This window comes from Chiloscyllium punctatum, chromosome 21 (genome assembly GCF_047496795.1).
Source record: "Chiloscyllium punctatum isolate Juve2018m chromosome 21, sChiPun1.3, whole genome shotgun sequence".
In the NCBI taxonomy this organism is placed as follows: Eukaryota; Metazoa; Chordata; class Chondrichthyes; order Orectolobiformes; family Hemiscylliidae; genus Chiloscyllium; species Chiloscyllium punctatum.
Window position 1 is genome coordinate 2,627,403 of NC_092759.1, and position 70,242 is coordinate 2,697,644.

Genomic DNA, 70,242 nt, shown 5'->3' on the forward strand with positions numbered 1-70,242 from the left:
TTCCCCTCTCACCTCAAACCTATGTCCTCTAGTTTTGAACTCACCAATGCTTGGGGAAAAAGACTTTGTCTATTTACCCTAACCATGCCCCTCATGATTTTATAAACCTCTATAAACTCACCCTTCAGCCTCCGACGCTCCACGGAAAACAGCCCCAGCCTATTCAATCTCACTCTGCAGCTCAAATCCTCCAACACTGACAACATCCTTGTCGATCTTTTCTGCACCCTTTCAAATTAAACAACTTTCCAATAGCAGGGAGACCAGAATTGAATGCAGTATTCCAAAAGTGGCTTCACCGAATGTCCTGCACAGCCACAACATGACCTAACTCCTGTACTCAATACTCTGACCAATAAAGGAAAGCATAACAAACGCCTTCTTTACTATTCTATCTACCTGCGACTCCACTTTCAAGGAGCTATGAACCTGCACTCCAAGGTCTCTTTGTTCAGCAACACTCCCTCGGACCTGACCACTAAGTGTACAAGTCCTGTTCTGATTTGCCTTCCCAAAATACAGCACCTTGCATTTATCTAAATTCAACATCGTCTTCCACTCCTCGACTCATCTGACTCTTTCTGTGACACTTTGTCCGAAAATATGCTCCAGTGTTGTAGAGATATTCCAGTCGTGGGTTTGTAACATCCAGATGTAATTCCAGCTGGAATACCTCCCTTACCTCGCTCATATTCTTACGATGAATCCCAAAAATCTCAAAACTCAAGAGATTCTCCTTCTACCGAAACAGTCGTGCCCTCTGAGAATCCTCAACATACTGCTGACCCTACTGTCAGCACTACTCCATGTTGCTTATGACATTTAAACAGAAACATGGGAAAAAGGAACTCCAGTGAGTGGGGAGGCACGGCATCTCAGTGGCTATTACTGCTGCCTCACAGCACCAGGGACCCGGGTTCAATTTCAGCCTCAGGCGACTATCTGTGTGGAGTTTGCACATTCTCCACGCGTCTGTGCGGGTTTCCTCTGGGTGCTCTGGTTTCCTCCTGCAGTCCAAAGATGTGCGAGTTAGGGCGGATTGGCCGTGCTAAATTGTCCTGTAGTGTCCAGGGATGTGCAGGTTAAGGTGGATTGGCCATGCTAAATTATCCCATAATGCCCAGGGATATGCAGGTTAGGGTGGATTGGCCGTGCTAAATTGTCCCATAGTGTCTAGGGTTGTGCAGGTTAGGGTGGATTGGCCGTGCTGAATTGTCCCATAGCATCCAGGGATGTGCAGGTTAGGGTCGATTGGCCATGCTAAATTGTCCCATAGTGCCCAGGGACATGCAGGTTGGGGAGGATTGGCTATGCTAAATTGTTATGTAGTGCCCAGGGATGTGCAGGTTAGGGTGGATTGGCCGTGCTAAATTGTCTCATAGTGTCCAGGAATGTGCAGGTTAGGTTGGATTAGCCATGCTAAATTGTCTCACAGTGTCCAGGGATAGTGCACTTATTAGAGATAAATGTAGAATAATGGGGAATGGATTTGGGTGACATACTGTTCGGAGGGTCGGTATGGACTTGTTGGGACAAAGGGTCTGTTTCCACACCATATGACTTCGAAATCATGCGTTTTTTTTCAAAATGCGTATCACTCAGAGCAGCCATCCATCAAAGCTGAAAATGTTTTGCTGGAAAAGCGCAGCAGGTCAGGTAGCATCCAAGGAGCAGGAGAATCGACGTTTCGGGCATGAGCCCTTCTTCAGGAATTCTTCAGGTTTCCTGAAGAAGGGCTCATGCCTGAAACGTCGATTCTCCTGCTCCTTGGATGCTGCCTGACCTGTTGCGCTTTTCCAGCAACACATTTTCAGCTCTGATCTCCAGCATCTGCAGTCCTCACTTTCTCCTCAGCTGTCCATCAGGAACTGCATCCAAAATGATAGCAGAGACTGAGCACCTTCTGAGTGTTCACACATCAGCACATTCAGAGTGTTAGCACAGATAGAAAAAGAGAGGCAGTGTCAACTGGAAGTCAACTGAGGTATTGCATTTTGGTAAAACCAACAAGGGCAAGACATATACCATTAAAAGTAGGGCCCTGGGTAGTGTTGGAGAACAGGGAGACCTCGGGATTCAAGCGCATAATCCTTTGACATTTGTGTCACAGGGTGGTGAAGATATTTAGCACACTTGCCTTCGTTACTCAGACCTTTGAGTAGAGGAGTTGGGACGTCATGTTGAGGTTGTACAGGATGTTGGTGAGGCCTCTTCTGCAGCACTGTGTCCAGTTCTGATCACCCTGTTATAGGAAGGATGTTATTAAGCTAGAGAGGGTTCAGAATAGATGTTGCCAGGAGTGGAGGGTTTGAGTTATAATTAGACGGCTGAATAAGCTGGGACTTTTTTCCGCGGAGGGGTGACCTTATAGAGGTTTATAAAATCATGACGGGTATCGATCAGGTGAAGAGCGGGAGTCGTTTCCTCAAGTTGGTTGATTTAAAGGCGAGGGGGCATCTTTTTATGTGAGAAGAGAGAGATTTAAAGGTGTATTTTGTCTGGTTCTGTTCACCTGCTTACAGGAGGGATATTATTAAACTGGAGACAATTCGGAAACAATTTACTGGAATGTTTCAGGGAATGGAGGGTTAGAGATGTAAGGAGAGGCTCGGACCTTTTTTCCTTGGAGCGTCGGAGGCTGAGGGGTGACCTTATAGAGGTTTATAAACTCATGAAGGGTATAGAACAGGGGAATGGCTTTTCCCCAGGGTGGGGGATTTCACAATTTGGAGGGGGCGCATATTGTTAAAGTGAGAGGAGAAAGAGACAAGGGGTAAGTGTTTTCTTAACTCAGATTGTGGTTCGTGTGTGGAATGGCCTTCCAGAGGAAGTGGTGGATGAGGGTACATTTACAATGTTTATTCACAGATGAGGAAAGGTTTGGAGGTGGGACTAGTTTGGTTTGGGATTATGGTGGGCATGGACTGGTTGGGCCGAAGGGTTCGTTTCCGTGTTGCATTGTTCTGTGACCTGGACTGAGCAAATAGCTAGAAACGAGAAGTCTAAGTGACTCATATACAGGATTTAACTCCAATGTCTGGCCCAAAAGAAGGGATAAACCTGTAGTGTCATGATATTCACCAATAAATCTCCTTAGCCAGAGGATGCTGGAACTAGCTGAAATGTTTGTGGGAAGGAGCCAGGATACATTTTGATTAGATTCTCCACAGTGTGGAAACAGGCCCTTCAGCCCAACCAGTCCACACCGACCCTCTGAAGAGCAACCCACCCAGACCCATTTCCCTCTGACTAATGCAACTAACACTACGGGCAATTTAGCATGACCAATTCACCTGACCTGCACGTCTTTGGACTGTGGGGGGGGAAAGCAGAGCACCCAGAGGAAAACCCATGCAGACACGAAGAGAATGTGCAAACTCCACACAGACAGTCGCCCAAGGCTGGAATTGAACCTGGGACCCTGGTGCTGTGAGGCAGCACCACTAACCACTGAGCCATCCCCATTGAATTCAAATTCCACCATCTGCCCTGGCAGGATTTGAACTCAGGTCTCCAGGCCATTACCTGAGTTTTGGGATTAATAGTCCAATGATAACACCACGCGGTCATCAGCACCCCAACATTTTGCATTGAATTTATTGCCACATGTACCGAGGCACAGTGAAAAGCTCTGTCGTGCTAGCAATCCAGGCAGATCACAGAGTTAAGTAGCATAGATAAGTAAATAATAGGTAAACAGCAGCAAAACCCAAAACACAGGTACAGGTGAATGTTAAGAGTTTGTGAGTCCATTCAGTATTCTAACAACAGTAGGGTCGAAACTGTTATGAAACCAGCTGCTGGGTGTGTTCAGGACATTACAGGAGGAGCTAGCAAAAACCCAATGGAGAAAGGAATTGAAGAACATGTTTAAATGTGAAATAACTCCACATAGACCAGTACACTGTCACCAAGTCACCCTTTATTTCCACATGTACAGTACAGGGACTCTGCTCAGTTAGCTCAGAGCCAGTCCCTACACTGAACAGCAGCTTTGACACTCCTGTTTATTATTTATTTATTTATTTTTCTCTTTTCATTCCCCAGCACCCATGTTGTCCCACACCTGCACAGTGAAAGACAAAGGATGCATAAATCTTTATTCAGTTTCCACCAGCAGAAAGGAAACACCCGAGTGGCCAGTGACAAGCAGTGCCCTTCACATTAAAAGGGCAATGCTGTGTGATCAAACAGTGAAGGGGAGGGCAGGGGTTAAATCAAAATAGAGTTGGAGGGGGAAATAATACACTCCACTCCCTGCGGCGCCCACCTCTCCCTGAACAACTCCAGGGTGTTAGTGGAGACCACGTGCTCCTTCTCCAGGGAGACCCGGGCTCTAACATAACCGCGGAAGAGGGGCAGGCAGTCAGCCCTAATGACCCCCTCCATGGCCTGCTGCCTGGACCTGTTTATGGCCAGTTTGGCCAGGCCCAGGAGCAGACCCACGACCTCCGTACCGGGTGCCCGAAGGTCAGGAGCGTGGGACTGAAGTGCAACCAAAAAAACAGAGGAGGAGATTTAAGAAAATCAAAAAAGGGAGTGCAAAATGCCCACACCCAATATATACATGGTCCACGGACTCCCAGCCCAACTGCTTGTTCTGTGGCGCTGGGAAGTCCATGAACCACCGCAATCTGCAGTTGCAGGGGACCGCTGCGTGCAGCGCCCTCCACCTCAGATCCCCGAGAGAAAGGGGGAGGACTCCCACATAGAGAGCCCTCCACTGGGGATCCCCACTGCCCGGTGGCAAATGGACACACCAGCCGGAGGGTGGATGAGGGAGAAGAGGTGGACGGCGTACAGCAGCAGTCGATACAGGGCCTGCCTTTTAATTTTGTCCCTTTTAAAAAGGGCATAAAAATTCCGGAGGCGGCTCAGGTTGTGGGGCACAGGCTCCCGCGGGAAGTATGAGACCTTGGGGACAATGTAAAATTCCATCCGTGCTGGGGTGAGCGCAGATGGGATCCCACCGCACACCTGAGCGTCCTCCAACTGGTGCACTACGTCGGGTCCGAGTACCGCCGTTTTAAGGCAGTGGCTACGTACCAGATGTCTACCGCTGCCCTGCTCACGATGTCCTACGGCAGCATCCAACCCGGGCCCCCGGCACCCAGCATGTCCCCGACCCTAGTCACACTCGCCGCCACGGCCCTCCCCTCCGACAGCCACTCGAACCCGCGAGTACGGAGGTGCGGATTCCTGAGCAACGGCTCCCTGACGACAGCCGCTACTCCAGCCGGAGGGTAGGCACGACGCGATTCGACCATGTTCCAGACAGTGATCAGGTCCTGGTAAAAGACAGGCAGCACCTTGAGGGCGACCTCCAAACCGTCACGGTTGACAAACAAGAGCTGCGTGTCGTAGTTGAGGTTACGCACCTGGCGGAAAAAATACGTCGCCAGGGCGCACCACCTAGGAGGAGGCTCGACGTAAAGGTATCGCCACAAGGTCTGAAGGCAGAACGTCGCGACCTGGGTGCGGACGCACACCAGCGACTGACCGCCCTCCTCAATAGGGAGACTCAGAACCTGCGCGGCGATCCAGTGCATCTTTTTGTCCCAGAAGAAGTCGACCACCGTTCTCTGGATGTTATCGACAAAGCCAGGAGGAGGGACCAAAGTGACCAGCCGGTACCACAGCATGGCGGCCACCAGCTGGTTTATGACCAGCACTTGACTCCTGTAAGATAGCCCTCGGAGCAGTCCTGTCCAGCGGCCCAGGCGAGCCGAGACTTTGGCCTCCAGCTCCTGCCAGTTGGCCGGCCAGGATTCCTCAGCCGGGCTGAGGTAGACCCCCAGGTAGAGGAGATGGGTGGTACTCCAGCTGAACCCCCGTAACTCCTCCGGCAGTGAATCCACCCGCCACGGACCGACCAGTAGTCCGGAACATTTGGCCCAGTTGATCCTGGCGGAAGACGCCGCCGAGTACACGGCCTGGCACTCGCGCATCCTCCCCAGGTCAGCCGGGTCGGTGAAAGTGAGGAGTACGTCGTCGGCGTAGGCCGAGAGGACCACCCCCGTGCCTGCGCCGCGCAGAACCAGCCCCGACAACCTCCTCCGCAAGAGGCGCAGGAAAGGCTCCACGCACAGGGAATACAGCTGGCCGGACAGGGGGCAGCCTTGACGCACTCCTCTCCCGAAGCGAAGGGCCGCCGTCAGGGACCCGTTAACTTTAACCAGACACTCTGCGGCGGTGTACAAAAGTCGGATCCGGGCGACGAACCGCGTCCCGAACCCGAACGCCCGCAGAGTCCCGAGCAGGTACTTGTGATCGACCCTGTCGAACGCCTTCTCCTGGTCGAGAGACAGGAAGGCGCTCGGCAGACCAGCCCGTCGACAGAAATGGATCAGGTCCCGGACCAGGTGGACGTTGTCGTGTATCCTCCGGCCCGGGACCGTGTAGGACTGGTCCGGGTGAATCATGTGGGCCAGCACGGAAGCCAGGCGAGAAGACAACACCCTGGCGAAGATTTTGTAGTCCATGCTGAGGAGGGAGACCGGACGCCAGTTCTTTAAGGAACGAAGGTCCCCCTTCTTTGGCAGCAGGACGATGACCGCCCTGCGCCAAGAAAGGGGCAGCTGTCCGGCATTTAGACACTCCCCCAGGACCTGTGCGTAGTCGCTTCCCAGAACGCCCTGAAGAACTCCACAGTCAGCCCATCCAGCCCCGGGGTTTTGCCCCTCGAGAGCCGGTTGAGGGCGCCGGTCAGCTCCTCTAAAGTGACGGGAGCGTCGAGCCTTCCGGCGTCCTCCGGGCTGAGCTGTGGCAGGTCCTCCCACAGAACTCTGCGAGCATCCTCGCTGGACGGATCCGGACAGAACAGAGCCGTGTAATAGTTTCGGACGTGGGCCCTGACGCCCTCCGGATCCGAGACGAGGGACGTCGGCCAGCAGCACAAGGAGCTGCTGACGGGTGCCACGCCTTTTTTCTAGCGAGTAGAAGAAGGGGGAGCCGCGGTCCAGGTCCTGCAGGAGCTGGATCCGCGACCTCACGTACGCGCCCTGAGCCCCGACGAGCTGCAGGTCCCGGAGCGCGGCCTTCTTCTCTTCGTACACCCCGCGCAGGGCCGGGTCCGCGTCGGGCTGACCGAGGCGTGACTCCAGGTCGAGCATCTCCCTCTCCAACTCCACGATCCTGGATTTCCGCCTCTTGGTCGACCCCCTCGCGTACTCCTGACAGAAGACGTGGACGTGAGCCTTGCCCACGTCCCACCATAGCCTCAGGGAGGGGAAGCTTCCCCGGTTCCTTCTCCAGCCGGCCCAGAAACGACGAAACGAGTCCCGGAACCGCTCGTCCTCCAGCAGCAGGTTGTTAAAGTGCCAGTACGCGGAGCCGAGCCTGGCGCCGAACGGAAGGAGTTCTGCCCACACCAGGTGATGGTCCGTGCACGACACCTGCCACGCGGAGGCCTTCGGAAAACAGGAGGCATACGCCCGTGAAACGTACAGGCGGTCGATTCTGGACGCTCCGACCCCAGGCCTCACGAAGGTGAAGGCGATGGAGTCAGGATGGCGATTCCGCCAGACGTCCACCAGGTCGAAGGACTTGACCAAGTCCCCCAACCTCTTCCCCGACGCCCAGCCAGTGCGGGCACCGCCGTGGTCCCTGCCCTCGAGGACGCAGTTAAAATCTCCCCCGAGGACGACGCACTGGTTCTCGTCGATGGAAGCGAGATGAGCGGACACTTCTTCGTAGAAGCTCGCTTGCCTCGGCCCAGCCAGGGGAGCGTATACGTTCACCAAGTGAAGCACCGCGCCCCCCCAGCCGAACCGTCAGGTGAAGCAAACGGCCTGGCACTGGCTCCCTGACCCCCAAGATCTCTGGCTGAAAATGCGGGGCCAACAGGATAGCCACCCCGCTAGATCTGCGGGTGAGGTGACTCATGTAGACCCCCCCCTCGCCACTCCAGGAGCCAGGAGGCTTCGTCTCCCGGGGTGGTGTGGGTTTCTTGCAGGGGGCACACCGCATACCTCCCGTCCCGAAGGACCGAGGGGGTCTGGAATCTGCGCTGTGACTCCCTGCTGCCGTTGATGTTGAGGCTGGCTATAGTCGTCTCCATGTCGGAAGCGTTGTGCAGCCACCGCCAGGACTGTTGAGGCCCCGTATGTACATTTGCTGGGAGGGCAGGGGAGGGGCACAGGGGTGCCCCCGGGAGGTTCCTGGCTCGCTTTGGCTCCTTCGCATTGGGCCCAGGCACCTGGCGGGCGGCGTGGGCCGGCCGGTAGATCCTTCCGGGAGGGCTCCGGCGGTTGGGCGCCGGTTGGGCTCTATCCCGGCGGCCCCGGGTTCCCGGGGCTCCTGGTGGAGGTGGAGGTGGAGGTGGAGGTGGACACCGCTGGCTCGTCCCCTGGAGAGGGGCGGCACCACCGGCGCGCTGCGGGACTATCTCTCCCCTCCAAGGGCCAGCCCCACTTCCCCAGAGAGACAGGGGGGATTTATGGGCCTTTCCCTCCCTGCCCGCCTTGGTGGCCATGGGGCCTGAGGCCCCTCCCCCCAGCCTTTCCCAGAATACGATTGGCTGGGGGAAGGCAGGTGAAGGCGGGCGGGGCAGGGGCCCAGTTCCCTCTCCAGGGCCCGGAGACACGGTCACCGCAGGAGTTTGGGCAGCGGTGGATCCCACCCCCCCCCCACCCCAGGTTCATGGCTGAGTGGGACGGGGCTCAGGTTCAGGGGCCCCCAGGCCAGGTGTTGCAGTGCCAGGGGCGGGGTCAAAGCCCCATGGGTTTCTCTATCGGGGTCGGGGGTAGATGTGGGGTCGGTGGGGCCAGGGTCAGGTATGGGTTTGGGGGTTTGGGGGTCAGGGTTCCCGCGCCGGGGCGACGCTGGCACGGCCATAGGGGCATAGTCGTGCCGGGGCAGGGCAGGTCGTGGGCTGGGTGTCGGGGAAGGGGATAGGGTGGTCTCCCCGTGGGCGGGCTTGACGCAACGCGTCTTCGTCAGCGCCTTCCGGCCGGCTGGAGGATTGGAAGCCTCCGGCTTAGGCTCCGATGCCGGGGCTTGTGGTGTTGACTTTAGGGAAGGGGGAGTGGGTGCGGCGGCACCACCATCAGCCGTTGGCGCGGGCTGGGCAGCCTTCTGGGTGGGGCAGTTTTTCCTAATGTGCCCCACCTCACGGCACAGGTGGCACCGCACGCCGTCCGCCGTCCAGAAGGCGCGGTAGGCCGCACCCTCGTGGAGGAGGGTAAATGAGCCCTCCGTCACCTCCTCCGGGGCCAGGCAAATAAACACCTGGCGTCGGAAGGAGTAGATGTGCCAGAGGGCGGGGTCCTTCAGACCGAGCAGGAGCGGTTGGATCCCTGACCGGATCTCCCCCAAGATGGTGAGGTGGGGAGAAGGAGCTCGCTGGCAATGAAGGGCGGGACGTTGGAGATCACGACCCTCTGGGCCGTAACCTCCAGAGGGTCGACGGGCAAATGTGTCCCGTCCACAGTGAGCCCCCTCTCCACGGCCAGGTGGACCGCTTGCTCGGTCTTCAGGAAGAATACAGCCTTCCCGTACATTCGGGCTGCAGCGACGATGGCCAGTGGGCCGACCACACTAGCCATGGCCTTGCTGCAGGCCTCGATGGTCATGTTGGGGTGGGGATAGGCCTTTACCCCCAGGCGTTTGGTCAGGTGCCTGAAGGGGGTTTGGGTTGCAGCTGGGGTTGGGACAGCCGAGCCTAAGGCAGCGGCTACCCCGGCGTAGGTGCGGCTGGGCCCCGCGACCTTCGGGCTCGCCATACTCTGCTGCTGGACGTTGAGTTTGGCCTCTGGCGGCAGCAGCAGTGGTGGAGATTGCTGGGAGAGTCCCAGGCAGTGACGGTGGAGACCGGCCTCAGTCGACAACAGCGGTGGAGGCAGGCCTCAGGCGATTCCCAGGTAGACCCTCGGTCGCAGTGGTGTGGGGCAGACGTGTTGGGGAGGGTCCCCAAGGCAAGTCCCAGGCAGCCCTAAAATTGAGTCCCAGGCAGCAGCAGCAGTAGTGGTGGTGGTGGAGGTTGTAGGGAGGGGCCCAAGGTAAGTCCCAGGCAGCGGTGGTGGAGGCAGGCCTCAGGCAGCAACAGCAGTGGAGGCAGGCCTCTGGCAAGTCCTGGGCAGTTCCTTGGTTGTAGCAGTGGGGGGCAGGCCTGTTGGGGAGGGTCCCCAAGGCAAGTCCCAGGCAGCGGTGGTGGAGGCAGGCCTCAGGCAGCAGCAGTGGTGGAAAGCAGGCCTCTGGCAAGTCCTGGGCAGGCCCTTGGTCACAGCAGGGGGGGGGGGGGGGGGGGGGGGGTGCAGACCTGTTGGGGAGGGTCCCCAAGGCAAGTCCCAGGCAGCCCCAAAATGGAGTCCCAGGCAGCGGTGGTGGAAAGCAGGCCTCTGGCAAATCCTGGGCAGTTCCTCAGTCACAGCAGTGGTGGGGAGCAGGCCTGTTGGGGAGGGTCCCCAAGGCGAGCCTCAGGCAACAGCAGCAGTGGTGGAGGTCCTGGGGAGGGGCCCCAAGGCAAGTCCCAGGCAGCAGCAGTGAGGCAGGCCCCAAGCAGCAACAGGGATAGTCCCCTTCAAGGAGAGTCCTTGCACGTGCACGCACAGTCATACACTGATTCAATCTCCAAAAGGGGGGAAAACACCCGAGTGGGCAGCGACAAGCACTGCCCTTCACATCAAAGGGCAATGCTGTGTGATCAAAACAATGAAGGGGAGGGCAGGGATTAAATCAAAATAGAATTGGAGGGGGAAATAATACACTCCACTCCCTGCGGCACCCACCTCTCCTTTCCTGATTTTTTTTTGTGATAACACTCCCCTTTTTTTTAGTGCTTATTTTTCCCCAGCACCCATGGTGTGTGTGTGTAGGTGTGAGACACAGTGTGAGACACCAAGTGCACGAATCTTTATTCCATTTCCACCACCAGGATGATAGGAAAACACTCCTGTTTATTTTTTTTTGAGACACAGTGAGAAACATAAGGTGCACGAATCTTTATTCCATTTCCACCACCAGGAAGATAGGAAAACACTCCTGTTTATTTCTGTCAGCCAGGGTTCCCTGATTGGACCATGTTAACAGCCCCCAATCAGGGAACTACTATTCGAGGAGATCTACCTGGCTGGCCTTGTTCCAATCATGACAAAATGGAGAAAGGCTTGCTTCAAATTCTGGGTGGAGCAAGTCTGGAGTCATAGCAACCAAGAGTAAGGAGAAAGCGAGGACTGCAGATGCTGGAGAACAGAGTCGAGAGGGTGGTGCTGGAAAAGCACAGCAGGTCAGGCAGCATCTGAGGAACAGGAGAGTCGACATTTCAGGCCAAAACGTCACTTCTCATGCTCCTCCGATGCTACCTGAACTGCTGTGCTTTTCCAGCACCACACTCTCAACCAGTAATAAGCCCATTGTCCCTGAGCAAGAATATGTTGGCCTTGCAAGTGCTGTGGGGGAGATCTACCAGAATGTTTTGTTTTCTGTTCATGGGACGTACTATCCATTCCTAATTTCTCTGAGGGCAGTGAGGAGTGAGCCATGTTGGCTGTGGACCTGGAGTCACATGAAGGCCAGGCTAGCTAAAGATGGCGGATTTCCCCATTTGGAAATCAAGTGGTCGCCACTAAACCAGCAGTTCAAAATGGCAGTGGGGCAAGGGCAATTAGGTCAGCAAGACAACGGTGTAAAAAAAAACTTGAATAAAGGAGAGAAAAGTGAACAGAAGGAGGCGAGAGACAAAAAAAAGGAAAGAAAAGGTGTTGGAAGGGGGAGGGGAGGATGACTGGCAGAAGAGGGAGAGGTGGAACCAGCTGAATATGAGAAGGGTATTGCACTGTCTGAGGATAATGGCACCCACAAGCAGGTCCATTTGTGGGCACTGGGCAGCAGGGAGAGGTGTTGCAATCCCTCATGGGGTGTGAACAAATTCCTGGACCTGGGCAAGGGTGGGGGCGTACGAACTGTCCCTTATTTGAAGGCATGTATTCTATCTTTAACGGCCCAGCCCACCGTTAAGGGACAACTTGAGTCCTGTATTCCTGGGAATGTCCGGCCTTGGGATGGGTTTGGGTAAATCAAGCAAGCAGCTGAGTTGGCCAAGGTTGACTGGTGACTCAACGACAGATATCTTGCCTTAATCTCACCCCCACCCACCCCACCATGTTAAATTGTTGTAATCTCATGAAGCCCACTCATGTTAAACCCGACACCATTCCCCCACCATCCCCCCTGCATGTCTGGCACATCACCATCTCTCCATGATAAATAAACTTTTATTTAGCACGAAACAAAAGTCATCGATTTCGGGTCTCTTGTCTCAGAACACATGTTGAATCAATGGAGTCGATGGCGTGCCCATTTGGCGTTGAGTGCCCACTGTCTTCATGTCGGAATGGAGAGGTGAGAACAGAAAGAGAGGGAAAACCCAATTTCAAATCTACACGTCGAGGAACTGCCCCTTCCAGGGTCACATCTGCATGCCCCCTCCCCCAGCCTTGTTGCCCTGTTCACAGGTCGTCATCCTATAACAGAGAGGAGAGAGAGAGAGTTAGCGATGACTGAGACTGGTAAAGGAAGGGTACCGATGTGTCCTTAGATGGGTGCCGAGCTTTGGTGGGGCTTTGAAAGTGTCTCACTCGTGGACGGATGTGTCCCAAACTGGTGAGGGAGATGGACAGTGGTGGCGGAAGGCTGGGGGCCAGCCTGCATTGTGATGCCCCCACAGGGATCGGTGCTGGGTCCCTTCTCATCTGCGATGTTCATCAATATTGAAGATGAGAAGGAGGAGGAGATGATGATAAATGGACGGGGATGGTAGCTCAGTGGTTAGCACCAGGGACCTGGATTCAATTTGGGTGATTGATTGTGTGGAGTTTGCACGTTCTCCTCCGTGTCTGCGTGGGTTTCTTCTGGGTGCTCCAGTTTCCTCCCACAGACAAAGGTGTGCAGGTTAAGGTGGGTTGGCCATACTAAATTGCCCCATAGTGTTCAGGAATGTGTAGGTTAGGGTAGATTGGCCAAGGGAAATTGTCCCATAATGCCCAGGGATGTGCAGGTTAGGGTGGATTGGCTGTGCTAAGTTGTCCCATAGTGTCCAGGGATGTGCAGGTTAGGGTGGATTACAAAGCACATGGATGAGCCTTTAAGGCCGAAACATTGAATGTTTTCAAAAAAACATCGGAGGCAGCACTTTGCGACTAAAGATTGGGTGGGGGGGGAAATGAGAACGGGAGACTGAGGTGAATGATCCCGTTGAATGTCCATAGCAGGGCCAAAGGTCTACTCATAGAATCCCTACAGTGTGGAAGCAGGCCCTTCGGCCCAAAACGTCCACACCGGCCCTCTGAAGAGTAACCTACCCAGACCCATTCCCCTACCCTGTTACTCTACATTTACCCCTGACTAATGCACCTAATCTACCCATCCCTGAACACTCTGGGACAGTTTAGCACGGCCAATCCACCCTGAACTGCACATCCCTGGGCACCATTGGACAATTTAGCACGGCCAATCCACCCTAACCTGCAAATCCCTGGACACTATGGGACAGTTTAGCACGGCCAATCCACCCTAACCTGGACATCCCTGGACACTATGGGACAATTTAGCACGGCCAATCCACCCTAACCTGGACATCTTTTGGACTGTGGGAGGAAACTGGAGCACCCGGAGGAAACCCACACAGACACGGGGAGAATCTGCAAACTCCACACAGACAGTCGCCCCGAGGGTGGAATTGAACCTGGGTCCCTGGCAGGCGTGAGGCAGCAGTGCTAACCACTGAGCCTCTGGGTCACCCCTTCTGCTCCAAATTCCTTTGTTTCTGGGAGCGCTACAAGAGTGTCCAAACATTCGAGGCCAATGGGTTGAGTGTGGGCAGAGTGGGACCGGTGCAGGTTGGAGTGTATTTTCGTTGGGGCAGACCTGATGGGCCTAATGGCCTGGTCTATACCATTGCGGTTCTGGGAATGTCTGGTTCGAAGCACCATCCGACATTTACGCAACCAAATTCCTCAGGAAATAAATTTGCGGGTAACGAGCCAACCAGGACAAAGGAGAATAGAGAGAGAGGAAAGAGGGTGAGATTGTGGGAGGACAGCTAGCACGTTGAATGGGACTGGAATGTCCTCCCTCTGCCACAAATGACTCGAGAACCCCCTTGGCCAGGCTGGGAGCTTCGTAGCAAAACCGGGGGAGGGCAGCAGGAGAGGCAACATCGATTGCCAAAGGACCGGGAGAAGACGCGGCCGAAGGGAGTGAGGCGAGTTCTTACGTCTCTCCGGCTTTTCTTCCGGCAATCTCCGCAGAAAACGCCGATGCAGCCATTGACCACCTGCAAGCCGCAGAAGACCAGCTCAATCACACTGGCGATGAGGAGAATGGAGAAGAGGGAGACGTTCCACACCACGATGTTCGGAGGGTTCTGGCAAATCGCCCAAAGCGTTTGGTTCGTCAGGTAACTGCGTGGAGGAGGGAGAGACCAATCGCGTCCGTCAGCAATGGGCGGTAGAGCCAACCACGATTCTCCGACCTTGACCACACCCCCCACCCTTCCCCCTACATAAACATTCAGCTCCCTCCTCACCAGTCATTCACAATCACAATGGTGGGGGGGGGGGAGGTGTTGGAGACAGTGGGGGCGTGGGAATGTCTTTCGACTGCTAATCTAGGGGGTGGGGTCAGGGTCAAGGGTCACAGTTGAGGTCAAGGTTACGTCAGGATCAAGGGTATTGTAAGGGTTAGAGTCAGGGTTGGGGTTATGTTTTGGGTTAGAGTTAGGGTCAGGGTTATATTTTGGGTTAAGGTTAGAGTTAAGGTAAGGGCTATGCTTAGAGTTAAGAGTTAGGGTCAGTGTTAGCGTCAGAGTCAGGGTTAGGGTCAGGGTTAGAGTTAGGGTCAGGGTTGGGATCAGGTTCAGAATGATGTTTAGGGTCAGGTTAGCTTCCGGGTCAGGGTCAGGGTTGGGGTCAGAATTAGGTTCAGGGACAGGGTTAGGGTGAGAGTTAGGGTGAGGGTCAGATCAGGGTCATGGTCAGGGTCAGGATGATGTTCAGGGTAAGGTTAAGGTCAGGGTCGGGTCAGGTTTAGGATCAGGATCAGGATCAGGATCAGATTCAGGGTCAGGGCCAGATTCGGAGTCAGGGTTAGGTTCAAGCTCACGGTCAGGGTTACAGTTAGGTTCAGGGCCAGGATGATGTTTAGGGTCAAGGTTAGGGTTAGGGTCAAGGTTAGGGTTCACATTAGGGTGTGGGTCAGGTTGATGTTTAGGGTCAGGGTTAGATTCAGAATGAAGGTCAGGGTCAGTGTGGATGGCGCCAATGTCAAATCTCGGCCTGTGGGCAGGATTGGCGGCCTACCTGTGGTTGGTGTTCAGGAAGGGTTGCTGCCAGTCCCCACCTCCGACGTCACACAGTGGGCCATTTGCCAGGGCCGTCGAAGACACAGTGAGGCAGTACAGGGCGCCCAAGGTGCCAAAAAGCGAGGAGAAGACAGACCGCAGCATCTGCAAAGAGAAAGCCAATGGGTTAAGTGTTCCCAGGCAGCGCTGGCTTTGGACAGGCTCCAGTGGAGGCACACAAGAAACATCCCGAAGATAGGGGGAGCAGTGGAGGACTCTGGGTCCGTACTCAATGGAATTTAATAGCATGGGGGTGTGTGAGATCTGATTGAAACTTACAGAATACTGAGAGGCCTGGATAGAATGGACATGAAGGTGTTGCCTCTGGTCGGAGAGACTACGACCAAGGGCACAGCCTCAGAGTGGACTGAGATGAGGAGGAATTTCTTCAGCCAAAAAGGTAGAGAATATGTGCAACTCATTTCCACAGAGGTCTGTGGAGGGCAAGTCATTCAGTGTCTTTGAGACAGAGAGAGAGAGATATGTTCTCAGTTGGTTAGGGGATCAAGGGCTACAGGGAGAAGGTAGGAGAATGGGGCTGGGAAACATATCAGCCATGGTCAAATGGTGGAACTGACGTGATGGCCCAGTTTTACTCCTGTATCTTAAAGTCTAAGTGGCAGATAGGTTAAAGGGCGCTGTTTTACTGCTGTATCCCTTGGTAATGGTTCAGCGGAGTTGCTGGGGGAATGAAACAGGAACAGAGGTCACTGGAAAAGCTCAGCAGGTCTAGCAGCATCTGTGAAGGGAGATCAGAGTTAACGTCTCTCTGAAGAAGGCTCACTGGACCCGAAGCATTAACGTTGACATCCCTTCACAGATGCTGCCAGACCTGAGAGCTTTTCCAACAATTTCTGATTCACAGCATCCACAGTTCTTTTGGTTTTTATTTGACTGTGTAATGACTTGACCCACAATCCTGCTAACCCCTGTGGCCTAACCTGATTGTCCATCTCACGTAAGATTGTTTCCCCATCCTTAACTGTCCTCGAGAACGTTTAAGAGTCAGCCACATCGCTGCGGGTTTACCCCCCTCCCTCCCTGCCCTGGAAGCCTGGTTAAGCAAAGCTTGGATTTGAAAATTGCCTGTCAATCCCTCAGCCCCTTCCCTACCTCCCTGACTACTTCCAGCCCCACGTCCCTGTGAGATCTCTGCGCTCCTCCAATTCCGGCCTCTCCCAGGCCCCAATTTTTCCCTATAGTCCCACCAATTCCCAGCGTTCCACCATTGGCAGCCTTGCCTTCAGCTGTCTGGGGTTTTGAGCTCAAGAATTTCCTCCCTCAAACTCTCTGCCTCCCTCATTCCCCATTGGTTGGCTGCCTAAGTCGACAGTCAAAGAGCCATTTTGTTCTAGAAGGCTGAAAGAGGACCTTCGGCCTATTGCATCCATGCCAACCATCAAAGCACCTATCTTTTCTCGTCTTATTTCCCAACATCGCATGTGTCCATCTAAATATTTCCTCAATGTTAAAAAAGGGTTTCTGCCTCTTTCACTCTTATAGGTGGTGAATTCCCGTTCTCCCACCACCCTCCGGTTGAAAGATTTCCTCCTCCAAATCTCCTCACAATCTCCTGTCAATTCCTTGAAATCTTTGCCTCCTGATGAATGACCACTCTGTAAAGGAGAAATGGTCCAGAGAGTCACAGAATCAGTACAGTTTGGAATCAGGCCATCCGGCCCATCAAGACCACACCAACCCTCTGAAGAGCATCCCATCTAGACCTACCACCAAACAAACCCATGCCCCAACTCTATCCCAATAACCCTGCATTTCCAGGGGCCAATCCACCCTAACCTGCACATCCCTGGGCACTATGGAACAATTTAGCACGGCCAATCCACCCTAACCTGCACATCCCTGGACATTATGGGCACATTAGCATGGCCAATTTGCTTATCTCCACTGTCTATTTCCCTCAGAACCTCTCAATAAGATTAGGAAATGGGGAAGCCCTTCATCAGGAATAGGGAAGTCTTTCATCAGGAATCTCACCCACTAGCCCAACTGCCTTTGAGGTTCTATAGACATGCACATCAAAGTCCTTCCCTCTGTTCCAGAGTCCTACATTCAGCAAGTAATCCCTTGCCTATTGCATCCTCCCAAATTCCCTCACCTCTCATTTTCCATGATTAAATTCCTGCCAATGGAACTGCCTGAGTTGACTTGCTAACAATTATCAACCCTCTTTCTTTATTGTAGTATGGGTTCTGGTGTTCCGCCAAAATTTGAAATTCTTGTATTGATTTTGATGGGTGTGAGGCAAATAACTTCTGCTAACGCCTCACTCCATTCAGTACAACCCACTGTTCTCCCAGTGGCCCCACTGTTCTACCAGTGGCCCCACTGTTCTTCCAGTGGCCCCACTGTTCTACCAGTGGCCCCACTGTTAACCTAAAGGCCCATTATCGTACCAATCACCCCCTGTTATTCCCAATGGTCCCCTGTTATCCCAATGATCCTTTATTATATCCATGTCCCACTATTATACCGATGGCCTACTACTACATCAATGATTTAATATTGTACCAATGACCACTATTATCCCAATGACCCAATATTATTCGCAGTGGCCCGCTGTTCTCCCAGTGGCCCACTGTTAACCTAAAGGCCCATTATCATACCAATCGCCCCCTGTTATTCCCAATGGCCCCCTGTTATCCCAATGATCCTCTATTATATCCATGTCCCACTATTATACCGATGGCCTACTACTACATCAATGATTTAATATTGTACCAATGACCCACTATTACCCCAATGACCCACTATTATCCCAAAGACCCAATATTATTCCCAGTAAACTGCTGTTATTCCAATGACATACTTATCCCAATGGCCCACTGTTCTACCAGTGTCCCACTGTTCTTCCAAAGGCCCATTATCATACCAATGGCACCATTGTTATCCCCAATGACCCACTGTTATCCCAATGACCCTTTATTATACCCATGACCGACTATTATACCAATGGCCTACTATTACATCTATGATCTAATATTGTACCAATGGCCCGCTGTTATCCCCAATGGCCCGCTGTTATCCCCAATGGCCCGCTGTTGCCCAATGGTCGACTGTTATCTCAATGACCCACTGTTATACCAATGGAACACCATTATTTAAATGGCACCACTGTTACCCCAATAGCACCACTGTTACCCCAATGGCACCACTGTTGTCTCAATGGAACACCATTATTTAAATGGCCCACTGTTATCCCAATGGCCCATTGTTATACCAATGGAACACCATTATCTCAATTGCCCATTGTTATACCAATGGAACACCATTATTTAAATGGCCCACTGTTATCCCAATGGCACCACTGTTATCCCAATGGCACCACTGTTATCCCAATGGCACCACTGTTGTCCCAGTAGCCCGGTTTGTGGCACTCCAGCCTCTAGGTCAGGAAGTTCAAACCCCTTTCCAGAGATTTGAGCCCAAAGCTCTTGAGTAGGCTCCAAGAGAGTGAAGTCCTGTGGGGACTGCTGTCTACCAAACGAGACACTAGACTGGAGCCTTCTCAGAAGACAGCAGAGGACCAGGACTAGCTCTCCAAATCTCTCCTGGGGACCTGAACTCCATTCCTTCCAATTAATATCACCAAAGCTGTTAGCCCCTGTGGCCCACTGTTATCACGGCTCATTATCACGATCATGGGAGCTTGCTGTGCGCAGTTCATAGCTGCCAAGTGAACCGCAACCCTCCCGCCCCCCTCAATCCCTCCAGATGTCGGGTGGTTTCACGAGGTGCTACATAAATGCAAGTCTTCCATTCCGCTTTGCAAGGTGATGGAGAGGCAATCTGTACGAGGCCTGGTGAATGGTGGGGTGGGGGTGGGGGGGGGCGAGGAGTTGTCCCCTGAGATGTTTTTTTCCGACATCTTACCCGGCATCTGTTGCCACAGCACCCTGCACCGCAGCATCCTTTACCTCCAGCCCGGACGGCGGAACACGCAGGACACAGGACCTGTTGGGCAGAAAGATTTCCAACAATTTATCAGAGTGAAAGCACGAGTGAGGAACAGGAGCCATCGCTGGCAAGGAGAGAAGGTTCTGGAATCAATGCTGCCAGCCCCACAGTAAAGATGTTATTAAAACTGGAAAGGGGTGGAAAAGACGTGACAAGGATATTCCCAAGACAGGAGGGTTTGAGTTCATAGAGTGATAGAGATACACAGCATGGATACAGACCCTTTGGTCCAACTCGTCCATGCCGACCAGGTATCCCAATCCAATCTAGACTCATTTACCAGCACTTGGCCCATATCTCTCTAAACCCTTCCTATTCATATATCCATCCAGATGCCTTTTAAATGCTGTAATTGTACCAGCCTCCACCACTTCCTCTGACAGCTCATGCCATACACGCCCCACCCTCTGTGTGAAAAATCCCTCTTATACCAATGGCCCATTGTTATACCAATGAACCACTATCATTCCAATGGTCCACTATTATCCCAATGAACCACTGTTATAACAATGGCCTACTACCATACCAATGGTCTATTGTTATCCCAATTATACCCATGACCCACTATTTTACCAATGGCTTACTATTACATCAATGATCTAATATTGTACCAATAGCCTACTATTATCCCAATGACCCAATATTGTCCCCAATAACCCACTATTATCCCAATGGCCCACTGTTATCCCAATGGCCTACTGTTAGGCCTACCTGACCCCCACGGGTCACTTTTATATCTTTCCCCTAGAACATAGAACATTACAGTGCAAACAGGCCCTTTGGCCTTCAATATTGTGCCGACCTGTGGAACCAATCTGAAGCCCATCTAACCTACACTTTTCCATTCTCGTCCCTATGCCCATCCAATGACCATTTAAATGCCCTTAAAACTGGCGAGTCTACTTCTGTTGTAGGCAGTGCGTTCCACATCCTTACTACTCTCTGAATAAAGAAACTATCTCTGACATCTGTCCTATATCTATCACCCCTCAATTTAAAGCTTTGTCCCTCTGTGCTAGCTATCACCATCCAAGGAAAAAGGCTCTCTCTGTCCAACCTATCTAACCCTCTATCTTATATGTTTCAATTAAGTCGCCTCTCAACCTTCTTCTCTCTAACAAAAACAGCCTCAAGTCCCTCAGCCTTTCCATGAAAGACCTTGCCTCCATACCAGGCAACATCCTAGTAAATCTCCTCTGAACCCTTTCCAAAGGTTCCATGTCCTTCCTACAATGCAGTGACCAGAAGTGCATGCAATACTCCAAATGTGGTCGCACCAGAGTTTTGTACAGCTGCAGCATGATCGCATGGTTCCGAAACACATTCCCTTTACCAGTAAAAGCTAGCACACTGTATGCCTTCATCACAACCTCATCAGCCTTGGCTGGTTCCTGGACACCGAGATCTCTCTGCTGATCTTCACAATCGAGAATCGTATCATTAGCCCTCTCACCCTAAACCTATGCTCTCTAGTTCTGGACTCCCCACCCTAGGCAAAAGACCCTCCAACCCTGGCAACATCTTTGTAAATCTTTTCTGAACCCTTTCAAGTTTCACAACATCCTTCTGATAGGAAAGAGACCAGAATTACACGTAATATTCCAAAAGTGGCCCGACCAATGTCTTGTAGAGCCGCAATATGACCTCCCAACTCCAATACTCAATGCTCTGACCAATAAAGGAAAGCATACCAAAATTATAAGGAGATGCTGGATAGGCTGGGATTTTTTTCACCTGGAGTATAGAGGATTGAGAGATGACCTTCTATAGAGGTTGAGAAAATCATAAGAGGCTTGGATAGGGTTAATGGTTGATGTCTTATCCGTAGGATCGGGGATTTCAAGACCAGGAGGCTTGTTTTTCAGGTTTATTCTTAAACTTGAAAGGTTATAGAAAAGATTGAGAAAAATGTTACCAGAGTTGGAGGGTTTGAGCTCGAGGGACAGGCTGGGACTTTTCTCCCTGGAGTGTCGGAGGCTGAGGGGTGACCTTATAGAGGTTTATAAAACCATGAGGGGTGTAGATAAGGCGAGTAGCCAAGGTCTTTTCCCCGGGTCTGGGGGAGTCCAGAACTAGAGTGCATCGGTTTAGGATGAGTGGGGAAAGATATAAAAGAGACTTAAGGGGCAACTTTTTCGCTAAGAGGGCGGTGCGTGTATGGAATGAGCTGCCAGAGGAAGTGGTGGAGGCTGGTACAATGACAGCATTTAAAAGGCATCTGGATGGGTATATGAATAGGAAGGGTTTAGTTGGATATGGGCCAAGTGCTGGCAAATGGGACGAGTTCAGCTCAGGAAACCTGGTCAGCATTGACAAGTTGGACTGCAGGGCTGTATACCTCTATGACCCTACGATCCCGGTTTGAAAACTTGAGCAAAAGCTGCAAGTGAAATTGTTTATTTCTGAGTGGGAAAGCATATACCTGCAGGCAGAATTTTGGTTTCAGATGATCAAGAAATGAGCCACGTCTTTGTCAACATAAACAAGGTCAGCTGACCCTGTGAACTAAACACTAAAATTAAGACAAATCGTTAAATACTATAGATATCTTAAACAGACAGATGAAAGCAAAAATTACGGCAGAAGCTCGGCAGGTCATATCTGTAGAGGAAAATATGCGACCGGATTCAGAAATCACGTCAAGAGGTGGCTGAGGACTGGGGCAGTAAGTGAAGTAGCATACCCCAACACTTCCTAATAAACACTCCCACCCACAGTTTATGGGAGTCACCTCAGAGAGGCAGGAGGAGGTGTCTACAGCCCAGCCTTATGGGACCCCCATTCGCTAGTGGGCCAAACAGGGGGACAGAGTATCCAGCCTTAATGATGATGTTTTTGCTGGAGCAGTGGAGGCTGAGGGCCAGTCTGCTAAAAGAAAACAAAATTATGAGGGGCACGGATAGGGTGGATTGTCAGTGTCTCTATCCCGAAGGTGGGCACGTCAAATACTAGGGGCCGTGGGTTTTGAGGTGAGAGGGGGGGAAATGTTTAAAGGAGATGTGTGAGGGAAGGTTTTTTTACACAGAGGGTGGTGGGTGCCTGGAATGATTCAGAAAAGATTTACCAGGGGTTGGAGGATTTGAGCAAACGAGAGAGGCTGGAGCTATTTCCCCTGGTCCGTTGGAGGGTGAGGAGGTGACTTTATAGAAGTTTATAAAACCCTGAGGAAGATGGATAGGGTGAATAGCCAAGGTCTACCCGTGTCTGCGTGGGTTCCCTCCGGGTGCTCCGGTTTCCTCCCACAGTCCAAAGATGTGCAGGTTAGGATGGATTGGCCATGGGAAATTGACCCATAGTGTCCAGGGATGTCCAGATTAGGGTGGACTGGCCATGCTAAATTGTCCTGACATGTCCAGGGATATGCAGGTTAGGGTCGGTTGGCCATGGGGAACACACGAGTTACAGAGATGGGATGGGATGGGTCTAGGTGGGATGCTTTTCGGAGGGTCAGTGTGGATGGGCCGAATGGCCTGATTCCACAATGTAGAAGTCGATGCACTTACCATAAGCCCCCCTCCGACCAGTCCCCCCATCAGCCAGACCTGCAGTGTGATGTGATCAGTCCATTCCTTCTCCGCGCTGGGGAAGATGAGAAGGACGTTGGCTATGATGCAAATGATGGACAGGGGAAGCAGGACCAGGCCAATGCAGCGGGCGCACTTGCCGGTACACATCGTCTCGCTCTAACTGAGCCCTCCTGCTCGTCAGGATCGGAGACTACCTCTCCTTCCCTCTTAACAGGTAGACTCTGACCAGCCTTTGGGAACTGGTCCAATCTGGTTCTGTAATGTCATCGCTATTTACTCTCTGATAAGGGAAACCAGTCACCGCATTGTACAATCAGCACTAGATAGCAAGTGACAAGATAACTGTTGGACTTAGAAGGACTTATTGGTGGGGGATGGGGAAATGCTATTCAGGCAAGTGCTAAACAGTGACTGGGATGTGACTGAAACAATTAATCATCATTCGCACTGTGGTAAAGGTAAAACATTAACGCATTAAAGTCATAAAAGGTTTGCTCATATCATTATGCAAATAATACAACACTCAAGAAGCTCGTCACGATCCATGAACAAAGCAGCCCCCGCTTATTTGGCACCCCCTCCCTCCCTCCACCATTGACGCTCAGTAGCAGCAGTGTGTGCCATCCACAAGATGCACTGCAGCAATTCACCAAAGATCCTCAGGCAGCACCTTCCAAACCCATGACTATTTCTATCTGGAAGGACAAGGGGCAGCAAATACATGGGAACACCACCCCCCCCCCCCCCCCCCCACTGCGAGTTCTCCTCCATTCTCCATCCTGACTTGGAAATAAATCGGCCATTCCTCCAGTGTGGCTGGGTCAGAAACCTGGAATTTCTCCCTAACGGCATTGTGGGTCAACCCACAGCAGGTGGACTGCAGCGGTTCAAGAAGACAGCTCACCCCCCACCTTCTCAAGGGGGCAACTTGGGACAGGGACCAGCAGGCGATGCCCACATCCCACAAAATGATTTTTTTAAAATCAGGAGAATAGGCTGCATAAGTTAATTATCCTCACCTTATGTAACTGTTGGACCATCAGATAAAGGAGCAGAATGAGGCCATTCGGCCCGTTGAATCTGCTCAGCCATTTGATCATGGCTGATATGTTTCTCAACTCCTTTCCCCCCCAATAATCCTTGATTCCCATGACTAATCATGAATCTATCTCTCTCTGTCTTACAGACAGATATAGGGGAATGGGTCAGGGTGGTTTGCGCTTCGGTGAGTCGGTGTGGACTTGATGGGCCAAAGGGCCTGTTTCCATACTGTAAGTAATCTAATCAAGATAAAGTCATCGTTACAAGGGAGAATCCCTACACCACGGAAATAGCCATTTGGCCCAACAAGTCCACACTAACCCTCTAAAGAGTAACCCACCCAGACACATTCCCCTAGCACCTAACCTACATATTCCTGAACACTATGGGCAATTTAGCACGGCCAATTCACACTAACCTGCACATCTTTGGACTGTGGGAGGAAACCACCAGGCAAACCCTACACCCCCATGCACAGTCCAAAGATGTGCAGGTTAGTGTGAATTGGCCGTGCTAAATTGCCCATAGTGTTCAGGAATATGTAGGTTAGGTGCTAGGGGAATGTGTCTGGGTGGGTTACTCTTTAGAGGGTTAGTGTGGACTTGTTGGGCCAAATGGCTATTTCCGTGGTGTAGGGATTCTCCCTTGTAACGCAGTGGGTGGAATATAAATTGAAGGAATAAACTTGGAACTTCGGGTTAGTCCAAGTCATGGTGACTATGACACTATCATCAATTGTTGTGAAAACCTTTCTGGGTTCTTTGAGGAGGGAAATCTGCAACAGTGAATACAGTAGACTAGATTGAGTGAAGTGCGGGCAAATTGCTGCTTCACCTGCAAGGTGTGTCTGGACCCTTGGAGAATGAGGAGGGAGGAGGTAAATGGGCAGGAGTGACAGCTTCTGCGATGGCATGGGAAGATGCTTTGGGGGGTTTGGGGTCACGTTGGGAGTGAAGGAGGAGTGGACTAGAGAGAACGGTCCTTGAGGAAGGCTGTCAAGGGAGGAGAGGGGAATATTTGGTGGAAGTGGGGAAAATGGCAGCTAACGATCCTCTGGATGTGGAGTAAGGTATGGGAAGACCAGAGGCTGTTTCGAGGGAAGAGAAGGGGTGAGAGTCAAAATGTGAGAGCTGTGATGGACATGCTATGGGCCCTAGGTACGATAGTTAAGTTCACTTTTAATTGCAATGTGTTTTGTTGTTGGCACTTACAGTTATAACATTTAAAAGATATTTGCATAGATACATGAATAAAAAAGGTTTAGATGGATATGGGCCAAGTCCAGGCAGGTGCGACTAATGGAGTTTGGGATTATGGTTGGCATGGACTGGTTGGGTCAAAGGGTCTGATTCAATGCTCTATAAGTCTATGACCTCTGTTTTAAATGGGAGACACATTATTTTTAAACTTTGTCCGAGATCCAGGTGCCCTCAGGAGGGGTATATTCTCACATCTTTGACCCTCTGCCAATTAAGACTGAGGGAACCAAGCAGGAGTTGAAATTCAAACCAGCCACGTTCTACCTCAATGATGGAACAGCCCTGAATGGCCTCCCAATAGATAAGGTCTTTTCTTGTCATAGATGGAGTCCAGAACTAGAGGGCGTATGTTCGGGGTGAGAAGGGAAAGATTTAAAAAGGAACTAAGGGGCAAGTTTTCACACAGAGGGTAGTGCGTGTATGGAACAAGCTGCCAGAGGAAGTGGTGGAGGCTGGTACAATTGCAATATTTAAAAGAATATCTGGTCGGCATGGACAAGTTGGACCGAAGGATCTGTTTCCATACTGCATATCTCTATGACTCTATGAACAAAAAGGTGAGAACAGTGATAGGGATCTACATCCCAAAGTGTGCTGGGGCTGGAGACATAACTGCGGGTCACGGTGAGTGGGGGTGATGTCACTGTGGGGCATAGCGAGTGCGGGTGATGTCACTGTGGGTCACGGCGAGTGGGGGTGATGTCACTGTGGGGCATGGCGAGTGGGGGTGATGTCACTGTGGGTCACGGCGAGTGGGGGTGATGTCACTGTGGGGCATGGCGAGTGGGGGTGATGTCACTGTGGGGCATGGCGAGTGGGGGTGATGTCACTGCAGGTCTCGGCGAGTGGGGGTGATGTCACTGTTGGGCACGGCGAGTGGGGGTGATGTCACTGTGAGGCATGGTGAGTGGGGGTGATGTCACTGCGGGTCACGGCGTGTGGGGGTGATGTCACTGTTTGGCACGGCGTGTGGGGGTGATATCACTGTTGGGCACGGTGAGTGGGGGTGATGTCACTGCGGATCTCGGCAAGAGGGGGTGATGTCACTGTGGGTCATGGCATGTGGGAAGTGATGTCACTGTTGGGCACGGTGAGTGGGTGTGATGTCACTGTGGGTCATGGTGTGTTGGGTGTGATGTCACTGTGGGTCATGGCGTGTTGGGGGTGATGTCACTGTGGGGCACGGTAAGTGGGGGTGATGTCACTGCAAGTCATGGCGTGTGGGGGTGATGTCACTGCGGGGCAGGGCGAGCAGGGATGATGTCATTGGGATGCGTGGTGCAGGGTTAACAGGTGTGATGCCATGGGGTGACATCACAGCACGAAATGGCGATTTGCGTGACGTCATTGTGTGGTGCTGCGAGTGGCTAACCTGTTTGATGCATTATGGTTGGTGACGTCACGTCACAATGCCATACCTCGAGTAGAGTGACGTCACTGCGTGGCACTGCACGGGTGACGTCACTGCGAGTCACAGAGCGCTGTTCGGCGGCGCTCTCTGATGACGGAGTGCCCGCTTTGGTCGCTGGTTGGTGACGCAGACAGGCGGGCGGTTAGTCTCCAGAATGGCGGCCTCGCTGCTGCTGGACACGGTGACCGGTCTGCTCCGGCAACCGGCCCAAGGGGAGAGAGAACGGGAGGGTGGCCTGGAGCCAGGCCCGCAGCACCTCGCCGACATTGTGCAGCAGCTCAGGGCGCAGCGACTTCTGCAGGCCGAGGTACAACAACAACAACAGCAGCAGGAGGGAGGGAGGCACACCGAGAGAGACACACTTCTACTCTCCCCTCCCCCCCCCCCCCCCCCAGGTCCCTCTTTCTCCCCCCCCCCTTTCCCAGGTCCCTCTTTCTCCCCCCCCCCTTCCCTCTGTTTATCTCCATGCCCCCCCCCTTCAGTTCTCCACTCCTCTCCTATATTCCCCCTCCCTCATCTCACTCCAGTGCCAGTTCAGCAGAGACTCTGCTTTCCTTGCCTTCCTCCCTCACGCGGTGTCTGGAGGCTGTGGATCAATCGCTCAGTCCACCCAGAACCCTTCACCTCAGGCCCTGTCCCCTGTAACACCTGCCGCCTTAACCTCCTGCCTTTTCTTCCATAGAATTCATCGGATCTGAGCGGCTTGATCAGTATCAGCAACTCCAGTCTCCGGTCGGTCAAAAGCAGGTGAGACCCACCCCGCACCCCCACTCCTGTTTTACTGGGGGGGAGGGGGTGTGTAAACTGATGGTGGGCCGAAGGGCCTCTCCATTGTTAGACATGGGGCTGCAGCGTTCCCAGAAGGTGCAGCTCGCCACCACCTTCCCAAGGCACAGACGGGCAGTAAATGCTTCGCCACCCCCACTGGGGACCAAACACCCGAGCCCCATGGGCAAATAATTTGAAAATGAAATGCCCTGGGCTGCATGAGACAGATTCTAGATAGAAGCGAGTCAGGTTTCTGGAAGGAAACATTCCAAACAACCCCTGTCTTGTGGAATTGAAGGGCCGAATGGTCTGCACAAATTGCTCCTGGGCAGTGCCACAAGTCATCATGTGTTATTGTCCCCCAGCTTTGTCTCTGTCCTGGGGTTGTGAGGTTAGACGGAGTGCCTCGTAAGTTGGTTGAGTTGAGCCCTTGCTAACAAGCCCCTCCGCCTTCTCCATCTGCTTCTTCTTCCCGATAGGTTCGAAGGAGTTTGCTTGCTGGCCGTGCTGGTGGCTGACAGTCCCACAGATACCTTCCAGGATCAGTGCATCTCCTGGCTCCGAGCTGTGCAGCACATTATCCAGGTGAGCCCAGACCACGTTCCTTCCTCGCCCTCTCCCCACCCTCCTCTTTCGAGGGAAGGAGGTTACTGGTGAGCAGACTGTGACTGACCTGTCTCTCTTTTCCTTTCTCACTCCTTGCCTCACTGCAGTCCCAGGACCCCCAGACGACGACGGAGCTGGCCATCTGGGTGCTCCATGACCTGCTGAAGTACTCCTCCCAGCTCCTGGAGCTGGCCCGGGAAGTGGCCATGAACCACGTTCCAGCCATTGTGACTGCTCTCTTAGCACTGAAGCCTGAGGTAAGCCGCGAAGAAGCATTGGCTCTGCCTTTGTGCTCACTTTCGCACGTCCTGTCCCCTCCAGTGTTGTCAGACCCTGCTGCCTTTTCCCAGCCCTTTCTGTGCTTTTGTTTTCAATTTGCAGCATCCGCCCATCTTGGTTATGTAATGATTGCACAACGTTAAGTGTCTGTTTTGTCCTGTTTCTCTTTAAAGGAAAGTTTGAAGACAGAGATGTCTACTGCAAACTTGTAAAGTAAACAGCTTCTGAGTCCTTGGTTTTTTAAAAAAAAGTTGCAACGATAGAAGCAGCCTGGCTGGGTGTGGTCACGTTTCTGCAGGACCAGGAAATTTTTAGTTTTTTGGGATGTTGCTGAGTCAGTTCCTCTCTCTCTGCTAGACACTCTCTGGGTTTTCTCTTTTTTTTCCCTCCTGGGCTGCTGGAGTTACATCTGAGATCTGGATTCTCTAAATTTGCTTTTTGCAAAAGGTGTGTGTTTGTGGGGTGTGACTATGTTAGATCAGTTGATTTGTATTTAATGTGTATTACTTTGTTAGGCTGGTAGATTTACACCTAAGCCAATATTTTGGTTATATTTTGACTATACTGCATGAAAAAAATATTTTTCTCCTTAAAGTTGAGTAGTTTGACCTGTCGCATTGCATCTGGAATACAGCACCTTATATTTACCATCAAAATAAGCAAAAGTTTGGGTCCAAACTATCTCAATATTTTGAAGGGGGTTTAGTCTGGTCCAACCTTAATGCGGTTGTCAACATAATCTTTGGTTATCATCAACCATGTCTCAATGGCTATTTCTGTTCGCTCTCTTCTGTTTTGCCCTCGATTTCTCCTTCCATTGTTTCCTGGGCACGATTGCCAGGTTTGATTTCTATCATCCGCACTTATCTGTGCGTTCCTAAAGGGGGCGCAGGAGCGCAGGGATCTGGGTGGATGTGTGCGCACATCATTGGAGATGGCCCGACAGGGAGGGAGAGAGCAGTTCATAAAGCACACAGTGTCCTCGGCTTTACTGATGGGTTCCAAGCACAGGGAATTGCTGCTGAACTTGTACAAGACATTTATTAGCCCTTGGCTGGATGATATGTACAGCTGTGGGTGCTCTGTTGTAGGGAAGTTGTGTACGCCCTGGAGTGAGAAGATAGAAGCCATTTACAATGGTTTTAGGGATCAGAAACCTAAAAAGGACAGCATCATACAGCACGGAAACAGACCCTTTCATCCAACCAGTCCGTGCTGACCATAATCCCAAACTAAACTAGTCCCACCTGCCTGCTCCTATCCCATATCCCTCTGAACCTTTCCTATTCATGGACTTATCCAAATGGCTTTTGAATGTTTTAATTGTACCCACATCCACCACTTCCTCAAAAAGTTTGTTCCATACACGCAACACTTTTTTAATGTCCTTTTTAAATCTTTCTCCTCCCACCTTAAAAATATGCCCCCTGGTTTTGGATTCCCCTACCCTAGGGGCAAGACCCTCGTCATTCACTTCATTTGTGCCCCTCTTGATCTCATAAGCCTCAATAAGGTCACCCTCAACCTCCTATGTTCCAGTGGGAAACGTCCCAATCTATAAGGTCAAACCCTCCATTCCCAGTGGCATCCCGGTAAATCTCTTCTGAAGCCTTTTCCAGTTTAATAATGTCTTTTCTATAACTGAGCAATTGGAACTGTACATAGTTACTCCAGAAGAGGCCTCACCAACATCCTGTACAAGGTCAACTTGACGTCCCAGATCCTGTACTCAAACGTGTGAGCAATGAAGGCAAACGTGCTAAATGTCATCTTAACCACCCTGTCCACCTGCGACACCAATTGTAATGAATTATGTGCCTGAAGCCCTGATCCTCTGTTCCACAGCACCATCCAGGGCCCTGCCATTGACTGTATAGGCCACGTGCTTGTTTAAGTTGGGACCTTCTCCTTAAAGAGAAGAAGGATTCAGAGGAGATCTGATGGAGGTTTTCAAAAATGACGAGCAAGGACTGGACAGAGTAGAGAGGGAGCAACTGTTGCCCATTCGCAAAAGGAGCAAGGAGGAGAGGCACATCGATCTGAAGTGATGTGTGAGAAGCAGCAAAGGGAGATGTGAGGGAAACTTTCTCACATCGAGTGGTTAGCGTCTAAAATGCGCCACCTGGAAATGGGTGGGGGCAGGTTCAGTTGGGGCATTGGATGGTTATTGGTTATTGGAAGGTGTGTAGGGAGGTAGGCAGGAGATTGGCACTGGGTAATGATACTCGATTGAAGGGCCAGTGCAGGCACAGTGGGCCAAATGGCCGCTTCCTGTGCCATGACCATTTTGTGCACTTGGCTATTTTTCTCACTCGATATACTCGGCAATTCTTTTATTTCTTGAGCTGCTTTCCTTGATTGTTTGTTGAGCTTCCTTATCACGAACAGATTCTGGGCATACCCTGGTACAGACACAAATCTACCACCTTCCACATGGAACATCTCGAAACAAGGCTACAGGGAGAGAGCAAGGCAGTGGGATTAGTTTGGGGATTGATACGGGGTGAGCAAGGGGCATTAGGGTTATATTAGGGATTGGCATGGCTATGGGGAGAGAGTAGGGCAGTGGGATTATTTTGGGGCTGGCTACGGGGAGTGCACGGAGCATCAGGATTAGTTTGGGGATTGGGATGGCTGTGGGGTGAGGGCAGGGCAGTGGGATTAGTTTTGGGATTGATACAGGGTGAGAGAGAGAGAGATAGACTGGGATTAGTTTGGGGATTGATACAGGGCTACGGGGAGAGCGTGAGACAGTGGGATTACTTCGGGGATTGATACAGGGTTACAGAGAGAGAGACGGTGGGATTAGTTTGGGGATTGGGGGTACAGGGTTATGGGGAGAGAGTGAAACAGTGGGATTAGTTTGGGATTGTTGAAGAAGTGGCCAGCAGTGTTTAATAATCTTTTCTGGTGATAGTTGAAGTCTCCAGTCTGAGCAGTCTCCAATACTTGAGTCCTTCACTCCCCATCCTTACCGGACAGTGGAGCATCAGTGCAGCCCTTTACGGTGTGGAAAATATTCTCTGGGGTTGTTGTTGACATGAGAGAGACAGTTTTCAGTTCCTGCTGTCCTCAGTCCCAGTTTAACGTTGTATGAGTAAGTCAATTGTGAATGTGTCTAATACCTACCTACCTACTTTTGCAGTGTCAAGGAGCAGCGCTAGAGGGAATGAAGGCCTGTATGACCTTTTACCCCCGGGCCTGTGGATCTCTGCGGGTAAGGGATTCTCCAGTCTTTCAGGTGTCACCTTGTGTACAGACAGCTGATCCCTCACCTCGTAAACTGCAAATTCAGACTACGCCATCTGGCCAGTTCAGTTCCACAAGTACATTGTGCTGCTCTCTCAGTGGTGCATTTGGAGCAGGGGGGTGACTGGACAGAGCCATTTCAGCTCTGTAACATGGTTTGTCACTGTATATCACCCGGATACAGTGGTGGGGACAGGTCTGTCACTGTGTAACACTGGGGTACAGTACTAGTGGGGACAGGGCTGTCACTGAATAACACGGATGCAGTGGTGGCGACAGGTCTATCAATGTATACCATTGGGATGTATACTGGTGGGGATTAGAGTGGTGCTGGAAAAGCACAGCAGGGCAGACAGCATCTGAGGAGCAGGAAAGTTGATGTTTTGGGCAAAAGCCCTTCAACACTGTATAACACTGGGATTCAATGCTGGTGGAGATAGATCTGTCACTGTTTAACACTGGGGTCCACTCCTGGTGGGGACAGGTCTGTCTTTGTGTAACACTGGGGTACAGTATTGGTTGGGACAGATCGGTCACTGTATAACACTGGGGTCCTGTACAGGTGTGATGCAATGAGTCTGCACCAATTCATTGCTACACCCCTGATGCTGGAATATCGCTGGGTAAAGGGGCATTTGAAGAGCAGCAGACGGATTTGCAGGTCATTGAACACTAACTCTGCCTCCTCTGTGTCAACAGGGCAAGCTTGCTGCTTACTTCCTGAGTAAACTTGACACTGGGAGCCCACACATGCAAGAGGTAAGCACAGGGCAGTGATGCGTGTCCCAGGTGAGATTTGATCTTGCATTCTGTCTGCCGGACTGGGATCTGTCAGCCTGCAAACGGAGTGAGTACTAGGATTTCAGTCAATGCCCATCGGCTTCCAGTTTTCCGGGCAAAATAATTCCAGGTTTCCACTCCCATTGTCAAGGCAACACTTCAAGGCCCCTGAATGGCTTGGCTTGTGTTTTAAGAACTGACATCCTATGTCTTGACCCTTCCACTCCTTTCTAAGTCTATGTTGGCAGGCCATTTAGCACTGATTTGAGAATACATACTGTCCCCCACAGAGTGAGGAGGTAAGATCTTAAGAAATACGGGCAGGAGTAGGCCACCTTGTCCCTTGAGCCTGCTCTGCCATTCAATACGATCATGGCTGATCTTTTTGTGGCTTCAGGTCCACTTACCCCTCCCGCTCACCCTTGCCCTAAATTCCTTTACTGTTCCAAAATCTATCTATCAACAAGGTGGCCTTAACTGCTTTCCTGGGCAGGGCATTTCCACAGATTCATAACCCTTTGGGTGAACAAGTTCCACCTCAACTCAGTCCCAAATCTGCTGCCCCTCATTTTGAGGCAATGGCCCCCCATTCTAGTTTCACCTCCCAACAGAAACAGCCTCCTTTGCTTCTATCTTATCTATTCCCTTCATCATTTTATATGTTCCTTTCAGGTCCCTCCCTCATTCTTCTCAATTCCAATCAGTACAGTCTCAGTCTACTCAGCCTTTACTCATAAGGCAACCCTCTCAACTTTGGCATCGACCGAGTGAACCTTTTCTGCGCCCACTCTAGTGCCAGTGCGCCCTTTCTCAAGTAAGGAGACCAGAACCATACACAGTACTCCAGGTGTGGCCTCACCAGCACCCTGTACAGCTGCAGCATAACCTGTGGAATTCTCTCCTACAGAAGGTGGTTGAGCTTGAAACATCACACGTTTTGGAGTCATACAGCATAGGGGGATGGACCCTTTGGCCTGCTATGTCTCTGCTGACCAAAACACTAATCCCATTTGCTCAGTACACAGCCTTCCAGGCCCTGGCATTTTAAGCGCTAATCCAGATGCTTCTTAAATACTGTGAGCGTGCCTGCCTCCGTCACCCTCTCAGACAACGCGCTTTTCTATTTTTGCCACCCTCTGAGTGAGGAAGCATCTTTTCCAGCTTTCCTCTTGACCGGTTATTCCTCACCTTAAACCTGTGGCCGAGGGTGCACCCTAAGGATCAAAGTTTCATGTTTCACTCCTTCTGTGCCTCTCATAATTTTGTATGCCCCAAACAGATTCCCCCACACCCCACCATTTAGAAGGCAACTAAATGGGTGCATGAAAAGGAAGGGTTTGCATGTCACTGTATAATACTGGGGTGCAGTCCTGGTGGGGTACAGGTCTGTCCCTGTATAACACTGGGGTGCAGTCCTGGTGGGGGACAGGTCTGTCACTGTATAACACTGGGGTACAGTACTGGTGGGGTACAGGTCTGTCCCTGTATAACACTGGGGTACAGTCCTGGTGGGGACAGGTCTGTCACTGTATAACACTGGGGTACAGTACTGGTGGGGACAGGTCTGTCACTGTATAACACTGGGGTACAGTACTGGTGGGGACAGGTCTGTCCCTGTATAACACTGGGGTACAGTACTGGTGGGGACAGGTCTGTCACTGTATAACACCAGGGTACAGTACTGGTGGGGACAGGTCCGTCACTGTATAACACTGGGGTACAGTACTGGTGGGGACAGGTCTGTCACTGTATAACACTGGGGTACAGTACTGGTGGGGACAGGTCTGTCACTGTATAACTCTGGGGTACAGTACTGGTGGGGGACAGGTCTGTCACTGTATAACACTGGGGTACAGTACTGGTGGGGACAGGTCTGTTACTGTATAACACTGGGGTACAGTACTGGTGGGGACAGGTCTGTTACTGTATAACACTGGGGTACAGTACTGGTGGGGACAGGTCTGTCCCTGTATAACACTGGGGTACAGTACTGGTGGGGGCTGGTCTGTCACTGTATAACACTGGGGTACAGTACTGGTGGGGACAGGTCTGTCACTGTATAACACTGGGGTACAGTACTGGGTGGGGGCTGGTCTGTCACTGTATAATATTTGCCAAAAGCTGGTGAGTGGGACTTTGATTAATTTGGACGAGTTGGACCCAAGTATCTGGTTCCCTGCTGTACAACCCTTAAGTGGCAGTGGGGATGGCATGGTGCCTCAGTGGTTGGCACAGCTGCCTCACGACGCCAGGGACCCGGGTTCGATTCTAGCCTCAGGCGATTGTAAGTGTGGAGTTTGCACGTTCACCCCATGTCTGTCTGTGTTTCTTCCAAGTGCTCTAGTTTCCTCCCACAGTCCAAAGACGTGCAGGTTAGGATGGATTGGCCATGCTAAATGGCCCATAGTGTTCAGGAATGTGTACAAAGTTAAAAATCACGCAGCACCAGCTTATAGTCCCAACAGGTTTAATTGGAAGCACGCTAGCCTTCGGAATGCTGCTCCTTCATCAGGCCGTTGTGTTAGGTGCATTAGTCAGGGGGAGATATTGGATAATGGGGGTGGTGGGGGCGTGCAGTGTGTGTGGGAGAATGGCCTTGCAGTGTTACGACTGGACTGTTCACCAGGGGAGCTGGGTTAGTATCCTGCTACATCAGGGGGGTGGCATCTGAATTCTATACAAACCAATTCCAGACGGTGACCGTGAATCCTTTGCCGATTATCGGAAAAACCCATCTGGTTCGCTAGCTTCCTTGAGGGCAGGAAACTGCCATCCTTACCCGGTCAGACCTACACGTGACTCCAGACCCATAGCAATGTGGGTGAGGCTTAACTGCCCTCTGGGCAATTGGGGATGGGCGATAAATACTGGGCCTGTCCAACGATGCCCACAAATGACTTCAACAAAAACGATGGGGTAGGTTGCATGGCTGGTTCCTGCGCTGTGTAATACCGGACGCTGCATTTGACTGACTAACCCCGCTCTCCCTCCTCTCTCTCCAGCTGGCCTGCCAATGCTACGTATTGTTGCCAGGGCTTGGAGCCGGGTTTGCCCAGGGAATGAAGTACGTGGAGTCTTGGGCACAGCAGCTACACTACCTCCTCGCCACCCTGCACGGCCTGGTCGAGCAGTTGTACGAAGGGGCAGAAACCGGTGAGAGGGCAAGCCAAATGCATGTAAGGGCTAGGAGCAGGAGTAGGCCGTCGGGCCCCCACCTCCACCCCCACCCAATAGCCTGCTCCACCATTCAGTAACTTCATGGCTGACCTGTTTGTGGCCTCAGGTCCACTTACCCTCCCGCTCAGCATTGCCCTCAATTCCTTAACCAATCAAAACATTATCTCTCTTCGCTTGAAAAGCATTTACTGAGGAAGTCTCAGCTGCTTCCCTAGGTGTCCCTTCTTAACTCAGTCCTGAATCTACTCCCCCTAATTTTGAGGCTACACCCTCTTGTCCGAGTTTCACCAGCCAGTGAAAACATTCTCTCTGCTTCTACCTTATCTATTCCATTCCTAATTTTATATAAGATCCCACCCCGTTCTTCTAAATTTCAATTAGTATCGGCCCAGTCTCCACATAAGGCAACCCTCTCTATTCTAGAGTCAACCGAGTGAACCTCCTCTGCACCCCTCCATTGCCAGTACATCCTTTCTCAAGTAAGGAGACCAGAACTGCACACAGTACTCCAGGTGTCCCAACACCCTCTCCTGCGGCAGCATAACCTTCCTGCTCTTAAACTCAATCCCTTCATCAGTAAAGGACAATATTCCATTTGCCCACAAAGTGAACAAGCCTGGCAGTCAGGTGTGGCATTGCATTGATGAGCGGGCACAGGTTTGGCAGCTGTAGGCAGACGTGCCAACAGCTGGAGCTTCCTTTTGACTGGCACAACCGTGATGGGCTGAAGGGCCTCTTTCTGTGCTGTTCTGTCCCTATGATGTGAGGCTGTGCACTTTGGCAAGAAGAATAGCGGAGTGGGCTTTTGTTTAAGTGGGGAGAGACTGCAGAAAGCCACGGTCCGATGGGAGTGAGTGTTCCCTTACACATGAATCACTAGTCCACAGCAGGTAATTAGGGCCGCTGATGATATATAACCCTTTATTGCCAGGGAAAGGGAGTACGTGGGTCTTGCTACGGCAGTGCAGGGCGTTGGTGAGACTGCGCTGGGAACAGTCTGCAGTTTTGGTCTCCTTGTTTAAGGACCCTGATTTATGGATCTGCCCAACATCAGGCGCTACAGATCTGAAATAAAAAGGAGTGGAGAGTGCTGGAGAAACTCAACAAGTTGCAAGGCGATGGCCTAATGGTATTATCACTGGACTGTTAATCCAGAGACCCAGGTAATGTTCTGGGGACCCAGGTTCGACTCCCACCACAGCAGGCAGTAGAATTTGAATCCATTAAAAACCTGGAATTAAGAGTCTAATGATGACCACTGTCGATTGTTGGTAAAACTCATCTGGGTCACGAATGTCCTTGAGGGAAGGAAGTTGCCATCCTTACCTGGTCTGGCCTACATGTGACTCCAGACCCACAGTAATGTGGTTGACTCTTAACTGCCCTCTGGGCAATAAAGGCTGCTTAGCCAGCGACACCCTCATCCCATGAATGATTAAAAAAATGTCCTGCAGTGTCTGGGGGGGAGAAACAGTTGGACAGCATCTGCTGCTTGGAAGCTGTTTTAGAGTATGTACTTGGGAGGGGGGTTTTCAGGTGAAGCTGTTGTTGTCTCAGGAGGAGGCTGGACCCGGTACCTGTTGGAGCTTTAGCGGAAGGAGGGTGTCCTTTTCAAAGTGTGTAAGATTGCCACGGAAGGGTTTGGCCTGGGATGCAAGATGGTCAGCGACTGTCCAGTAACAGATCCTGAAAGTAAACTCCGTCGGTGGGGTCCGAGGTCAAAATCCGATTGGCAAAGCCGACAAGTGGAGGAAGTGAGTGCAGTGCCTGCGAGTTCGGAAATCCTGGTGGAGGAAAGAATCACTCGCTGCCTGGGAGGTGGAGGACAGAGTAGTGTCTATTCCAGCACCAAACTGGGATTTGCATTTTGTTCTGTACCTGTGCTGGGGGGCAGCTTCACTTATGTGGAGGGACATGGAGAAGCTTTTCCTTGTAGCAGAGGAGGTGAGAATCTTTCAAAATGGCGGGGGGGGACACACGGACTTTTAGTCTTTTAATAAGAGGGAGCTGGGGTGAGGAGAAGCTGTGTCCAGGAGTAGGAAGGCCACGGGTAATTGAGAAAGGGAGGGAAGGAGAGTTAATGCAGTGCATTGTTGCGATCTGGAGTGCTGTGTCTGGAAGGGTGGTCGATGCAGATTTAATAAGAGTCATACAGCACAGAAACAGGCCCTTCGGTCCAACCAGTCTGTGCTGACCATAATCCCAAACGAAACTAGTCCCACCTGCCTGCTTCTGGCCCAGAAACCTCTTAAACCTTTCCTATTCATGAACTTATCCAAATGCCTTTTAAATGTTATAACTGTACTCCTCCCACTTCCTCTGGAAGTTCATTCCACACACCATTCACTCATCTTTTATATATCTTTCTCCTCTCATTTCAAAAATATGCCCCTGGTCTTGAAATTTCCCCAACCCAGGGGAAAGATATCTGCTATTCACCTTACCTATACCCCTCATGATTTTATAAATCTCAATAAGGTCACCTCTCAACTCCTCCATGCCAGGGAAAAAAAATCCCAGCCAGTCCCAATGACTGAAGCCTCCATTCCTGGCAACATCCTGGTAAACCTCTTCTGAATCTTCTCCAACGTAATAATGCCCTTCCCTTAACAGGGTGACCAGAACTGGACACAGTACTCCAGAAGAGGTCTCACTAATGTCCTGTACAACCCCAACATGACGTCCTAACTCCATTACTCAAAGGTCGAGCAATGAAGACATGTGTTCTAAATGCCTTTTTAACTGCCCTGTCTGTATGTGAAGCAAACTTCAAAGAATTATGTACCTGCACCTCAAGGTCTCTCTGTTCTACAACATAACAAAAGGCCCTACTTTTAATTGTATAAGTTCTGCCCTGGTTTGTTTTGCGTTTATCCAAATTGACCTCCACCAGCCAGTCTTCAGCCCATTGAATCAGTTAATCAAGACCCCTTTGTTATCTTTGATAACCTCCTTCACTGTCCATGACATCACCAGTTTTCAAAAGGGGAAATCTGAATAAATACTCAGAAAGGGGACAACAAATCGCAGAGTTTTAGGGGGTACCGTTTTTGTGCTGTATCTTCGTACAGAGTCGGTGCGGGGATGTGCAAACTAACCCTCTCCTTGACCTGTTGCCTGTCGCAGACCCAGTTCGTTATGAAGGCCCAGGAGTCATGTTGCCCCTCCCTGAGCTGAACGATGGAGACCCCTTCCACGTGCTGCAGCTGAGGCAACGGTTCTCTGCGCTGAGCAAGTGCCTCTCGCTGCTCCTCAGGTACAGCCAGCGTTCCCACTCCCCTCTCGCGTGCTCTCTCTTTTTCTTCTCTTTCTCCCCCCCTTTCTTTCTCCCCTTTCTCCCCCCTCTCTTGTTTCATCACTGCCTGCCATTACGTAGATTGCAACCTTGTCAAATTTGCTTTCCTCCTGACCCTGCACCAATCATTCACTGAGTGAGCCAACAGGGCTACTTTGCTTGCTTGTTTATTTGGGAGCTGGAGGCTCCCAGCTTCCTTCACTCCGAGCGGTTCGGAGCAGTGAAAGATTTCTCTGCACGCTAAGGTATACCTGACACACTCCAACCAAGTAGCGCGGTCACTCTGCTGCTGTAAGCGTGAATAAACATTGGCATGATGTCCCCAAAACCACACTCAGGCCAGCAACTTGGCACGCACTTAGTGCCGAAACTGAAAGCACAAATTGCTGGAGATTTCAAACCTTGACCATCCCAATTATCGAGAGATTTCAAAGCCCAGCACACGTAGACCCACAGGATTCCTCCCCCTAGTCCGGATCCTGGGCGGTTACAGAGCTGGTTTGACCCTAATCCCTGCTGCTGCGTGGTTGAAGTATTTGCTGTAATTGCGTCACAATCTGTGTTCCTCTCCCAATGAGCTTGCTGCCCGCGCGGTGCTTTTGAGCTCTTGCTGTCTCCTCTTGCTAACTGCTGAGCTCTGCCTCTCCCTTGCCTTGCAGTTCAGATTTCCCGGTGCCGGTGAAGCTCCCGGTGCAGGACGTCCTGAATTTGGTCTGTCGGATCCTGAACATCAGCACCAAGAACATGGTAAGGAAAGCCTTGCTCTCCCACCCCTTCCTTAGCCCATGGCTTCTCGAAGCTGTTCCCGGTGGGAGGAAGGACTCTGCTTTGACTCTCATCCTCCGTGCAGCTCGCACGCTGCTCAGACACTGATTCCCTACCGGATGTTTTCTGACCCTCCCTCTATCTGTAGCTCATGGGTAGGCAGCCGTGTAATGATGGAACGTCGACATTTCAGGAAGGAGCCCCTTCATCAGGAAGGGCTCCTGGCCAAAACGTCAATTTTCCTGCACCCCAGATGCTGCCTGACCTGCTGTGTTTTCCCGGCACCATTTTAATCTTGACTGTAATCTCCAGCATCTGCAGTCCTCATTTTCGCCTAATGATGCTGCTGGGCTCCAAGTCCAGAAACATAGGTCCAGGGCTAAGGCGAAATTTCAATCCAGCAAAAATCAAGCCATGTCCAGGTTTCCCCTGCTCTCCAAAAGCAGAACTTTCCGATGGAACCTATCGTAAGCCGAAATGGTGTAAAGTCAAGAGGCAATTACTGTTAATTCATTAATTAATATTCTGCCTTTCTTTGTAAAAGCGAAACTCCTCTTTGGGTTTCTTTCGGTTAGCGGTCCTTCGTAAAAGTGAAGCAGCGTAAAGCGAACTTTCGAAAAGCAGGGGATACCTATAATCACGCTCGATTGTAAACACAGGAAGCAGTTGATGCCAAGTCACTGAATGTGTTTTTGAGGAGGAATTCAAAGTTGCTCTTTGGGATAAAAGGGAGAGAGAGGGAACAGGTGACCGAGTTGGATGATCAACCATGATTTTGTTGACACAGGATCAAGAGATCGCTTCCTGCTCCTGTGTTTCTTATTCATTTCCGCCTGAGGGAGTTGCTGGCTAGGGTCTGGAGTTGAATGTCAGATCAAGTAAGCCTCCAGGCCCTGAGTGAACCAGCTTGATTCGTCCAAAAGTGGGTTCTTCATTTCAGTTCATTATTGAATTTGAGTTCCACTGTTGTCTGCCGCAGGATTCGAACCCAGGTCCCCAGAGCATTAGTTTTGGTCATGTAGAAGAATCATAGAATCCCTACCATGTGAAAACAGCCCCTTCGGTCCAACAAGTCCACACCGATCCTTTGAAGGGTATCCCACCCAAATCCATTCCCCATTACTCTACATTTATGCACCCAGCCTACATATCCCTGAACACTATGGGACAAATTAACACAGCCAATCCACCCTAACCTCCACATCCCTGAACACGATGGGACAATTCAGCACGGCCAATCCACCCTAACCTGCACATCCCTGAACACGATGGGACAATTTAGCACGGGCAATCCACCCTAACCTGCACATCCCTAGGCACTATGCAGCAATCATATGGAGGTGTACCTGGGCATGGACTTCTGTTTCCCCCAGAGAGAGGGTATCAGTGAACGTAGAAATGTAGGAGCTTTAGTAGGCCGTTTGGCCCTTCGAGCCTGCTTCACCATTCATGAGGACCATCCCACTCAGTCCCCTGTTCCTGATTTGCGCCCCCCCCCACACACCCATACCCTTTGATCACATTAGCTCAAGAACTGCATTTCAGCATTCAATGTCTGTGTTGTAAATAACAGGTGGTGTTGGTATTATCACTGGACTGCTAATCCAGTGACATGGTGGCTCAGTGGTTAGCACTGCTGCCTTACAGTGCCAGGACCCGGGTTCAATTCCGGCCTCTGGCGACTCTATGTGGAGTTTGCACATTCTCTCTGTGTCTGTATGGGTTTCCTCTAGGTGCTCCGGTTCCCTCCAACCATCCAAAGATGTACAGGTTAAGGTGGATTGGCCGTGCTAAGTTATCCCATAGTGCCCAGGGATGTACAGGCTAGGGTGAATTGGCAATGCTAATTTGTCCCATGGTGTTCCGGGATGTGTAGGTTAGGGGCAGGGGTAAATGTAGAGTAATAGGGTAGGGATGGATTGGTGTGGACTCGTTGGGCCAAATGGCCTATTGCCACACTATAGGGATTCTATGATAGAGGCAGCTTTTAGACGTTTGTTACTTTCTCCTGATACATTGCAAACAATATTGTTCTACGTGGCATTAAAAATTTGAACACTTATTTAAGAATAATTGACATCTCACTGAGAAGGGAGGCTGCTGAATCTTGATATCTTGCTGTCATCAGGAGATCCATATTTCAAACATTCAATCTATATATTGTTGTGAATGTTTGAAATTTGTTATTGTCTCAAAGAGGGCAAGGCTCTAGCCCAGCGTCGCTGCTCAGCAATAATCCCAGGGAATTTAATTCTCCAATCCCTTATTGACTTATTTCTGCTTTTGTTTATCGCAAGTTATTTCCCTGTCTTCTGGTGCACTCTTGTTCAGCAATAATTGCGGAGAACTTAATTCTCCGATTCCTTACTCGCTTCTGTCTTTTGGTTCATCGCTGGTTATTTGCCCACAGGCTGTTAACTGTTGGCACTGTTGTTCTGCACATTTTTGACATGTTCAAAGAAGCTTTTCAGGAGCAGTCGGCCTGAAACTCACCTCTTTACTCTTTCTCCTTGCCTCCTGTGCCATACTGTGAATGGATCTGCTTTCGTGTTTGCTCCTTTCATACTCTACACGCAGTTGTGAAATGTGGCTCCCGTCCTCTTGGGTGTGGTTTTAACGAGCTTTCCTTCATTGTTGGTTGCAGAGCTGGATAGGGGATGGACCATTAAAGATGTTAGTCCTGCCGGCAATCCACTGCGACGCGCTGGAAATTCTCTCGGCAGTCATCACCGTGTAAGTGTGCCACCGTTCATCCTATTACCCTCTTCTGTAAATAGAACCCCCCCCCCCCCCCCTCTGGCCCCTCCCTTGCATCTCAAGGTTAACTTTCCAAACGTAAACTGGGACTGCCATATTGTTAAGGGTTTAGATGGAGAGGAGTTTAAGTGTACAAGAAATTTTTCTGATTCAGTATGTGGATGTACCTACTAGAGAAGGTGCAAAATTTGATCTACGCTTGGAAAGTAAGGCAGGGCAGGTGACTGAGGTGTCAGTGGGGGAGCACTTTGGGGCCAGCGACCATAATTGTATTAGTTTTAAAATAGTGATGCAAAAGGGTAGACCTAACAGTTCTAAAAGTTGAAGTTCTAAATTGGAGAAAGGCCAATTTTGACGGTATTAGGCAAGCGCTTTCAAAAGCTGATTGGGGGCAGATGTTCCCAGGTAAAGGGACGGCTGGAAAATGGGAAGCCTTCAGAAATGAGCTAACGAGAATCCAGAGAAAGTATATTCCTGTCAGGGTGAAGGGAAAGGCTGGTAGGTATAGGGAATGCTGGATGACTAAAGAAATTGAGGGTTTGGTTAAGAAAAAGAAGGAAGTATATGTCAGGTACAGACAGGAAAAATCAGGTGAATCCTTAGAGTATAAAGGCAGTTTGGAGTATACTTAAGAGAGAAATCTGGAGAGCAAAAAGGGGCCTTGAGATAGCTTTGGCAAACAGGGTTAAGGAGAAGCCAAAGGGATTTTACAAATTAATTAAGGACAAAAGGGTAACTCGGGAGAGAATATGGCCCCTCAAAGATCAGCAAGGCAGCCTTTGTGTGGAGCCTCAGGAGATGGGGGAGATACTAAACAACTATCTTGCATCAGTGTTTGCTGTGGGGTAGGACATGGAAGATCTACAATGTGTGAAAATAGATAGTGACACCTTGAAAAATGTCCATATTACGGAGGAGGAAGTGCTGGATTTATTGAAATGCATAAAGGTGGATAAATCCCCACGACCTGATCAGGTGTATCCTAGAACTCTGTGGGAAGCGAGAGAAGTGATTGCTGGGTCCCTTGCTGAGATATTTTGTATCATCGATGGTCACAGGTGAGGTGCCAGAAGACTGCGGGTGGTTAATATGGTGCCACTGTTTAAGAAGGGTGGTAAGGACAAGCCAGGGAATTATAGAACCACTGAGCCTGAAGTTGGTGGTGGGCAAGTTGTTGGAGGGGATCCTAAGGGACAGGGCGTACATGTATTTGGAAAGGCAAGGACTGATCAGGAATAGTCAGCACAGTGTGGGAAATCAGCAAGGTTAGATCTCATGGAATACAGGGAGAACTAGCCATTTGGATACAGAACTGGCTGAAAGGTGACAGAGGGTGGTGGTGGAGGGTTGTTTTTCAGACTGGAGGCCTGTGACCAGTGGAGTGCCACAAGGATTGGTGCTGGGTCCTCTACTTTTTGTCATTTATGTAAATGATTTGGACATGAACGTTGGAGGTATAGTTAGTAAGTTTGGAGATGACACCAAAATTGAAGTGTAGAGGACAGTGAAAAAGGTTACCTCAGATTACAATAGGATCTTGATCAGATGGGCCAATGGGCTGAGAAGTGACAGATGGAGTTTAATTCCGATAAATGCGAGGTGCTGCATTTTGGAAAGGCAAATCTCAGCAGGACTTATACACTTAATGGTAAGGTCCTAGGGAGTGTTGCTGAACAAAGAGACCTTGGAGTGCAGGTTCATAGCTCCTTGAAAGTGGAGTCGCAGGTAGATAGGATAGTGAAGGAGGCGTCTGGTATGCTTTCCTTGATTGGTCAGAGTATTGAGTACAGGAGTTGGGAGGTCATGTTGCGGCTGTACAGGATGTTGATTATGCCACTTTTGGAATATTGTGTGCAATTCTGGTCTCCTTCCTATCAAAAGGATGTTGTGAAACTTGAAAGGGTTCAGAAGAGATTTACAAGGATGTTGTCAGGGTTGGAGGATTTGAGCTGTAAGGAGATGCTGAATAGGCTGGGGCTGCTTTCCCTGGAACGTCGGAGGCTGAGGGCTGACCTTCGAGAGGTTTATAAAATGGAGGGGCATGGATAGGGTGAATAGACAAAGTCTTTTCCCTGGGGTGGGGCAGTCCAGAACTAGAGGGCATAGGTTTAGGGTGAGAGGGGAAAGACATAAAAGGGACCGAAGGGGAAACTTTTTCACTCAGGGTGGTATGTGTATGGAATGAGCTGCCAGAGGAAGTGATGGAGGCTGGTATAATTACAACATTTAAAAGGCATCTGGATGGGTATATGAATAGAAAGTGTTTAGAGGGATATTGGCCAAGTGCTGGTAAATGGGACTAGATTACGTTGGGATATCTGGTCAGTATGGATGAGTTGGACCACAGGGTCAGTTTCCGTGCTGTATATCTCTGTGACTATGACTCTCTTTATCAGGATGCTATCTGGACTGGAAGGTTTGAGCTCTAAGGAGAGGCTGGGACTTTTCTCTCTGGAGCGTCTGAGACAGAGGGGTGACTGCCTAGAGGTTTATAAAATTGAGGGGCATCAATAAGGTGAATAGCCAGCAGCGTTTTCCCACTGGAGGGCATAACTGAGATGAGGAATTTCTTCAGCCAGAGGGTGGTGAATCTGTGGAAACCATTACCACAGGTCTGTGGAGGGTAGATTATTGAGCCTCTTTTAGACAGAGAGAGGGGTTCTGGATTAGTAAAGGTTACGGGAAGAAGGCAGGAGAATGTGGTTGAGAAATCACGATCGGGCACGAGTGGTCGGGGTGGAGCAGATCCAATGGGCCAAATGGCCTAATTTTGCTCCTGACCCTTACAGTTGCCCGTTCTGGCTGGTGTCTGTGTTGAAAATGATGCCCTGGCACGTGAAAAATCGCTGTGTTTTACCTCGACAGGAGCAGGAAGCATTTGGTACGCTTTTCCGACATCATCTGCCGGCTCTTCCCGCAGGTCCTGACTGCCTGGAGCACACCCCGGGAGTCCGCTGTGCCCGGGCAGGAGAGAGCCTACAGGTCAGTCAGTACATCCCAAATGGGGCAAGCCCGTCTGGAATTGGGGCAGTATGAGACCATTCAGCCTCTCTAGCCTGCTCCGCCCATGTCTGCTTTGTGTCTCCAGCTCTTTATTCTCATTCCCCCCCTCTCCTTCGATTGCTGTTAGATTTGTATTTTGAATGGGAAACTATCTGCCTTATCCACCTAAAAAAGATTTCAACAGCTGCCCCCAGGCCTCCATCGAGACAGTGTTCAAACCTCTTTCTCCCTTTGTTTTTTGCTCTTTCTCTTACACGCACACTGTCACACACTCAGATTTCCGATCGATAAGGGACCGGTCTAACTCCCTATTGGATATAATCAGCGGCCCAGCTTCCACTCCGAGAGGAGAGAATTCTAAACCTAAAGGATTCTCTCAGAGAGAGAGACATGCCTACTCATCTCTGTCTTAAATAGACGATCCCTTTAGTGCTGAGACCCCTGGAAACATCCTCCCAGTATCTACTAGAGTCCTCAGCATGGAAATAGACTCTTCGGCCCAACCAGAATCCCAAACTAAACTAGTCCCACCTGCCTGCTCCTGGCTCATATCCCTCCAAACCTTTCCTATTCATGGACTTATCTAAGTCTCTTTTCCACGTTGTAATTGTATCAATAACCACCACTTCCTCTGGAAGTTCATTCCACACAAGAACCAGCTTCTGTGTAAAAGAAAAAATTGCCCCTCGTGTCTTTTATATCTCTCTCCTTATAAACGTCTAAATTATATAAGTTTGTAAACCTCAACCACCTACGCTCCAGTGCAAAAAGTCCCAGCCTATCCAGCTTTTCTTTATAACACAAGCCCTCCATCACCAGCAACATCCTGAGATTTCTCTTTGGAGCTGTCTCCAGTGTAATAATATCCTTCCTATAACAGGGTGACCAGAACTGCACACAGTACTCCAGTCCTCTTCAAATCCCAAATGTTTCAATAAAATCACTTCCTTTTAAATGCCAGTGTATCTGGTCCTAAGTTACTGAAACTTAGTAACTAAGTTTCAGTAACTAAGTTACTAAGTTTCATAACATGACTCCAATCTCCCGCCAGGAGTGAAATCTCAGCTTTTTAAAGAAAAGTTACTTGGCGAATCTGGGTCTTGCTGGCTGGGCCCAGCATTTATTTGGATTTGCCCCTTGCGAAGTTGGGGGTGAGCTGCCTTCTTGAGCCTCTGTAGTCCCGGATGATGTAGGGACATCCAAATGGCTCCGTTAGGGAGGGAGTTCTGGGATTCTGACCCAGCGACACTGAAGGAACAGCCGATAGGGGAGTGGAGGGGAACGTGTCGGGGGTGTGGTGTTCCCATGTATCTGCTGTCCTCGTCCTTCTAGACTGAAGTGGTTGTGGGGTTGGAAGGTGCTGTCTGAGGACTTTTGGTGAATTCTGGGACACACTGAGCCTCCATGGTGGAGGCATTGGCTGTAGGTGCCAACTGAGTGGAATCACTTGATGCCCTCTTGGGGTTTTGGGGAGGGGGGTGACCTACTGACCCCAGTCAGTTGTATGTGGCTGGGCAGGGGCAACTTGCCACCATCTGGCGGGTCAGGCTGTGCTGGGAGGCAGTGCCTAACTTGCCCAGAGCCGCGGGTAAAGACTGGGCAGGAGCTGACCGCAATGCCGCCCCTTTGTGTACTCGCAGCTCAGTGAGAGTCAAGGCCTACGAGGTGCTGGGGACGTGGCTGAAGGTGTGTGGGGCTTCCTCGGGGGTCCTGCAGGGGCCGTTCCATCACTGTGACATCCTATTGGCCAACCTGATTGCTGATGTGACCCCAGCGGTGGATACGACCAAGGTAAGGGAAGTGACATGGCGGAGAGGGGGGGGGGGGGGAGGAGTTGGGGGAATTCAATGCGGCGTTGACTTGCATCCCCCGCCCTCCGGGCAGGGAGAGGGGGCCTTCCTCTCCGATGGATGATAGGGTGGGGTGGCAGAGAGTTGCCGTAACCCTGGCCGGGTAATGGCGGGGTGGGGGGAGGGTAATGTATGCTGACGGGGCGGGAAATTCCCCGGCTCAGGAATTGGCTCCGCTGCTGGGAAAAGGCCGTCCCCACTTTCAACATGTCAGCCCCAATTGTGTCTCTTGGCCCCAAACCCCCCCCCCAGGATGGTGCACAATTGTGCACGCACACACACATCGTCAATGGGAGAGTAACGCTGCCTCTACACTGTCCCCATCCCAGGACAGGGACAGCACAGGTTTAGGTACAGAGTAAAGCTCCCTCTACACTGTCCCCATCCCATCCCAGGACAGGGACAGCACAGGTTTAGGTACAGAGTAAAGCTCTCTCTACATTGTCCCCATCAAACACTCCCAGGACAGGGACAATGCAGAGTTAGATACAGTGTAAAGTTACCTCTACACTGTCCCCCATATCAGGCACTCCCAGGACAGGGACAGCATGGGGTTAGCTACAGAGCAAAGCTCCCTTTACACTGTCCCCTCTGCTCCATCAGGCACTTCCCAGACAGGGACAGCGCAGAGTTCGATACAGTGGAGAAACTCCTAATTTTTATGCTCAAAACAGAAGTTTCCCAACACCGTCTCCAGCAGACATTCCCGGGACCACGAGATGCTCAAACACAGTGAGGGTTCCAATGGCCATCAGACCTGAGTGGAAAGCTGAGTTCCCAGCACAATGCTCCCGGGAGAGGGACAGCATACGGTGTAGCACTCACTCTGTGCGTCACCGCCCTCCCCTGTTCCCCCTCTGGGTGTCTCCCCAAATCTGAGGCATTAAACAGGGGCCGCACTTGCTGGGGCGGAGGGGTTGGGGGGAGCATAATAACATCGACGTTAAGCCTGCGGTCTCTTGGGGGAATTTGAAATTTCTCAACCTCCCTGCCACCTTCCCCAACGTCTCCAAATGATGTACATGAGGTAGGACAGAGGTCAGTCAGCACCCCTCCCTCTCTTCCGCCATGAGGTTGCAGGCGGGGAAGCCAGAGTGAGGCCTTGGCATTGACCCTGCTCTCTCTCCACCCTCCCCCCGCAGCTCCGGCCCAGCAAGCCGGCGGGAGATGGGAGCCAGCCATTTAACTACGGCAAGCCGAGCGCCAAAAGGCAGAAGCTGATGGACCTGGAGGATGCTGCGGCCATGCCGGGCCACAGGAAGCGGGACCCCACCGCCAACGGCGACGTCTGCCTCGCAGCGTTGAAAGGTACCCGCGCCAGTGTGTCTCCGCCTCTATGCCCCACAGAGGCGTACGGGCACAGCCTCCCACTACAAAGGTCGTTCTGCCTTTGATACGAGACACAGGGAGAAAGTGGCGGGGGAGGGAAACGGACGGTTGCAAAGGTCAGTCTGAGGTGAGGGAGAGGTAGCGGGGAGCTCGGGGACGCGGTGAAAGCCCTGGCACCTTTCACTAACACAGTAGGATCCACAAGGATGGGGTGGGGTGGGGTGTTTTGACAATTTAAAAACCTCCCATTGGAGAAGGCACCTCTTTCAGAGCGCGGTCAGTGTTCTGAATTATCTCCCCTCCGTCCCAGAGGGAGCCAAGCCCTTTAATATAATCAGGGCCGAGATTAAAGAAACACTTATCATCGGAGGGGGGGCTGTCAGGTCTCTTGGCGGGGGGAAGGCTGGGTGTGAAATCGTGGCCACAGTCAGGATGAGGGGCAGAATGACCTCCTCCTACATAGTGTGCTGTGATACAATTGACCATGTCTGGGGGTGGCACGAGGACTTTGACCCCTCCCCCGACTGACTGCAGGACCCTAACACTCTGCTTTTTGTCCTTCCCTCCCCGGTGCAGTCTGTAGCGATGTGATCCTATCCTGTGGAAGCTTGCTGAAGGAAGAGACCCACAAGGTGAGAGCGACTCAGCGCCAGCCAGGAAATGGGGTTTCTTCAGTGAGTTCAGGGCTGGCTCTGTAACAGAGTTAACCATTTGGGCAGTTGCTCCGATACCTGGGCTTTTACTGTCTCCTGGTAGCAAATAATCAGTCGCTTAACTGTCCCTTACAATGTGGCTGGGGGAGGGGGGCTTGTGTGTTAGACTCAGTTGTATCAAATATCCAGCAAGATGAGCCCAAATGGCCAACAGTTTGATAGACAGCAAATACGTTATTAAATGTAACTCGGGTCACTAGACTTGAGACTTTAGCTCTGTCAGTATCCGCATCTGTTTGCTTTAGCTATTTGTCAAGGGTGAGTCTGCGATGAGAGCCCCATTGAACACCTTTTCCTCCCTGTTTCCCCCCTGTCTTCCTATTGCAGAAGCTCCATGAGCTGGTGGTACCCCTCCTGCTCCGACTGCAGCAGAACAGCAGCATGACCAGCCCCTATCTCCGGGCGGATTGTCGGCGGGAGCTGTACCGTCTCCTGCTCTTCTTGCTGCTGGTTCCCAATTCCAAATGGCCGCCACCACTGCACTGCGCCGTCAGAATGTTCAGCCAAGGACAGAACGACAGCAACACTGAGGTAAGGGAAGCAGCTATCTCATTCTCCACACACACTTCCGCCTTTGTTCCTTTTGGCACCCAGTGCTGTACATGTCACGTGACAATGTAGCTGTCATGCTGAAGTTGCACTTTCCCTCCAGGAGGGGTGCTGCAGCTGGAGCGTGGGGTGAGATACAGAGTACTGCTGCCACATGGTGCCAGGAACCTGGGTTCGAACCCACCCTCGGGCGACTGTGTGGAGTTTGCATATTCTCCATGTGTCTGCATGGGTTTCTTCCAGTTGCTTCAGTTTTCACCCACAATCGATAGATGTGCAGGTTAGGGTGGATTGGCTGTGCTGAATTGACCAATAGTGCCCAGGGATATGCAGGTTAGGGTGGATTGGCTGTGCTGAATTGTCCCATAGTGCCCAGGGATGTGCAGGTTAGGGTGGATTGGCCATGCTAAATTGTCCCATAGTGCCCAGGGATGTGCAGGTTAGGGTGGATTGGCTGTGCTGAATTGTCCCATAGTGCCCAGGGATATGCAGGTTAGGGTGGATTGGCCGTGCTAAATTGTCCCATAGTGCCCAGGGATGTGTAGGTGGGAAATGTGGGTTACAGGGATACAGTGGTCATGAGTCTGGTTTGGATGCTCTTTAGAGGGTCGGCATGGACATGTTGGCCTGTTTCCACACTGTAGGGATTCTGTGATGATTCATGTCCCTCTAAACCCTTCCTATTCACATACCAATCCAGATGCCTTTTAAATGTTGTAATTGTACCAGCCTCAACACTCAACACTCTCTGCATGAAAATGTTGCCCCTTAGGTCCTTTTTAAATCTTTCCCCTCTCATCTTACCCTGTGGTTCTGGACTCCCCTAACCTTGGGAAAAGACCTTGGCTCTACACTCTATCCATGACCGTCATGACTTTATAAACTGCTTTAGATCCCACTACAGCAACAGGGTTGAATTTATAATCCATGGATAAATCTCTGTGATCTCAGTTGTGGTGGTGGTGATGGTAGATTGTTGGAAAATTGGTGGTTTTAAAAACGCCATCTGGTTCACTAATGTCCTGTAGGAAAGGAAATCTGCCATCTTTACCTGGTCTGGCCTACCCGTGACTCCACACCCATAGTCAAGATGGCTGACTCTTCAGAAACACCGAATATTGGTGCAGGAGTAGGTCATTCAGCCCTTCAAGCCTGCCCCACCATTCAATGCCATCAGGGCTGATCGTGCAGTCTCAGTATCCCATTCTTACTTTTCCTCTTATACCCCTTGAACTCTTCAGCTGAAAGAGCCACGTCCTGCTCCCTCTTGAATATACCAAATGAACTGGCCACAACAGCTTTCTGTGGGAGAGAATTCCACAGGTTCCCAACTCTGAGTGAAGAGATTTTTCCTCATCTCATTCCTGAATGGCCTTACCCCGTACTCTTAGACTGTGACCCCTAGTTCTGGACTTCACCAACATTGGAAACACGTCTAGCCTACCCAATCGCGCCCTGTCTTGGGCACTCTCGCTCTCATGCTGTCTGTTGGGCACGTGCGCTCGCTCTGAGAGCTGCCCCATAAGTCCTCTTGCATCCGAGTACTTTTACCCTGCCGATCAGAGGAAATTTGGAAACTCCATAACTGCTATTGGAAGTATTGAACTGGAAAAGGTACAGCAAACGTTTACAAGGATGTTTGCAGGACTGGAGGGTTTGAGTTATAAGGAGAGGCTGGGACACTTTTTCCCTGGAGCGTCGGAGCCTCAGGGGTGACCTTGCAGAGGTTAATAAAATTGAGGGGCACGGATCAGGGTGAATAGTCAAGTTCTTTATCCCCAGGGTAGGGGAGTCTGAAACTATAAAAGGGGATAGGTTTAGGGTGAGAGTGGGAAAGATGGAAAAGGGACCTAAGGGGTAACATTTTCTCACAGAAGGTGGTGCGTGTATGGGATGAGCTGCCAGAGGACGTGGTGGAGGCTGGTACAATGACAATATCTAAAACGTGTTTGGACAGGTACACGAACAGGAAAGGTTCAGAGAGATATGGGCTGAATGGGACTTGTTCAGTTTGGGAAACCAAAACAGAAGTTGCTGGAAAAGCTCAGCAGGTCTGGCAGCACTTGCCGAGAGAAATCAGAGTGAACGAGGGCGGAGCTGCTATGTTAACTCTTGATTTCTCTCTGGAGACCCACTGAGCTTCTGCAGCCATCTCTGACCACAGCATCTGCGGTGCTTTCGTGGGGGGGGGGGGGGGGGGGGGGAGATGGGAGATCGGAAAGGGTGGTCCTGTCGCCGACAGTATCACCGTGTTAAATCCTGTGCCTTCTTCGCCCCCTCCCCTCACTCTCGCCTCTTCCCCCCTCCCCCCCGCAGGTCTCGTCATTCTGCTTGGAGGCTATGGTCATCTGCAACTGTCTCATCCACCCCCGAGTGCCGTCGCTGCAGATGCCCCTCAGTGCTGCCAGCCTCATCGCCACGGCCTTCAAGCCCACGCCCAACGCTGATCCGCAGACCCCCGCCAGGCCACCGCAAGTGCCCACCTTCCACTTGCCTGCCCCTCCCCCTCCGAGTCACCCCCCTCCCCCCGGGGCCGGGCCCCGGGCTCTGACTGACCACGCCCCACCTGCTCGTTTCTCCCTCCCACCGCCTGCCCGCTTCCCGTCGTCGGTGGAGAGCCACCGTGGCATGGGTCAGGAGGGGATCCCCACGGCGCCCCCCGGCGAGGAGGCTGTCTTCGGGGGCGACGCCAACTGCAGCCGCCCCGTCTTCATTCGCTATGACAAGGAGGAGGAGTCAGACGTGGAGATCTCCCTGGACAGTGACTCCGACGACAGCGTGGTGATTGTTCCCGAGGGGCTGCTGCCCGACCGGGGGGCACCAGCAGCGATGGGGGGCACCGGGCCGAGTGCCGCAGGGCCCCCCTCATCATCGTCGTCCTCCCCTCCGGCGCTGCCACCACCCCCTGCCACCCCAGCCGACGCCAAGAGGAGGAGGAAAGAGGAGGAAGGGCAGGGTGAAGAGGCGCCGGAGGAGATCGAGAAAGTGGTGGTGGCCTCGCCTCGGGCCCAGGGAGCCAAGGCCCCAACCCCCCTCCCCATCCCCACGCCCCAGCCCCAAGAGCCAGGGGGCCCTGGCGAGGCCCGGCCTGCCTCCCAGGAGCCGGACGAAGAGCTGACGGTCATCAACATCAACAGCAGCGAAGACGAGGAAGGGGAGGAGGATTACCTGGAGGAGGAGGAGGAGGAAGAGGAGGATTACTACGACGAGGAGGAGGAGGAGGAAGAGGAGGAGGAGGAGGAAGACTACGAGGACGAAGAGGAGGACTTTGAGGAGGAGGGTGAGCTGGAGGAGGACGAGATGGATGAGGAGATGGAGGACGAGGACGAGGAAGAGGAGGAGGAGGAAGGGGAGGTGGAGATGTATAGGCCCAGGGGCCCGGGGGACACCTCTGAGGAGGAGCCCGCCCTCGCCCCGCGGCCTGTGGAGCTCCCGCCCGCCCCCCCACAGGAGGGGGAGGGGCCTGGGCCGCCAGAGCCCCACCCCGAGGGGGTGCCCAGCCCCCGGCGGAGTGAGGGGGAGGGCAGCCCAGGGGGGCGGGGCCAGGGAGCCCCCGTCCAGAGCCAGCCACCGCCGCAGCCGATGGGTGAGAGCGAGGAGAGGGCCCGCCCGGAGATGCTGCAGACCACCCCCCCTCTCCCCGGGGAGCGAGCGGACGGAGGGGACTCCCAGCCCCCCTCTGCTGGAGGGGGAGGGGCCGCGGGCCCGGGGGAAGAGGGCGCCCCGACCCTGCAGGAGGAGGAGGGGGGAGACGGAGCGGCCGACGCGGTCGAGGCACCCCCGCAAGGGGAGGTGGAGGAGGAGGGCGTGACGGAGGCTGAGCCCATGGAGCAGCAGCAGCGAGAGGAGGAGGAACCCGCTGAGAAAGCCGCCCCTGAAACTGAGGTAAGCAACCCCCCCCCCCCCCCCCCCCCAAATCATCTCCCTACCCTGGTGTGACTGTTTTCTCACCCCCCCATCCCCGAGATGGAACGGTCCTAAGCAATAACGGCCCCCACCCCTTGCGACCCTGCGTGTTAGCTATATTCCAGAGGACGCCCAATGTAGCCACTTGTGGTTTCTTTGAAGCATTCCCCGAAATTGCACCCGCAGTGTTACTCTGCATTCCTAACGGGAAGATTTGGGGCTCTGCTTCAGGATCGGAGGGTTTTAGCCACAGTCATCCAGCTGCAGGAACAAACCCTTTGGCCCAACCGCCGATGTCTGAACCTGATCTAGTCTCATTCGCCAGCTGTTGGCCCTTTATCCCTCTCAACCCTTCCTATTCGTTGCGTACAAAGACATGGATGAGTACATGAAGAGGTAAGGTTTGGAGGGATATGGGCCAGGAGCAGGGAGGTGGGGACTAGTTGAGTCTGTGATTATGGTCAGCACGGACTGGTTGGGCCGATGGGTCTGTTTCCGTGCTGTGTGACTCTAGGTCAGTGAGTGAATCCGAGGCAATGGTTGCCATGGTGAAGACCCTGAGTTCACAATCCAGCGCTCATGCCTCATGTACCGAGGGCCATTCTAATATCTCTCTCCTTCCCCTTGAGAGCAGAGTGAGGGCATTCGGCCCATCGGTCGCTCCACCGTTCCATCATGGCTGACGCAATCCCCTTGTGGGTGATCAACCGCTTAATGGCATTTAGCTCCTGCGATTCCCCCTCGGTCAGAGTCTTCCATGCCTTGTTCATTCATTTGTGATTGATGTGTATGTCTCTCTCTCTCTCTCCCTCTCTCTCCTCCCCCCGCCCCCACTTCACAAACTAACGTGGGCCCCCACCCTCAGGAGCAGGAGGACCAGGCGGCAGCCATGTTGGCGGACTTCGTGGATTGTCCTCCAGACGAGGAGGAGGTGAAAGATATGGCGGCTGGAGCCACGTCCAGTAGCAGTACCTGAGGGCATTCCCCCAAAACATGCCGGGGAGGAGAGGGGTGGGTCCCAGGGGCACTGGGTCGGGGGGTGGGGGGGGGGTTGGGGATGGATAGCGGGATTCACAACGCAGATCGTGTTCCTCATAACCAAGTGAGGGAGCACTGAGCAAACTCTGTTCCACTTTGTGCTCCATTTACCCACATCTGGGTTGGGGGTGGGGGGGGGGGAATGTGGGGGGGCGGGGGGATGGGTAATGGGTAGAGTGTGTCAACCGATTTGGTTTTATCTCTGACCCAGCCAGAGATTGCCTGGCTGTGAGGAGCCTCCGTCTGCCGGTATTTTCTATTTTTTTTTATATATAAAAGTCTGAACACAATCAATCAATCAGCCCGAGCAATTAATAAAGAGCTGACTCTGTGCAGAGGCACAAATAGTGTTTATTTTTAGTCGTACGGCACAGAAACGTCTTGTCAAACCTTTTCTGCGTCTCTTCTGATGAGGTGCTTGGACGGGGACCTGCAGGGGGAGGCGTTCCCTTGTCCTAGATGGAAGTGGTCATGGGTTTGGAAGGTGCTGTCTGAGGATCTTTGGTGAATTGCTGTAGACGGTACCCACTGCTGCTACTAAGCTTCAGTGTTGGAGGGAGGGGATGTTTGTTGATGTGGTAATCAAGCGAGGGTTGCTTTGTGCCTGGATGTTGTCGAGCTTCTCGAGTATTGCCGGAGCTGCCCCATTCCAGGGACGTGTGGGGAGTATTCCCGCACACTCCTGACTTGCGCCTCATTGATGGTGGACGGGCTTTGGGGAGTCGGGAGGTGAGTTACTCGCTGCAGGATTCCCAGTGGTCAGTGGTAACCGACAGAATGTGGTTTATTACTGGGGACGGAGGGGGTTGTATTTGTAGCATATTTGTAAGGCAGTGAAATTTCCCAGATGCATTTTCCAGCTGGACTCGACACAAGGGTCTCTCACAGCATTGGTCAAGAAGCTCAGAGGAACTCATCGGTTTTAAGGAATGTCTTAAGAGCAGGAAAGTGAGATAGAGGCTTGAGGATATAATTCCTGAACGCAGGGGCCTGGCAGGGAGAAGGGACAGACCTCAGAGGGCTGTGGGATGATGCCAATGTTGGTGCTGCAGTGGACAGTGAAGAAGGTTATCAAAGGGATCTTGGTCAATGGGCTGAAGAGTGGCAGATGGAGTTTAATTTGGATAAATGTCAGGCATTGCATTTTGGTAAAACTAGGGCAGGATTTGTACAGTTTAAAGGAGGGTATTGGGTAGTAGTTCAGAACAGAGACACCCAGGGGTTCAGGGACATAATGGTTTGAAGTTTGTGCCACAGTTGGACAGCACGGTTAAGAAGGCTGGTCTTCATTGCTCAGACGTTTTGAGTAGAGGATTTGGAGACGTCATGTTGTGGTTGTACAGGACATTGAGGCCACTTTTACAGCACCGTATGCAGCCTTGATCGCCCTGTTATAGGGACGATATTATTAAACTGGAGAGGGTTCAGCAGAGGTTGACCAGGATGTTGCCAGGAATGGAGAGTGGGGTGCTGGAAAAGCACAGCCGGTCAGGCAGCATCCTGCGATAGGGTTGGGGTTAGATCCTCAGATGCTGCCTGAGCAGCTGTGCTTTTCCAGCACCACCCTCTCGACTTTGATCTCCAGCATCTGCAGTCCTCACTTGCTCTCAGAATGGCGGGTGGCGTTACAAGGAAAGGCTGAATGGGCCTGGAGTGTAAGAGGTTAACAGGGTCCTTACAGAGGTTTATAAAATCGTGAGGGCTATAGATATGGTAGGTGTCTTTTTCCCAGGGATGGGGGCAGGGGGGTATTTCAAGACTAAGGGACATTTTTAAAGTGAGAAGAGAAAGGTTTTAAGACATGAGGGGCAACATTTTTCCAAAGAGGGGTTAATGTGTGGCATGAGCTCCAAGAGGATGTGGGTGCAGTTATGATCTTTAAAAGACTTTGGGATAAGTCCATGGGTAGGAAAGGTTTGGAGAGATGTGGGGCAAGTGCAGGCTAGCTGGGATCATGCACTAGTTGGGCTGAAAGGTCTGTTTCTGTGCTGTGTAGCACTACCAACTGGGAGGGGAAGGGCAGCAGCCATGAGGGAACACTGCCGTCTTGGCAAGTTTCCTCTCTTTAGGCCAGGCACCATGGTGGGGCGGGGGGGCTGGGAAACGGTCCTGTCTCTTCACCCCGGGCACCGTCGTCCCCCTCTCAGCCACCCCCCCACCCCACCCCCGTGGGCGTTGAGCATGTGATCTTGCTTTGTGGCGGCTGCCCACTGTTCGAGTGGCGGTCCATGCTCTGCCAAGCAGCGCTGGAACACCCCTGAGAGCGGCACTGGTCAAATGGTGGCAACCTGTAATGTAACCTGCTGCCTGCTGGTTGTGCTTTCGAGCCAGTTAGAGCTTTGTCCTTTTTTAACATCAGGAACAGGAATCTCCCTTTTCCTCAACACCACCTCCCCCGTGGCAGAACAACCCTCCTTCTCCCCCCCCCCCTCCCAAACGGCCCTTTTCAATGCCAGACTGCTGTACAATGCACCGAGCAAGATATTACTGTCCCGGAATATATTAATTAGCAAGGCAGCTAAACCCGAGACACTACAACTGCACCCCCCCACCCCCCAACCAATAAGGCACTGTTCATTTCTAAACTTCCTTTATTGAATATAAGTTTATTGCTTGATTTTATAGCAATTGAATTAAGCTTTCTTGTTTAGTATTGTGTGGGTGTTCAGGTAAGTGGGGCATGGATGCTAGGGCAGTTGCTTGCTCCTCCTGCAGAATGTGGCAGGTGAGAGACATGACGCACGTCTCCGCTGGCTACATCTGCGGGAAGTGCACCCAACTCCAGCTCCTTGAAAACCGTGTTAGGGAATTGGAGCTGGAGCTGGATGAACTATGGATCATTCGGGAGGCTGAGGGGGTAATTGAGAGGAGTTACCGGGAGTTGGTCACTCCTGAGGCTCAGGATAAGGATAGATGGGTTACAGTCAGGGGGAGGAAAGGGGACAGACAGCCAGTGCAGAGATCCCCTGTGGACATTCCCCTCAGCAATAAGTATATCGTTTTGGATACTGCTGGGGGGGGGATGACCTACCAGAGGAAAGCCATAGTGGTCAGTTCCCTGGCACTGAGCCTGAAACTGTGGCTCAGAAGGGAAGGGGGCAGATAGAAAAGCGCTAGTGGTAGGAGACTCAATTGTTAGGAGAATTGACAGGAGATTCTGTGGTCGGGATCGGGATTCCTGGAAGCTACATTGGAGGGGGTGTAGCACTGTTAATCAGAGAGGGTATCACAGCTACAGAAGTTACCATTGTCTAGGAGGGTCTGCCTACTGAGTCAGTATGGGTGGAAATTAGGAACAGGAAGGGAGCAGTCACCTCATTAGGGGTTTACTACAGGCCCCCCCCCAATAGCAGAAGGGAGATGGAAGAAAGCATAGGTCGGCAGATTTTGGAAAAGTGTGAATGTAGTAGGTTGTTGTAATGTGTGACTTTAACTTTCCCAATATTGATTGGAACCTCCTTCGAGCAGATGGCTTGGAAGGAGCTGTTTTTGTAAGGTGTGTTCAGGAGGGTTTCCAACTCAGTACGTTGACAGGCTGACATTTTGGATTTGGTGCTCGGCAATGAGCCGGGGCAGGTGTCAGATCTTGCGGTGGGAGAGCATTTTGGTGATAGTGACCACAACTGCCTTACATTCTACATAGCTATGGAGAACGAGAGAAGCAGGCACAATGGGAGGGTATTTAATTGGGGAAAAGGAAACTATGATGCTATCAGACGTGAGTTGGGAAGCATGGACTGGGAGCAATTGTTCCATGGAAAGGGCACTATAGACATGCTTAAGGAACAGTTGTTGCGAGTGAAGCATAAATGTGTTCCTCTGAGACAGGAGAAAGTGAGGACTGCAGATGCTCGAGATCAGAGCTGAAAATGTGTCGCTGGAAAAGTGCAGCAGGTCAGGTAGCATCGAAGGAGCAGGAGAATCGACGTTTCGGGCATGAGCCCTTCTTCAGGAATGAGGAAAGTGTGTCCAGCAGGCTAAGATAAAAGGTAGGGAGGAGGGACTTGGGGGAGGGGTGTTGGAAATGCAATAGGTGGAAGGGGCCTCATTTTCAGCTTCCTCTGAGACAGGCAAGAAGGGGTAAGATAAAAGAACCTTGGATGACAAGAGCGGAGGAGCTGCTCATCAAAAGAAAGAAGGCAGCTTACGTAAGGTGGAGGAAGCAAGGGTCTTGCTCAGCTCTAGAGGTTTACAGGCAGACGAGGAAGGAGCTCAAAAATGATCTGAGGAGAGCCAGCAGGGGGCATGAAAAAGGCTTGGCAGGAAAGATTAGGGAGAATCCAAAGGTATTTTACACGTATGTGAGGAATAAGAGAATGATCAAAGAAAGAGTAGGACCAATTAGGGATAGCATAGGGAACTTGTGTATTGAGTCTGAGGAGGTAGGGGAAGCCCTAAATGAGTTTTTTGCTTCTGTCTTTACTAAAGAAAAGGACCTTGTAGTGAATTAAACCATTGAGGAGCATGTAAGCATTCTCGAGCAGATTGAAGAAGCTGTTGTGCTGAAAATTTTGACAAACATTAAGATTGACAAGTCGCCAGGGCCACACCAGATTTGTCCTCGGCTGCTTTGGGAAGCGAGAAATGTGATTGCTTCGCCGCTTGTGAAGATCTTTGCATCCTCGCTCTCCACCGGAGTTGTACCTGAGGACTGGCGGAAGGCAGATGTAATTCCTCTCTTCAAGAAAGGAAATAGGGAAATCCCTGCCAATTACAGACCAGTCAGTCTCACGTCTGTCATCTGCAAGGTGTTAGAAAGGATTCTGAGGGATAGGATTTATGACCATCTGGAAGAGCATGGCTTGATTAAATGCTGTCAACACAGCTTTGTGAAGGGCAGGTCATGCCTCTCAAATCTTATTGAATTCTTTGAGGATGTTACAAGACAAGTTGATGAGGGTCGAGCGGTGGATGTGGTGTATATGGACTTCAACAAGGCAATTGATAAGGTTCCCGATAGTCGGCTTGTTCAGAAGGTCAGGAGGAATGGGATACAGGGAAATTTAGCTGTCTGGATACAGAATTGGCTGGATGACAGAAGACAGCGAGTGTTAGTAGAAGGAAAATATTCTGCCTGGAAGTCTGTGGTGAGTGGTGTTCCACAGGGCTCTGTCCTTGGGTCTCTATTGTTTGTAATTTTTATTAATGTCTTGGATGAGGAGATTGAAGGATGGGTTAGCAAGTTTGCAGATGACAAAGGTTGGAGGTGTCGACAGTATAGAGGACTGTTGTAGGCTGCAGTGTGACATTGACAGGATGCAGAGATGGGCTGAGAGGTGGCAGGTGGAGTTCAACCTGGATAAATGCAAAGTGATTGAAAGTTGAGTGCAGGGTTAAAGACAGGATTCTTGGCAGTGTGGAGGAGCAGAGGGATCTTGGTGTGCAGGTACATAGATCCCTTAAAATTGCCACCCACATGGACAGGATTGTTAAGAAAGCATATGGTGTTTTGGCTTTCATTAACAGCGGGATTGAGTTTAAGAGTGGTGAGATCTTGTTGCAGCTCTACACCTCAGGAAGGACATACTGGCACTGGAACGTGTCCAGCGGAGATTCACACGGATGATCCCTGGAATGACAGGTCTAGCATATGAGGAACGGCTGAGGATACTGGGGTTGTATTCGTTGGAGTTTAGAAGATTAAGGGGAGATCTAATAGAGACGTACAAAATAATACATGGCTTTGAAAAGGTGGATGCTAGAAAATTGTTTCTGTTAGGCGAGGAGACTAGGACCCGTGGACACAGCCTTAGAATTAGAGGGGGTCATTTCAGAACGGAAATGCGGAGACATTTCTTCAGCCAGAGAGTGGTGGGCCTGTGGAATTCATTGCCACGGAGTGCAGTGGAAGCCGGGACGCTAAATGTCTTCAAGGCCGAGATTGATAGGTTCTTGTTGTCTAGAGGAATTAAGGGCTACGGGGAGAACGCTGGCAAGTGGAGCTGAAATGCGCATCAGCCATGATTGAATGGCGGAGTGGACTCGATGGGCCGAATGGCCTTACTTCCACTCCTATGTCTTATGGTCTTATGGTCTTAAAACTTTGGTTAGACTGCACTTGGAATACTTTGTCCAGTTCTGGTCGTCCTACTATAGGAAAGATGTGGATGCTTTGGAGAGGGTTCAGAGGAGGTTTACCAGGATGCTGCCTGGACTGGAGGGTTTATCTTACGAAGAGAGGTTGACTGAGCTCGGATATTTTTCATTGGACAAAAGAATAAAGAGAGGGGACCTAATTTGAGGTGTACAAGATAATGAGAGGCATAGATAGAGTTGGTAGCCAGAGACTTTTTCCCAGGGCAGAAATTGTTAATACGAGGGGTCATGGTTTAAGCTGTTTGGCCGCAAGTACAGAGGGGATGTCAGAGGCGGGTTCTTTACGCAGAGAGTTGAGAGAGCATGGAATGCGTTGCCAGCAGCAGTTGTGGAAGCGAGGTCATTGGGGATATTTAAGAGACTGCTGGACATGTGTATGGTCACAGAAATTTGGGGGTTCGTACATTAGGTTTACCTTACATGAGGATCAATGGTCGGCACAGCATCGTGGGCTGAAGGGCCTGTTCTGTGTTGTACTGTTCTATGTTCTAACTGTAGAACGAAACCATTCTGGACATTGAGTTTGCAGGGGCATTTAACTGAGAGACGACCTAACTAACTCTGTGTGAGAAACCCTTTAAAACGGAGTGTTTTCTTCATTCACAGGACATGGACAGCAATGCTTGGTACCCCAGCAATTTTTACTCATCCTTAATTACCCAGAGGGTAGTTTAAGAGTCAACGTGGCTATGGGTCTGGAGTTGTGTGTAGGTCAGATTGATAAGGGCAACAGATTTCCTTCCCTCGGCATTTCCCCCATTCACACTCTCTCATGGTTTTAGCTGATAAATACTGCATTCAGTTCTGGACTCTCTCCTACGGGAAGAATGTTGTGAAAGTTGAAAGGGTTCAGAAAAGATTTACAAGACTTGGAGTCTTGTAAGCTGGGACTTGGAGGGTTTGAGCTATAGGGAGATGCTTAATAGGCTGGGACTTTTTATTGCTTGGAGCATCGGAGGCTGAGGGTGATCTTATAGAAGTTTAGAAAAATTATGAGTGGTGTGGATAGGGAGAATTAGCCCTATAGGGTGGATAGGATAGGGGAGCCCAAAACTGCAGAGGCAAAGGTTTAAAGTGAGAGAGGAAAGGGATCTAAGGGGCAACCTTTTCTTACAGAGGGTGGTGTCTGTATGGAATGAGCTGCCAGAGGAAGGGGTGGAAACTGGTACAATTACAGCATTTAAAAGGCATCTGGATGGGGATATGAATGGGAAGGGTTCATAGGGAAATGTGCCAAGAGCTAGCAAATGGGACTAGTTTAGTTTTAGGATATCTGGTTGGCATGGATGAGTTGGGCAGAAGGGTCTGTTTCTGTGCTGGACGACTTGATAAATCTGGTCTTTACATTTTCATGTTTAGGTAGAACAGTGCCAAGCTTTGTAGCTGTAGAGTTGTACAGCATGGAGACAGGATCTTGCTGATCAGATGGGATGCAGACATCGGAACTGTTTAATCCGGTGGATGTTGGATGAGAGAGGATCTCCCTTGAAGGCAGGACCTTAAAACGAAATCTATTGGGAAGCATGTGCTTGTAAAAAGGGGAGTGAAAATCTAGAGTGCCCTCTGTCTTTTAAAAAGAGCTGATGTGGATGGTTGAGAATATTAACCAGATTTCTGTCAGATTTCATGATGGACAGATACGTGGTTCAGATTTCAGTGTTCAGTTTTGTCATGATCTAATTGATAGTGTGGATGCAAGGATTGAACTGCCTCCTACTGTGCAGAGATTTAGTTGTAACCCTATCTCCCTGATGGACAGATGTGCATGCAGGTACTCAGTTACATGCACACACCAGCACACAGGTACACAAACAGGCAGACGCACACAATAACACTGAGATACAGACACAGCAAAGAAACATCCTTCAGTCCATACGAGCCAATTATTCTACATTAATCTAGTCCCATTTGCCAGCACTTGGCCCATATCCCTCTAAACCCTTCCTATTCATATACCCATCCAGATGCTGTAATTTTAAATGCTGTAATTGTACCAGCCTCCACCACTTCCTCTGGCAGCTCATTCCATACACTCACTATCCTCTGTGAGAAAAAGTGGCCTCTTAACTCCCTTTTAAATCTTTTCCCCCCCTCACCTTAAACCTATGCCCTCCAGTTTTGGACTGTCCCACCCCTGGGAAAAAGACTGGCTATTCACCTTATCCATGCCCCTAATTTTATAAACCCTTAAGACCACAGCCCTCCGACACTCCAAGGAAAGTAGCCCCATCTTATTCAGCGTCTCCCGAAAGCGCAAATCCTCCAAACCTGGCAACATCATTGTAAATCTTTTCTGCACCCTTTCAAGTTTCACAACACCCTACAGCAGGGACTCCACACAAACAGGCGCCCACAGTTGGGATCGAACCTGGGTCCCTGGCGCTGAGGCAGCAGTGCTAACCACTGAGCCGCCCAACGACAGCAAAGTTCCCTTTACTGTATCCCCATCAAACACTTCCAGGGAAGGGACAGCAGTTAGATACAGAATAAAGCTCCCTCTGGACTATCATAATACAATAAAAAAAACTTAAATTTAATGATCTGATGAGAGATGCTGATTTTAAACTCACTCCCGACTCTCCCCATCTTAGGCACGCAACAAAAATGCAAGAACTCCACAAATTCAACACCAAGTTTTGTTGGATTCTCTCTGTTCTAACTCCATTAGATTGCTGTGTGTGCACGTTCGCGAGAGCAAGAGTGTGCGAGAATGGCTGCAGACAAGGAAGTGTGAGTGTGAGAGGGTGTACACAAGTGAGTGTGTGCACATGTGAGAGACAAAGAATGTGTGCGAGTGAGAAATAGTGTGAGAACAGAGTGCACCTACGAGAAAAAGTGTGTGCAAGAGTGCGTGTGCGTGTATGAGGGAAAGCAAGCATATGCGTGTGAGGGGAAGTGTGTGTGAGACAGTGAGAAAGAGGCAATTGTGAGTGAGTGTACATGTGTACGATAGAGTGTATGCGTGTGAGTGTGTGTGCATGGGTGCACTAAACAAAGTGCGAGGGAGACTGCATGCAAGAGAAAAGATGTGTGTGCGCGTACGTGAGAGAGACCATGTGCACATGTGCAAGAGAAAGTGCGCGTGTGTAAGACAGCGAGAGTGAAATGTCATTGTGCCCAAGAATGGGAACATGTGCATGTGAGGAAGGCAATGTGTGTGCATATGTGTGAGAAAGAAAACATGTGCATGAGAAAGTGTGACAGACAGTGCACACAAGTGAGAATGTGTGCACGAGAGTGAGCACATGAGACAAAATGTGTGCGAGTGTACGCGTGAGTGTGACCCTGTGAGTGTGTGAACATGTGCAAGAGAGTGCATGTGTGCGAGAGAAAGAGTGCTTGCGAGAGTGTACGCGCATGTGGGAGAGAAAGTGTGACACCAAGAGTGTACACAAGTGAGTGTGCGCACATGTGAGAGATGGTGTGTGTGACAAAGAGAATGTGTACGTGCAAGTGTGTGAGGAAGAGTATGCATGTGTGCTAGAGAAAGTGAGAGTGCGTGCGAGAGGCACTCTCCCTCTCTCGCACACGCACCATGTGAGAGGGGGACAGAGAGAGTACACAAATGTGAAAGAGTGTGAGCGAGAAACAATGTGCAGGTGTGAGAGAATGCTGACTCTCTCTCTCTCTCTCTCTCCCCCCCTGCTCCTCTTGCTGCTGGTTCCCCAATTCCAAATGGGCAGGGCTGTCCCTGTCCTTCCGCTCCGCCCAGCCTCATTGGACCCAGAATTGGAATACATACAGACACATCACTGAGGTTAAACGTGTTAGACAACTGAACAGAGTGTCTTTACAATATAACTTCAGAAGGATTATACAAATGGGCAGAGGGGTCCAGTCCTGACTTGGGTAGATAGGAACATGTAACAATGTTCAGGTCAGTGAGAGGACAGCTGGCCATCTAATTGTGACATATAGCAGCTTGGCACTCTGTAACTGTCCCTCCTAAACCCTGAGTGTTCTCTCGAAATAGAATTGGATTAACCCTAACACTGACATAACAACAACAAACAGGCAAACGGTGAAGATCCTGCAATGAGCAGCTCCCAAGCCCTGTACCAACGTTAGAGCTGAAAATGTGTTGCTGGAAAAGCGCAGCAGGTCAGGCAGCATCCAAGGAGCAGGAGAATCGACGTTTCGGGCATGAGCCCTTCTTCAGGAATCATTCCTAGATGCTGCCTGATCTGCTGCGCTTTTCCAGCAACACATTTTCCTCTTTGTTCTTTGGGGGCTGTATCCAATTAATGGGGTTAAACCGCCCTCTATCTTTGTTCCTTTTTCCCTCAGACACATACAGATAAAGAATTGATCTCCCTTCTTCCAAAGAATTTTCACTGAGACTCCCCCCAACTCCACAAGCTCCTTCTGATGAGAATACCAAGCTTGCGCAATCCTCAGAGTAAACAAAAAAAAATCTTGTCTCTTATTAGGGAGTGCCCTAACGTTAAAACAAAGTCTCCCCTCATTCTAGACCACTCCAAAGAGGAAACAGCCATATTAAATCTGTTTAGGATCCTACACGCCTTAAGTGATTTCATCTTTGCCAGTGAGAGAGAGAGAGAGTGCCAGAGAAAGTGTGTGAGGAGGTAAGGCGAATTTCATTGCACTTTCTGCAACTTGCAATGTTTTGGAATGTACTCTTACAATTTATAAGTTGAGAGAGAATTGAAAAGTTGTGTTGTGGAGGAACATGCAAAAGGCATGTTCATCTCCCTCTGCTCACGTCTCAGGGACAACATCACAAGGGATCGGACAAAACTGCCCCGTGTCTCCAGAAACATTCCTTGAGAAGCAATTTGAGAAACAACTGTGTGACTGAAGAGATTCACAGTCGCTGAGGGGGGGAGGAAACAAAACCAGATGCTTTTTGCAGTGGCACGAGGAGGCCAGCAGAGGGTGACATTGTATCACTTTAACTACAAGAAAGCAGACTGAAACTTGGATTCATCGCATTTTATTTAATTCATTCATTCCATGAGCCCAGACCGTGAATCAGACTGTGACAAATAGGCAGCATTACAAGCAGTATAGCATTGAAATGCAACAGGATATTAAGATCAGCGGTAGGTGGAATTTAATGCAGGCAAGTAAGAGGTCACTAAAATTATGCATTCAGACAGAAACACTCAGGTCACAGAGAGATGTACACTATTACAAACACTCGCATTCACACACCATACAGAGATGGGCACACACAAACACACGTTACTCAGAGGTGTGCACACACACACACACACACACACACACACACACACACACACACGATGACACTATCCTGGAGATGTTTCAGAGCTAAATGTGAGACACTTTCTGCAGGAGGTGGGAGGTACAGGTGCAACACTGAAGATATTTGGATAGATATATGGAGAGGAAGGGTTCAGAGGGATGTGGGCCAAATGAGACTGGTTTAGTTTGGGAAGCATGATTGGCATAGACAAGTTGGACTGAAAGGCCTGTGTCCATGCTGTATGACTCTATAATCATAGTATCCCTACAGTGTGGGGATTCCTTCAAGCCAGCAAATCCCCACCAACCCTCCAAAGAGTAACCCACCCAGACACATTCTCTTACCCAATTACTCTACATTTCTCCTGACTAATGTACCTAACCTACACATCCCTAAACACTATGGGACAATTTAGCACGGCCAATTCACCCTCACGTGCATATCTTTGGATTGTGGATGGAAACCAGAGGAAACCCACACAGAGACAGGGAGAATGTGCAAACTCCACACAGACGGTCGCCTGAGGGTGGGATTGAACCCAGGTCCCTGGCACCATGAGCCACCATGCCACCCATCAGTCCCATTCCACCATCAACTAAACTTACTCTGTCAGGCAACACCTCAATTTTTCAATTCTCAATTGTTCAAACCCCTGTTTCAGTTTTCCCTGTAAAGTGTGGGGGGAGCTCAGTGGGGGTAAAGTTTGGGGGGGGGTGTAAAGACAGAGAGAGAGAAAAAATGCAGAGAGAGGGACAGAGAAAGAGAGAAAGCAGAACAGAGAGAGACAGTCATCGAGGCAGGGAGAGAGGGACAGACAGACAAACTAATAAAGGGAAAAGCAGACAGGATCAGAGAAAGTGAAACAGAGACAGACCGAGAGAGGGAAGGGGAAAAGTGAGGGAGAGACAAAGGTGAGGCAAGGAGACATGGAGAGGGGAAGGAGACCATACACACCATTCCAGCTCCTCTCCCTATGCTCTCGCGCTCTCTCTCTCTGTCCCATCAGGGATACAGCCCACTCCATGATCCCCACAGGGACACAGCCTGCTTTGGGAAGCTTAAAGGGTTAAAACTGAGATTCAAACACAGCCCATACACTCATTCACTCTCTCTCTCACTCTCTCTCACTCTCTCACTCTCTCTCTCTCTCACACACACACGCACACACAAAGCTGCAGGTTCAAACCCTGAGCAGCCCAGATACACACTCGCAACACAAAATAACACAGTTTACTTCACAAACTCATACAGGGCGTTTGCACAACATTAACACACGTTCTTGAGACAAGTCAGCAGAGGCTTATCTCTCAAATAAAGACAAGACTTTTGTACAGATTGATACAAGTTTTGCCCAAATTAACACAAGTTTATTCCACACACGTAGGGAGGATGTTTGCACAAAGTAACACGCTTTTTTTTTGGACAAATTGAAATGACTTTTTTGCCCAAATTTATTCCACAGGTTCACACAAGATTTTTGCATAGATTAATGAAACTGCAATGAACCATGAGGTATACAGGCTTCCTGAGTCAGTTTTTATCCCAATGAAGATACATCTTCTGCTAGTTTCTTTTTTTTTTTGCCATGTTTTGGGTCACTTTATAAAAACTGGGCATGAACTATTCATCACGCAAAGGCTCCAATGAAGCACTTTGGGAAAATTAAGTGCAACTTGCGACAGAGAATTTCTTTAAAGCGTGAAATCCCAGTGAGGAATACAAGGAGTTGCAGGAAGCAACCCCTACTGCAGCCACAAGGTGGAGCTGGAGCCTGGCGATCAATGCCGGCCTCCAGACTGAGGAGAAAGTGAGGTCTGCAGATGCTGGAGATCAGAATCAAGAGTGTTGCTGGAAAAGCACAGCCTCCAGGGTGAGCCACAGGCGCCCTCTGCTGCTCATCAGGAAACCTGCAATTCCCAACTCTGCAGCAATTGGCTTCTCCCCCCCCCAACTCCTCCACATTTCCAGGCACTGTCTCCCAGGACCCCTAGTTCTGGACATCCTCCAACACCGGGAACATTTTCCCCCACATCCAGCCCACTCTCTCACTCCCTCTCAGTCGCTCTCTTTCGGTCACTCACTTTTGGGGATGCTTTCTCTCAGTTGCACTCTTTCTTTGGTGCTCTCCCATTCTGTCGTGCCCTCTCTCTCCGTGTCTCCCCCTCTCTCAGTCACTCTCACACTCTCTGTCGCTCTCACTCTCTCGGTCGCTCTCTCCCTTGGGCATGCTCTCTCTCTCTCTCTCTCGGGCATGCTCTCTCTCTGTTACTCTCTCTTGGGCATGCCCTCTCTCTGTGTTCTTCTCTCTCTCTCGGGCATGCTCTCTCTCTGTGTTACTCTCTCTCTCTCGGGCATGCTCTCTCTCTGTGTTACTCTCTCTCTCTCTCGGGCATGCTCTCTCTCTGTGTTACTCTCTCTCTCTCTCGGGCATGCTCTCTCTCTGTGTTACTCTCTCTCTCTCTCTCGGGCATGCTCTCTCTCTGTGTTACTCTCTCTCTCTCGGGCATGCTCTCTCTCTGTGTTATACTCTCTCTCGGGCATGCCTCCTCTCTGTGTTACTCTCTGTCTCTCTCGGGCATGCCCTCTCTCTGTGTTATTCTCTCTCTCGGGCATGCCTTCTCTCTGTGTTACTCTCTGTCTCTCTCGGGCATGCCCTCTCTCTGTGTTATTCTCTCTCTCGGGCATGCCTTCTCTCTGTGTTACTCTCTGTCTCTCTCGGGCATGCCCTCTCTCTGTGTTATTCTCTCTCTCTCTGTCTCCTCAGCGTGCCCTCTCTCTCTGTCCCTCTCTCTCTGTCCCTCTCTCTCTGTCACTCACTCTTGGTCGCTTTCTCGGGCGTGCCCTCACTCTCTCGGGCGTGCCCTCTCTCGGGTGTGCCCTCTCTCTCTCGGACGTGCTCTCTCTCTCTTGGGCGTGCCCGCGCTCTCTCTCGGTCACACCCACTCGCTCTCGGTCGTGCCCTCTCTCTCGGTCATGCCCTCTCTCTCTTGGTCGCGCCCTCCCTCTCTCGGTCGTGCCCTCTCTCTCAGTCACGCCCTCCCTCTCTTGGTCGCGCCCTCCCTCTCTTGGTCGCGCCCTCCCTCTCTTGGTCACGCCCTCCCTCTCTTGGTCGCGCCCTCCCTCTCTTGGTCGCGCCCTCCCTCTCTTGGTCGCGCCCTCCCTCTCTTGGTCGCGCTCTCCCTCTCTCGGGTGTGCCCTCTCTCTCTCTGGTGTGCCTAAACTCTCTCGGGCATGGTCTCACTCTCTCAGGCGTGTCCTCTCTTTCTCGGGCGCGCCCTCACTCTCTCGGTCACACCCTCTCCCCCTCTCTCGGTCGCTCTCTCTCTCTCTCGGGTATGCCCTCTCTCTGAGTTACTCCCTCTCTCTCTTTGGCATGCCCTCTCTCTCTCGGTCCCTCTCTCTGTCACTTTCTCTCGGTCGTGCCCTCTGTCTTGGTCGCTTTCTCTCTCTCTCTCTCTCTCTCTCTCTCCCCCGGGCGTGCCGTCTCACTCTCGGTTGTGCCATCTCACTCTCGGTTGAGCCCTCTTTCTCTTGTGAGTGCCCTCTCTTGATCGCACCCTCTCTCTCTCTCTCTCTCTCTCGCTCTCGGTCGCAGCCTCTCTCTCTCTCTGTCTCGGTCGCAGCCTCTCTCTCTCTCAGTCGCGCCCTCTCTCTCTCTGTCGCGCCCTCTCTCTCTCTTGGGCATACCCTCTCTCTCTTGGGCGTGCCGTGTCCCTCTTGGGCGTGCCCTCTCTCTCAGGCGTGCCCTGTCACTCTCGGTAGCGCCCTGTCTCTCTCAGTCGCGTCCTCCCTCTCTCGGTCGCGCCCTCATTCTCTCAGGTGTGCCCTCTCTCTATCGGGTGTGCCTAAACTCTCTCGGTTGTGCCCTCCCTCTCTCGGGTGTGCCCTCCCTCTCTCGGTCGCGCCCTCCCTCTCTCGGTCGCGCCCTCCCTCTCTCGGTCGCGCCCTCCCTCTCTCGGTCGCGCCCTCCCTCTCCCGGTCGCGCCCTCCCTCTCCCGGTCGCGCCCTCCCTCTCCCGGTCGCGCCCTCCCTCTCCCGGTCGCGCCCTCCCTCTCCCGGTCGCGCCGTCTCTCTTTCTGGCATGCCCTCTCTCTCTCAGGCGTGTCCTCTCTTTCTCGGGCGTGCCCTCACTCTCTCGGGCGTGGCCTCTCTCTCGGTCGCGCCCTCCCTCTCCCGGTGGCGCCCTCCCTCTCCCGGTCGCGCCCTCCCTCTCCCGGTCGCGCCCTCCCTCTCCCGGTCGCGCCCTCCCTCTCCCGGTCGCGCCCTCCCTCTCCCGGTCGCGCCCTCCCTCTCCCGGTCGCGCCC

General features: G+C 51.3%; 2 protein-coding genes across 2 annotated transcripts; one reads left to right on the forward strand and one right to left on the reverse strand.

The window, feature by feature from the left end:
- Positions 1–12,194: 12,194 nt before the first annotated feature.
- On the reverse strand, positions 12,195–23,065 carry tm4sf5 (transmembrane 4 L six family member 5). The gene is made up of 5 exons (XM_072591283.1): positions 22,816–23,065; positions 19,229–19,309; positions 15,297–15,442; positions 14,213–14,399; positions 12,195–12,461 (listed from the first exon to the last, which is right to left on the reverse strand). Exons 1-5 carry the CDS (start codon positions 22,984–22,986, stop codon positions 12,447–12,449), a joined length of 600 nt encoding a protein of 199 aa, XP_072447384.1. The 5' UTR covers positions 22,987–23,065; the 3' UTR covers positions 12,195–12,446.
- Positions 23,066–26,662: 3,597 nt separating this feature from the next.
- pelp1 (proline, glutamate and leucine rich protein 1) lies at positions 26,663–54,613 on the forward strand. Its single transcript, XM_072591435.1, has 17 exons — positions 26,663–26,857; positions 27,233–27,297; positions 27,798–27,903; positions 28,032–28,181; positions 31,349–31,420; positions 32,152–32,211; positions 35,235–35,385; positions 38,536–38,665; positions 39,364–39,451; positions 42,114–42,202; positions 45,092–45,208; positions 46,870–47,020; positions 48,222–48,387; positions 48,985–49,040; positions 49,449–49,652; positions 51,987–53,555; positions 54,442–54,613. The coding sequence occupies exons 1-17, from the start codon at positions 26,705–26,707 to the stop codon at positions 54,550–54,552; spliced, it is 3,438 nt and encodes a 1,145-aa protein (XP_072447536.1). The 5' UTR covers positions 26,663–26,704; the 3' UTR covers positions 54,553–54,613.
- Positions 54,614–70,242: the final 15,629 nt, after the last annotated feature.

Excerpts from the sequence above, each read along its gene's own strand:
- tm4sf5 (XM_072591283.1), bottom strand. The coding sequence starts at position 22,986 with ATGTGTACCGGCAAGTGCGCCCGCTGCATTGGCCTGGTCCTGCTTCCC. Across the intron at positions 19,310-22,815 it reads TGGTCGGAGGGGGGCTTATG|GTCCTGTGTCCTGCGTGTTC; the intron begins GTAAGTGCATCG and ends TCTGCCCAACAG. Across the intron at positions 15,443-19,228 it reads GCTGTGGCAACAGATGCCGG|ATGCTGCGGTCTGTCTTCTC; the intron begins GTAAGATGTCGG and ends TTCTCTTTGCAG.
- pelp1 (XM_072591435.1), top strand. The coding sequence starts at position 26,705 with ATGGCGGCCTCGCTGCTGCTGGACACGGTGACCGGTCTGCTCCGGCAA. Across the intron at positions 42,203-45,091 it reads CTCTCGGCAGTCATCACCGT|GAGCAGGAAGCATTTGGTAC; the intron begins GTAAGTGTGCCA and ends TTACCTCGACAG. Across the intron at positions 53,556-54,441 it reads AAGCCGCCCCTGAAACTGAG|GAGCAGGAGGACCAGGCGGC; the intron begins GTAAGCAACCCC and ends CCCCACCCTCAG.